Genomic DNA, 72,089 nt, shown 5'->3' with positions numbered 1-72,089 from the left:
ATTTAAATCCAATCCAAAACTATGTAGTTTTGGGAACTAGCGTTTCTCTGAAATTGGAGCATGGTCTTTTTGCACGAGGAGGCCTCCAGAGTTTGTAATGTTTCATTTTAGTCATTGAAATTTTGGTTTGTACTGCTCCAAGGTCTAAATTAGTACAATTTAGTCCTCGTTTCGAGACTTCTTATTGTTTTGAAATTGACCCTTTTATTTGCGTGCAATGTTCAGTCCAGATGATTTGTTATTTCAATTTTATGTTTATTCTATATTAGGTGCTTAATTTTACATGTTTATATTTTAGTCCTTGATGATTGTGATTGGGTTATTCATGTTTCTAATACCCTGTTTTGCATTATTTGCATAGATAATCCCTGATCTTTACAATTTTGCTTTTATGGTCATAATGTTATTTTTTTATTTTATTTTGAATACCATGTTTTGTTTTTGTTAATAGTATATTTTGTTAGCGTATAAATATTATACCATAAGAATAAATCCATTTTCTAATTATCTAAAACACGCGTGATGAAATTTACTTACTAATTATATATCATGATACTATAATATATGTATATGCATATTTTATACGTTGAACATATTTAGTATACTATTTCGGTATCTTTTCATATATATTACTTTATTTATATTATTTTCCACAATAGTGTATGTATGTATATATTAAAAGTATGTTAGCATGTTAAAGTTGTTAATTAGTGATTTTTGTTTTTTTTATATACTCTTGTTTGTTTTTATATTTGGTTACTTGACATCACATGAATGTGTAATTTGTTCCTTTTAGATTTAAGATAATTTGAATTAATTTGTATGATATCCTCACAAGCATTTCCTGATTCGATCAAAATAATTTGACAAAGAATATCCATTTATTTTGAGATTAGTGGAAGTGATTGCCTTAAGGAATAATATGTTACTTTCAATAGGCTTAAAATAAAAGGGTATCCCATCAAGTGAAACCCTAAAAACTTTGATTGCATTTAAAATTTGGGATTGAGAAAAAGATCATGTTCTTTTAATTAAATTTACCAAGAAAAAAATTGTTATATCGAGTCTAAGGTCCTGTCTCGATGTATTTAAATAATTGAACATCCTTATTCTCATTAATTGTTGGTAAGATAATATATCAATCATATTTGTTTGATATATGTGTTTAATTTTCGCTTTATTTTTTCTATGTTTAATATGATTTCAAAAATAAATAGTGGTTGAGCTAATTTTAGAACGAAAGTATTAATATTTCCTAATTTCGATTGGAATAAAAAATGACCTCTTTAAGGCATGAGAGGTTGTTTCTTCTATATAGAAAATAATTTAATACTGCTGTTTTCTGTGCTAAAATACAAGGAGCACGAGTTTAATTTGTTTTATTTTATCTTGTTGTTATTTATACATTTGATTTTAAAATTATTGAAATCTAATGGAAATATAATATTTATTTATTTCGTTTGGAGTAGTGATTGAATGCTTTAAGGTACGAGAGGTCGATTCTGCTCGATAGGAAAAAATTAAATATTATTGTGTTTCATTCTAAAATTATTTGTATGAGATCTTAAATTAAATTAAATTCGAACTTGTAAATTCCATTGCAAAGACAATTAATTAATCAACTTGGTACCGATTTAGGGTGCTGTGAGGGGTGTTAATCATTCCCCACGCCTAACCGACTCCGGAACTCAAACTTTTGGTAACACAAACCGTAAATTCGTTATTTTAATTAAAAATTAATATTTTTATTAAAATGACAAACATGTTTTTGGGTGTCCAATCACACCCTAATCAAATATTGGTGATGACATCTCGAACCGTGTTTTAGTATTAAAAAGTTACCAAATTATTCGAGATCAGAATCTTTTAAAATCACTTTTAAAAAATTAAATTTTTTTAAAGAAAAAAATCGTTTTGACACTATGCGTAAAAATTTTAAATTTTAAATGAAAATCATTATCAATGACAAAAAAAAAAGTAGATTAACCAAATAAAAATAAATTAAGGCTTAGTTATAACGGAAACACTTAAAAATTAAAACAAATAAGAAAAAGTAATAAAGAAATTAATATTCTCCATTCAGATATATTAATTTGAGAAGTAAATGTTTTATTTATGGTTTATTGCGTTTATATTAAATGAATTATTTAGTTAATGAATATATTAACCTAACCTCAAAACAATTAGAAAACAATTATTATGTGTGGTATTCTGATCGGTCGACTGCGTGTCGTACTGGTTTAGAGTGTTACAATTAGAATGACTCACTATCACAACTTTGTATAGACCACTTCCTAATTAGTTTTATGAAATTTAATTCAAATTTCCAAAATCATTGTACGTCCAAACAATTATTATGGCAAATTTCAGAACTAAATGTATGATTTTATTTTAATCATTCCAACATGCTTTTCACCCAAAGTAGTAAAATATGTATGAATTGTCATCACCAACATCATATTTATGAAATTTCAAGAAGCATAAGAAACATAGAGAGTACCACCCTGATGGAATAACACTAAGAAAACTTTTTAACCTAGCTCTCCGCCAAATTTTCTTTCCCTTTTAACTTTTGAAATTTCACTATCTTCCTTCACAAGACAACATGCATACGTGAATATCGACTTAATAAAAGTTCAAAAGAAGCATGTAAATGAACTCAAAGATATACAAAATGACTGCCAAATATTGATAAAGTTTCCTTTAATGACCAAACTCATCAATCCTAAAAACTCCATAATTTCTTCATGAAACCCTTGAATACATGCTTATAATTATTAATGATCGTGATTTTTCGCCTAAACTGAAAAGGATGAATCGTCACAACATATTTATTCCTATCAACACATTTAAAGTTCAGAACAAATAATGTTTACAGCAAGCTATGCATCAAAAATTAAAAATATTATATGGAAATCAATATCAATAACAAAAAAAAGTAGTTTAACCAAATAAAAATAAATTAAGGCTTAGTAATAACGGAAAGCACTTAAGAATATTAAATCAAATAAGAAAAAGTATTAAAGAAAATAATATTCTCCATTCAGATATATTAATTTGACAAGTAAATGTTTTATTTATGGTTTCCTGCGTTTATATTAAATGAATTATTTAGTTAATGAATATATTAACCTCACCTCAAACAAAAGACAAGGAAATGCTCATCCAAAGGTGACTGGAACATACAAATTTCACAACGCCCCTTCCAGAGAGAATAAAGAAGGAAAAAGACTTAAATTGCGGTGAACGTGGATCGAACACGTGACCTTCAGATCTTTAGTCTGACGCTCTCCCAACTGAGCTATCCCCGCACAATAATTTTTATATGAAATCATTCTTCTTCGATTTTGATTTCGTTTACTTTTTTATCGTTCAACCTAGTTTGCGTTTAGATAACTTGCCCGTTTCTACTTTAGCTGGTTATTGCTACAAGCAGAGATTTGGCCTTTTTCTTCTCCTTTTGCAGGTTATAGGGGAAAACAGAAACTAAAAACAAAATGTAAGTTTCAACAGCAATTTGTTCTTATCAACCGCATGGATGCATGCCTTTGTTGTCTTTCTTTCCTTTGTTACCGAACTCGTACGATTTATACTGAATTCTTAAAGTCACTGTCGTTGTTTTTCGAAACATTAAGCTATCTCACTCTAAAATTTATAACTCCCAACATATAGCTCAAAATCAAGCACCGTTTAATTTAAATAAAACTATACTTGTGTACTATTATAGGGGTATAAATTAAGCTCATTTCCTTGTATTTCTTGTGGAAGTTTTAGTGTTTTTTATAGTTGTCGCGGCCGTCTTTCGGGTGGGTCCGGAGTTGGGTTTCGACTTGGATTAAATGAATTAGAGTCGCCACCGACCATTTTAAAAACATTTTAGGTAGGTCGGACACCATCTTACCTGATCTGTGTTGTACCATAAACAGGTCGGGCACCCTTGAACTGCCCTTTCGATACTACGTAGTTTTCAGTTGTCTTTAATTAAGAAAATTGGAAGTTTAAATTACAAGGTAAAATAACGATCCAAATTACATACCTCTAATAGATTAAAAATGTACCCTTAAAAAAAGTCGAGAAACGTATCATACAATGAGGTGATGAAAAATAACTACAATAAGGAAAATAAAATAAAGGAAAAAAATGAAATAAGTAGAAAAGTAAAATAAAAAAAACAGAATAAGAAAAAAAATAAATAAGTAATATAAACAAAATAAAGGAAATGAAAATAAAAATAAAGATGCAATAATAAAGAAAATAAATGAAATGAAAATAATAATATAATATATAAGTAAAAACAAATGAAAAGAAATAAAGAAATTAAATAAACGTAAAGTAAATAAAAATAAAAATAATAATAATAATAATAATAATAATAATAATAATAATAATAATAATAATAATAAATAGTAAATATATATATATATGTATCAAGATAATAATAACAATAAAAAACCAAAACCAAATAAGTAAGAAATAATAAAAATATATATAACTAAATATATGATAAAAAAATAAGAATTAATTGCAAAAACGAAAAGAGATATACATGTGTAAGGGACCAAAATGAAATAAAATCAAAACCATATGTCAAATTCAAAAGTAATCTGGGTTTAAAAATCGGATTTGGGGTTCAAATTGAGCTCTTAAAAAACAGAGAAGACCAAAAGTATAGTTTACCCTTTCCAAAGCAGAAAACACGCGGGTCAAGGATGTGGGTCGGGTTAACACGCAGGTTACATTCGGGTTGGCGGGTCATGTATTTAAACCCAAAAAAATGTTTTAAAATTTTTGTATTTTTCATTACCACGCCGAGGCCCCTTTCCCTTCTTCACTTTCTCTCTCGCTCGTTCTTCGTGGGAAGAACACGAATGGGTTCTCGCATGAACCCAGAAACCGACAGCCTCACGCCACCTCACTGGCCGCCGGTCATCGACGAAGAAACTTTAAAAAACTTTGCTTTTCCGAAAGCCCACAACATCCTTGTTTCAAAAATCAAAGTGTTTTTTTGCAACCGAACCTCGGGGAACCGTAGATCTAAGAGAGAAGATCTTATATTCCCTTGTGTTTTAATCAAAGAAAATAGAGAGCAAAGTCGACGCATGCAAAGCAAAAAGTAACCATAACAAAGGTAAAACGAAACTACCTCTTATTTCACTACTTTTCGAAAGTTTACAAAGTTTGCTTCGATTTCCTCAAGTCTCTAGTGTAATCGTGATATAAATTGTGTGAAATTCGTGTGTCTTCTCTATGATATCCCCCCTCTAGCGGGTTTGATTACATCAATATTTATAGTACACAAAGAAGACTATCGTTAGACTATTTGATTCCAAATCAAATGCTAATTCCGTTTATTGCTTTGTGGTGGCCGAGGAAATCGGCGTCAAATGCGGGTTGTTGGAGCGTGTGGCCATGGAGACCGGAGGCACGGGTGAGGGCATGTTGACCATACAGTGCTGGCTGGGAGAGGCTTGCTAGGCTTCTGGAAACTTTAGCTTCAACGGGCTACTGGATTTGCTAGGCCACGTGTAGTCTGGTTCTAGGCATGACAGAGTGTAAAAATATATGTCAATATGTGTGAGACATGTGTAATAAAAAGTATATTATATAATATAACTTATAATGTATATATTATATAATATTTAACGAACTAAATTTGGTGTCTTCAGCTGCCCCTCTTTGCTCATTATCGTGTAACAAAACTAGAGCAAAGATTAAAAGACACAAATTTTGGCCATATCGAATATCCTATTGAGCTATGCTGTAAATTTGATTTGCCTCCGATTTGAATGACATGATTCAGATGATGCTTCAAGAGAAGTTATCTCAAAAGAGACAGAATTCGTTTAAAGGGAAACGATCTCAAAGATATTTGTTTTTTCATGAGAAACGGTCTCAAGGTAAACAAAATTTTGTTTTAAGGGAAATAAATTCAAAGATTTTGTGTTTCAAAAGAAACCGTCTCAAGGGAGACAAAAATTTTCAAGAGAAACAGTCTCGAGAGAGACGAAATGTGTTTAAAGGAAAACAAATTAAAAGATTTTGTTTAAAGGGAAACTGTCTCAAGAGAGACAAAATTTGTTTCAAGGGAAATAGATTCAAATATTTTGGTTTCAAGGGAAACTGTCTCAAGAGAGACAAAAAATTTTAAGATAAAATGTCTCAAGAGAGACAAAATTTGTTTTAAGAGAAACTGTGTCAAGAGAGATAAAACTTTGTTTCAAGGAAAACAAATTCAAAGTTTTTGTTTCAAGGGAAACCGTCTCAAGAGAGACAAAATTTGTTTTAAGAGAAAATGTCTTAAGAGAGATAAAATTTGTTTTAAGAGAAACTATCTCGAGAGAGACAAAAATTTGTTTTGAGTAAGTTAGTCTTGAGCGAGGCGACCCCTTGTTTTGAGAGAAACAATCTCAAAGGTGATCGATAATCCGCTTGTTCATGCATGTTAAAGAAATCCTTTCAAAAGCTTTAATCGTTGACCTAATGAAGTCAAATATGCGGATGGCATGTTTTTTGTGACACTAAATCACTTTATCAGGCATGATATCCTTCTTTGTGAAGTTGAAATCGTGGATGGCTCATTCGTTGTGAAATTGAGCCTTTAATTGGATGTTCTTTGTTATGAAGTTCAGATGCACACTTGTAAATTGAACTTCTTTTGAGTTCAATATCTTTCACTGAGAAGTTGAAATTGACTCTAGCATGAATCTGCAAAATTATGCACATTATGCGATGCTATGGATGTGATGCTCTTATTTATGCCTAAAATGTATATGCAAAACATGTTATTTTAGGGTTTGGATAGAAATCTCAATCCCTGGTTATCAGTCTTGATGACTTTTGATGCTGGAATCTTGAATTTCTGATTCTTGATCTTGGATTCTTCAATATGCTTAAAACATAATGTTGCTCTGTGAAGGGAATAATTGTGTGAGCAGTCTCCATTCTATCTCTGACTTAGTTTGTCTTCATTTCCACCAGGTATACTCTTGCAAACCTCTACCTAAGACAATTTATTTTCCTTGCTCCAATAAATTTTGCCCAAAAAATTTGGCTTCTCCTACCCCAGTTTCAATCTTGAGATTCAGAGAGACATTCGTTGATTTCCAAGACATGCTTCCAGAGAACTCATCTAGTTTGAAAATGCTTTTTTTTTCTTCGAATTTTCAAAATTTTGAAAAATATTAAAAGGAGTTTTGAAAAATATTGCCTCCTTCTAGGTTTCACAATTGAAGCAAATCATAAAACAAGTGTTTATTGGATGTCAAAAGAATCAAATTCTGTTTTAAGCTTTGATAGCTGCAAACCTTTGACAAATATCAAGATCAAAAAGTTGGTTTAGATTTGGGTTATTAAGGTTTGTTTCATCAATTCGATCATCGTGAAGATCATGTCATACCCTTTTTTTCTTGATTTGACATTTTGATCGGAGGCGAACAAAATGACACAACTAGCATAATCAATGGCTAGACCTTTCAGAATACTTCTGTTTCAGTTCTCTGAAATCTTCCATTTTTTCAAGTTTTGTAAGCTCCTCTAGCGAAGGTAGTGCGGAAATATAGGTATAAAAATGAGATTCTTGAGTGCTCGTGTGTATTTGACTATAACAGGTGTTCCTTAACTCCCTTAGTCCATTTTTACTGAAACTCCTTATTTAAATTAAATGGCTAGCTGGATCCATAAAGTTGGGGCGTTTTACCAATTGCTCCAGAGGGACAGCTCCATATATAAATACCTTCATCAGGTTAGCTGAATCTTATGCATAAAACTGGGGCGTTTAACCAATTGCCTTAGAGGGACAGCTCAAGCTTTATTGTATAGTATAATCGCCTTTATCAGGCTAGCTGAATATTATCCATAAAGACGGGGCATTTAACCAATTGCTCTAGAGGGACAACTCAAGATTTATTGTATATATAATATTATAATGTGGGTATACGGGTCCAATTTCTTAAGTTTCTTAAGAAGAGCCTGTTATAGTCTAGGTGTTTTTGAAGGTCAAAAAATCTCATCGTTAGAGTTCAATTCCCAAGCAACTAACCTAAACTAGATTTGCTTACTCGACTATTCCATCTGTGAAGACCATTATCAATACTAAACATCATAAACAAAGGTATAAACGAATTAGTTTTGCAATCTCATGTGCTAGTCGCCCCATTCTGTTTGCTCTTAATACGTGTCTGAATGCCAAACCTTGGATGGACTCTTCATGAGAAGAGAAAACTTAGCTCGGTAAGAGAAAAACATGTAGTCTCATGTATCTTTTAAATTAGGACCAAGGGGTCTTTGTTTTCCAGGGTTCAATCTTGTCATTTGTCAAAGATTTATAACCTCAATTATTAAACGACTTTTAATTAAGGTGATATTCAAGGAATTCAAGATTAAAATTTGCTCATTTCCTAAGAAAGAAGTATTTTATTTAAAATGTTTAAACGTCAAGTGACTTAAAAACGTTCACGCATAAGAAGTACGAAAGAAAACAAGTTCGAACAAGATGATATGCTTGATAATGCAACAAAATTCCTGATGGATGCCCCATTTGACTCTCGATCAGAATGCCCCATTACACATTGAAAGTCCATGCCCCTAAATCGATCAGATCTTAGACCTTACGTTTCAATGCCCTATAGTTCTCAGTGGAGTGCCCTGAGCTCCCAATGTGATAGCTTCATATGGCGTTAATATCATGGCCTTCAGGATATGGGTCCTCTAGGTTTGGATTGAACCGGAGTCATAAGAATCTTCTCAACTAGTGTTGGGAGTAACTCCTCATATGTCATTGGGATTGGATCGATGCGAATCTTTTCTTTCCACAGTTTTGTCTGAGTTTGTTTAGAAGTACCAGATGGTACAACATTAGTGGAGATCATAATACCTTTATTAGTGTTGTAGGTGCTGACTTTGTTGAGCTCTCTTTCTTTATTATTCATGGGAGGCTTCTTACTGGAGTGCTCTCCCTCAATTTTCCATTGTTTTATATGTAGCTCGATCATCTCACCATCCATGACTAGATTTGAGAAACTTCCCGATGTGATTGCCACCAGGTGCCCGAAGTAAGGTGCCTTCAGGGTTTGTACAAACAACTTCCTGGTTTCCTTTGCATCCAAAGATGGATGAACTTGCATAGCCAAATCCCTCTATCTCTGTGCGTATTGTCGGAAACTCTCATTGTGTTCCTTCTCCAGACTTTGCAACATAACCCAGTCTGGTCTCATATCGTTGATATACTTATACTGCTCCAAGAAAGACTTGGCTAGATCTTTCCATGTCTTGATATGAGTTTGGTTGAGCTGGTTGTACCACCGGATAGCTGAACCGGACATGCTCTCCTGGAAGCAGTGGATCAGGAGTTGGTCATTTCCCCCATATCCTGTCATCTTCCGGCAGAACATAGTGATATGGGCTGAAGGGCAGCTGTTCCTGTCAAACTTCTCAAACTCGGGAACTTTAAACTTTGGTGGAAGCACCGAATATGGAACCAAGCTCAGCTCCATTGCATCCACTCCATAATAATCATGGTCCCCTTGGACCATCTTCATTTGATCTTCTAACATCTTGATTTTCTCTTCTATCTTCTTTGCCTTATCCTCATCGTCAAAATCCAGGATATGATAGTCTTCATGATGAGTGTTGGTCACGGAAGCCTGTACATTTGCACCAGATATGGATTTCCCCTTGATAGCATATGAGTCCCCTTGTAATCCGGGTAAGATTTCAGGTGAGAGAACCACTTGTGGGGTAGGTGGTGTAGTTACCCCTTCTGGTGAACCTGCCCCAGGCGCACTGGTGTGTTGTAGGCCAACTAACTTGGAAACGATCTGATCAACCAAAGATTATTGGTTCTTCATGATTGTATTTAGAGTACTCAGACTACTCTGGTTTATCTTATCTTCGAGTTCTTTCTGCAATTTTGCCATATTCTCCTCGATTTTCTCGATTCTTGCTTCCATCTTCTTCTTTTTCAGGCGGGTGTTATGCGGATGCGGTGTGTCCAATACTTGAGGTTGTGTATCCGGTATGTGTTCCTTTTTTATGAGACATGCTTCTGTTAGTTCATGCGAATGCAAAGAAAATAACAAAGTGCAAAATATGTCTAAATGCATGATGCATGAAATGCTCGAGGCATTGATCCAAAAAACGTGCCCGTTATTATGAATAATCCTTATTGGGGACAAAAGTGTTTTATCTTTTAAGAGACAAAAAATATCCTGACAGCTTCTGACATATTGACTAGTCTTCCGCATTCTTCTGTCACCGGTTGAATAACCTGTAGAACCGCTCCGGCTTCTCTGGATGAACCATGCAAATGTTGAGTTACTTTTTGTACTGGCCCAAGAAGTCTCGAATGACTGCATCTCTGGCATTTATCTTCTGTTGAACCTGTTCCTAACGAATGCGTCATTGGAGCCTTCAATTGATAGGAACTATGCGAAGTTCATTTGCCTGTTTCTTGAATTCGTCTGCAATGGTCTCCAATTTCAGCTATCGTTTTGCCATTGTTGTATTTGAAGAGACTGCCAAGATCAGTAGCCTTCATATTGCCCCTGCAACCTCTACCAATCAGTCCTTCCAAGATAGACTTTCATTGTGCTTGATGTTGACCCGATTCATTCTGAGTCCTTTGTAATGCAGCAGAGTAATATACTCTTCAATTGTGGGCACCACGTCTTCTGGATTGAATGTGACACATAGTCGCCTTATAGACCGTCCTCTACATTTTCATCTCTTGTATTACAACCCCTTTTTCCATTAAAGCAAACTATTTATGTTTAACAAACATGTTTTTTGGATCAACACCTCTTGCGAATGATGTAAATGATGAAAAATGAAAAAAACAAAAACAAAAATAAAGGGAAAAAGTTAGCGAGACAAGGACAATAAAAGAATGATGAAAATGAAAAGTCTTACCCCACATGATATCTACCCAACATGCTTATTATTCCTATCCGGACATGATCTCTCTCTCGCATGCTAATTTCAAATAAATCTTAACCGTATATTTGTCTAGTTTGCATGCTTTGAATAGAAAGTAAAGCAAGAAATAATTCAGGCATCCAAGGGTTTGAAATGAGGTTTTGGGGTGGGCTCTAATTTCTTGTACTCTCCCAGTTTAGGTTCTAAAAAGGTACACGAGTTCTCCTTGCTGGTGCCCCCTTGGGCTTGCCATACCCTTACTCCTAAGCCCATTACAAGCTTGTGTGGACTAAGTTAGACTCGAGAGGAAACATTCCCTTATGCCCGCACGGTGAATAAATTCACACGAAGACATAAGAAATATGAATCCCGAAGGCTACTTGCTAGGCCCACACGGTGAATAAATTCACACGAAGGCATCGCTTTCACCCCCACTTAAAACGGGTTTAGAGCTCAGGTTTAGAGCCTTAGATAAAAAAACAAGTTTTGACAAGCTGAAATCATTGAGAAAACCGTCAGTATAACTATTTATTCGAAAAAATATAATCATAAGTAAGTAATAAGGATCGAAACATTACCTTAAAATTTAAACTTAACATTTTCATTAAAATGACAATTGGAAATTACCTTAGCCTGACTCACTTACCTGTCCCCAGCGGAGTCGCCAAGCTGTCGCGGCCGTCTTTTGGGTAGGCCCGAAGTTGGGCTTCGACTTGGATTAAATGAATTGGAGTCGCCACCGACCATTTTAAAAACATTTTAGGTAGGTCGGATACCATCTTACCTGATCTGCGTTGTACCAGTAACGTGTCGAATTCGGGAGTCGGTTACAGTCAACGAAGGGTTAGCACCCTTGAACTGCCCTTTTGGTACTACGTAGTTTCCAGTTGTCTTTAAATTAAGAAAATTGAAAGTTTAAATTACAAGGTAAAATAACGAACCAAATTACGAACCTCTAATAGATTAAAAATGTACCCTTAAAAAAAGTCAAGAAACGTATCAGACAATGAGATGATGAAAAATAAATAAAATAAGGAAAAAAATAAAGGAAAAAAAAAGAAATAAGTAGAAAAGAAAAATAAAAAAATAGAATAAGATAAAAATAAATAAGTAATATAAACAAAATAAAGGAAATGAAAATAAAAATAAAGATGCAATAATAAAGAAAATAAATGAAATGACCATAATAATATAATAGATAAGTAAAAACAAATGAAAAGAAATAAAGAAATTAAATAAACGTAAAGTAAATAAAAACAATAATAATAATAATAAATAGTAAATATATATATATATATATATATATATATATATATTATATGTGTATTAAGTTAATAATAACAATAAAAAACCAAAAACAAATAAATAAGAAAAAATAAAAATATATATAACTAAATATATGATAAAAAATAAGAATTAATTGCAAAAAAGAAAAGAGATATACATGTGTAAGGAACCAAAATGAAATAAAATCAAAACAGAATGTCAAATTCGAAAGTAAATTGGGTTTAAAATCAGATTTGGGGTTCAAATTGAGCTCTTAAAAAACAGAGAGGACCAAAAGTATAGTGTACCCTTTCCAAAGAAGAAAACACGCAGGTCAAGGATGTGGGTCGGGTTGATACGCGGGTTACATTCGGGTTGGCGGGTCGTGTATTTAAACAAAAAAATGTTTTAAATTTTTGGTTTTTTTCATACCCACGCCGAGGCCCCTTTCCCTTCTTCACTTTCTCTCTCGCTCGTTCTTCGTGGGAAGAACACGACTGGGTTCTCGCATGAACCCAGAAATTGACAACCACAAGCTGCCTCGCCGACCGCCGTTGATTGACGCCGGCCTCCAGTCATCGGCGGCGAAACTTAAAAAAACTTTGCTTTTCCGAAAGCCCACAACACCCTTGTTTCAAAAATCAAAGTGTTTTTTTGCAATCGAGCCTCGAGGAACCGTAGATCTAAGAGAGAAGATCTTATATTCCCTTGTGTTCATCGGCGTTCGTGTTTTAATCAAAGAAAACAGAGAGCAAAGTCGACGCATGCAAAGCAAAAAGTAACCATAACAAAGGTAAAACGAAACTGCATCTTATTTCACTGCTTTTCGAAAGATTACAAAGTTTGCTTCGATTTCCTCAAGTCTCTAGTGTAATCGTGATATATATTTTGTGAAATTCGTGTGTCTTCTTTATGATATCCTCCCCTCTAACGGGTTTGATTACATCAATATTTATAGTACAAAAAGAAGCCTATCTTTAGACTATTTGATTCCAAATCAAATGCTAATTCCGTTGGTTTCTCTGTGGTGGTCAAGGAAATCAACGTCAAATGCGGATTGTTGGAGCGTGTGGCCATGGGGACCAGAGGCACGGGTGAGGGCATGTTGACCATGCGGCGCTGGCTGGGAGAGGCTTGCTAGGGTTCTGGAAACTCTAGCTTCAACGGGCTTCTAGGCTACTGGTTTTGCTGGGTCACGTGTAGCTTGGTTCTAGGCCTGACAGAGTGTAAAAATATATGTCAATATGTGTGAGACATGTGTAAGAAAAAGTATATTATATAATATAACTTATAATGTATATATTATATAATATTTAACTAAATTTGGTAAAAATGTAAACAAACATCAGTACTATCTTGCAAGCATATAAAAATACTGTCGAAATGCTCCTGAAGCTTGGGAACAGCTCTCGACATATTTTGAAAAATCCATATTTTTGTTTCAAAATACTTTTGGACATGGACATGAGAAATGAAATGCCCAATAAAATGTACCAAATTAAACAAATAAATTAACACAAAAAATATTTATATTAATCACGTTAAAATTGACGGGGATGTTCCTTCACTCGTACGTCTTAAGGAATTACATTCTAGGCATTTGGAAGTTTTCTATGTACCGCTCTTCATTCGAGGTATTTCCTATAAAGTCATAACAATTTTTTTAAGCAATTAAGTTTAAAAAACATTTATGACTATATTTGAAAAACTGTCGATTTTGAATTAAATTGAACAGGAGTTGCCATCGACCTTTAGATTAGGTAGGCCGAATATTAAAAACGTCTTTAAAAACAATTTTAAGAAAAAACGTTTTTAGACAAAAATCGATTTGCATTATCAAAGATTCAATTTAACGGGTCCGGGAGTCGATTACATGTGAGAAGGATTAACACTCTACATCGCCCAAAATTGGTACTTAGTCTCTTATATATTATCGTAAATGGCAGAAATCATGAATTCACATCGATAATTAAAGTATGATCCATTTATTAAAGTTTAATTAATCTGCTTCGAATTATTATTAGGAAAAATCCTTTAACTTGAAAAGAAATCTCGAGATTAGCAATCCTCCATCGGAAAAGTTGTCTCGTCTATTTCTTATCTGTAAAAGAATATTCCCTCCTCATATATAAAAACACAAATCGAATATAAATTGTATATTGACATTTTGCATAAAATAAAATAATTTTTTATTTAGAGAAACATGCATTGCATTGCATTGTTTAACTTAAAATAAAAATGAATTAATTAGCAAAATAAAATTGATTTACTTCAAGTTCACATTTTATTTGAATGTCGTATCGGATCGACCTTTGTAGTAATAAAAGTAATAATAATAATAGTAATAATAATAATAATTTGAAATTAAAATTAATAATAAACAATTAAAACTCAGATAAAAATGGGTGTCTACATTAAATATAATTTAATTTTTATTAAAATAATTTTGTTACTACAAAGTTACAGGAATGAAAAGGTTACCCTTTAGTTCGAGCAATCTTTAGAATAATACTCAACGTATTTTGTAGGTATTCCATAGGTGCATAAGGCTTACTTTCAAATATTTGTTATGGGAGTTTAGTGATTTTTCATATTCACTTCTCAAAATTGTTTAATAAGAATTTTACTGCCCAAATTTTTTGACCTTTCATTGTTGAAAATTTATATCTTTTAAAATACATACCAAAATTAATCTCCGCTTATTTTAAACAAAATTAAACTGACCACTTCCAAATGTTTAATTTAATTTTAATCACTCCAACATGTTTTTCACTCAAAGAAGTAAAATATGTATGAATTACGGTGAATTTGGATTGAACACATGACCTTCAGATCTTCAGTCTAATGCTGTCCCAACTGAGCTATCCCCGCACAACGAATTTTATGTGAAATCATTCGTCTTTGATTTTGATTTCGTTTACATTTTTATCGTTCATACTATTTTGTGTTTAGACAATTTGCTCGTTTCTACTTTAGCTGGTTATTGCTACAAGAAGAGATCTGGCCTTTTTCTTCCCTTTCTGCAGGTTATAGGGTAAAACAGAAATTAAAAACAAAATGTAAGTTTCAACAACAATTTGTTCTTATCAACCGCATGCATGCATGCCTTTGTTGTCTTTCCTTTTTGTTACCGAACTCATATGATTTATACTGAATTCTTAAAGTCATTGTTCTTGTTGTTTTTCGAAACAGTATGCTATCTCACTCGAAAATTTATAACTCCCCCCAAAATCAAGCAACATTTAATTTAAACAAAACTATACCTGTGTACAATTATAGGTATAGAAATTAAGCTCACTTCCTAATATTTCTTGTGGAATCGACATCAACTGTTGGGTTAGGTAGATCGAGTACCTAAAAATATCTTTTAAATAAACTTTAGAAATATCACTTAAAAGATAAAAGTTGGTATGCATTTTACCAAAGTTTCATTTTAAGGGTTCGGGAGTCTACTACACATAGGAAGGGTAAGAATTCCCAAAGCACCCAAAATTGGAAGCGTAAGAACTCCCAAAGCGCCCAAAATTGGTACCTCTCGATTATATGTTGTCAAAGTAATGGACTTTTACAAACTCGAATTCTAAATCTAAATTGTGACCCATTCATTTCTATGAATGAATTTTGAAAAGAGTAAATTTCTATCTAAAACTTTTAACACTAGAAGTCAATTGATTCACATAGTTTCATTTAACAAAGGATGCCCATTTACTTAAAAAATTAACGAAAACTATAATCCAATCAAGTTGGACACAATTCCATTAACTTTTAATATAAAACAATATAGTCTTTAATTTTTTTTTTAAAAAAAGGAATGTTTGATTAATGGATGCAACAATAATAAATGAAAAATACAAGACCAAATTAAACAAATAAATTAACACAAAAAATATTTATCTTAATCATGTTAAAATTGGTAGGGATGTTCCTTCACTCAAACGTTAAGGAATCATACTCTAGGTATCTAGAGTGTAAACAAATAAATTTTTACTTTTTTTTATCAAAGTCAACTATCAGCAATTACAAAAGTCAACAGGTCGGGTTGACTCAGTTCGGGTCGGTTGACTTGGTTCGGACCGGTTGGTCGGTTCGGTCCGGTCCAAATCAACTGAATCGATTCTAGAAGAAACTAGATCTAGGGGATGTGCCCCACGTGCGTATAGTGGCACGTGGCTGCGCGTAACGACGACGACGGGATTAGGGAGATCGGTCGGTTACTCCACAAGCAACTAAACAACAATTGCAACCAAAAGTTTCACCAAAAACAACCATCAACCATACCAAATAACCAAAAATAAAACAAGACTTACCCAACAATGATCGACAGAGGAAACAACAATGATACGATAACCTAAAACATAAATGGGTTTTAGGCGCACGAAAGAGGGGAGTCTGGTGGTGTAGGCGGTGAGGTGAACGGAGCTCGGGATCGACGAGAAATCGTAAAAACAATGATGGTGGTTTGGAGTTTTTTTATGAAGCTTTAAGTGGTTCTCCTTGATGAAAAGTGGGCTTAAACGGAGTAAGGCTGGGCAGATTTTGGTCGCGGGCAGATGACAGTCACGTTGGTGGTGACAAAGCAACCTACGGTCGGTTGTGGCAGCCGAAATTGCACAGAGAAACAATAGTGGGTTTTAGGTTTTTCGGTGAAACTTTAGAAGGCTATCCACGAAGATCGACGACAACTAAAACAATTTAGTGGGGTTTTGACTAGGGGACGATGGGGAACGACATGGGGTTGACGGCACATGCCTCCGCTGGTCGGAGATAGAATGAATGACGATAAGATATGGGGTTCGTTTAGGACGGGTTTAGGTTTTCTGAGAACTTTTTGGAGTTTAATTCCCATTTTTGGAGGTTAAAATCCTAACCATAAAACTTAAAAGATATTTTTACCCAATCATGTTAGCTACAATAACTTTGCCTTGATGGTAAGGGCTAAGGGGAAGGTTCAAGGGGGCATGGGTTTAAAACCCGTGAATAACTCCATCAGATTTTATTTTCTTTTATCAGCAGAGGGAAAAATGGTAAATCAGGGCTCAAGTCCTAGAACTTTCTTGAAAACTTAAATAATAACCTATTATTTCAAAATTTCATAACTTAGTCCTTAAAAAGGTGCTATTGGATCAGAATGTTGGGCAATCAAGAAGGATCATGTAAGGAGGATGGAGGCCGCAGAGATGAGAATGCTTCGATGGGCATGTGGTAGGACTCTTTGGGATATGACACCAAACTCTGCTAATAGGATATCCTTGGGGGTGGTGCTTGTATCTGAAAAATTGAAAGAGGGAAGACTACGGTGGTTTGGGCATGTCCTTCGGCGACAACCGTCGGATGCGGTCAGGAGGGTAGAGTCTATTACAGTCGACGGTGTCAGAAAGAGAGGACGACCAAGAAGGAAGTGGGAAGATTGCTTGAGATCTGATTTGAAGGATTTAGCCCTTACCGAGGACATAAACTCTGATAGGAAAGTATGGACACTTAAGACCAGGGTAGCCGAGTAGTGCGGGTCACATCCATAGGGTGTATCATCTCTGTCTTCTTTTAATGTCTTTGTAGTAGTTTCCTTGACTTCTACTTTCTATACGTTTCTGTTATTGGAATTTATGAAGGCTTAGAACTAGGGTAGCAGAGTAGTGTTGTCGTAGTTTAGGTTTTAACCCATTTGACTTTATTCCTTCTCGTAGCTTGCTATAGTTGACTTCTGTGTATCATTCTCTTCATGTTTTATCGTTTTAAATTTAGTCGGGTCTTACGTTTCTATCTATATGTAGATATTTTTTTTCGCAGGGATTTATTTGCAGGGATTACTTCCCAATACAGACGCGCATATGAAGACTGCATATGAAGACTGTTCAACTATGTATTTTTATACATGCATTGCATTTTATCTCCATTTTTAATTTTATGACTGTCGGAGGTCTTCCACTGAAGCTGCTCTTAACCTGGCGTTGGGGGCAGCCTACTACCCTACCTCCCCCTACCCCATTACATATGGGAATAGGGTTTTGTTGTTGTTGTTGGTCCTCAAATTAACTTACTTTAATTTTCTACTTTAGCTGGTTATTGCTACAAGCAGAAATCTGGCATTTTTCTTCTCTTCTGCAAGTTATAGGGGGAAAACATAAATTAAAAACAAATGTAAGTTTCAACAGCAATTTTCTTATCAACCGCATGCATGCATGCCTTTGTTATCTTTCTTTTTGTTACCGAACTCGTAGATTTATACTGAATCTTAAAGTCATTGTTCTTGTTGTTTTTCGAAACAGTATGCTATCTCACTCTAAAATTATAACTCCCCTCAAATCAGGCAACATTAATTTAAACAAAAACTAACCTGTGTACAATTATAGGTTTAGAAATAAGCTCACTTCCTAATATTTCCTGTGGAAGTTTTAGTGAATTTTATAATCACTTCTAAAACTGTAAACAAACATCAGTACTATCTAAGTATATGAAAATACTGTCGGAATGGTCCTGAAGCTTGGCAACAGCTCTCGACTTATTTGGAAAATCCATATTTTATTTTAAAAAATTTTGGAATAGACATCGTTGTTGGGTTAGGTAGATCGAGAGTACCTAAAAATATCTTTTAAATAAACTTTAGAAATATCACTTAAAAGACAAAAGTTGGTATGCATTTACCAAAGTTTCATTTAAGGGTTCAGGAGTCGACTACACATGGGAAGGGTAAGAACTCCCAAAACACCCAAAATTAGAAGGGTAAGAACTCCCAAAGCGCCCAAAATTCTACTCCAATTATATGTTGTCTTAGAAATGGATTTTACAAACTCGAATTCTAAATCTGAATTGTGACCATTCATTTCTATGAATGAATTTGAAAATAGTAATTTTCTATCTAAAATGTTTAACTCTGGAAGTCAATTGATTCACTTAGTTTCATTTAAAAAGGATGCCCATTTACTTCAAAAATTAATGAAAACTATAATCCAATCAAGTTGGACACAATTCCATTAACTTTTAATATAAAACAACATAGTCTTTGATTATTTTTAAAAAAGGAATGTTTGATTAATGGATGCAATAATAATAAATGACAAGTACATGATAAATGAAATGCGCAATATAATGTACCAAATTAAACAAATAAATTAACACAAAAAATATTTATCTTAATCATGTTAAAATTGACACGGATGTTCCTTCACTCAAACGTCTTAAGGAATCATACTCTAGGTATCTAGAGTGTAAACAAATAAATTTTGACTTTTTTGATCAAAGTCAACAGTCAACAATGACAAAAGTTAACGTGTCAAGTCGAGTTGACTCAGTTCGGGTCTGGTTGACTCAGTTCGAGTATGGTTGACTTGGTTCGGATTGGTTGGTCGGTTCGGCTTGGTCCAAACCGACTGGACTGATTCTAGAAGAAACCAGATCTAGGGGACGAGCCTCACGAGTGTACAGTGGCGCGTGGCTGCGCGTAACAGCGACGACGGGCTCAGGGAGATTAGTCGATTACTTCACAAGCAACTAAACACCAATTGCAACCAAAAGTTTAATCAAAAACAACCAATAACCATACTAAATAATCAGAAGTAGAACAAGACTTACCCAACAATGATCGACATAGGAAACAACAATGATACGACAACCTATGAATGGGTTTTAGGCACACGAAGGAGGGGAGTCTGGTGGTACAGGTGGTGAGGTGAACGGAGCTCGGGATCGACGTGAAATAGTAAAAAAAACGATGGTGGTTTGGAGTTTTTCGATGAAGCTTTATGTGGTTCTCCACGACAAACAACGGGCTTAAATGGAGCAATACTGGGAAGATTTTGGTCGCGGGCAGACGGTAGTTACGTTGGTGGTGACAACGCGACCTATGGTCGCCTGTGGCAGCCGGAATTGCAAAGAGAAACAATGGTGGGTTTTAGGTTTTTTGATGAAACTTTAGAAGGTTATCACGAAGATCGACGGCGGTTAAAAAACTTTAGAGGGGTTTCGACTGGGGGATGATGGGGAACAACATGGGGTTGACGGTGCATGCCTTCGCTAGTCGGGGATAGAGTGAATAATGACAAGACATGGGGTTCGTTTAGGACGGGTTTCGGTTTTCTAAGAACTTTTTGGAGTTTGATTCCAATTTTTGGAGGTTAAAAATCCAAACCATAAAACTCAAAAGATATTTTTACCCAAGCATGTTTGCTACAATAACTTTGCCTTGAAGGTAAGGGTTTAGGGGAAGGTTGAAGGGTGCATGGGTTCAAAACCCCCTTAACCAACCCATTGATTTTATTTTCTTTTAGGGAAAATAACCTCATTGACAAAAAAAGTTGGTTAAAATCGTATATTATAAGGCATTTTTGGTATATGAGGTTATTTTCTCTTTCTTTTATCAACAGAGGGAAAAGGGTAAAATCAAGGTTTAAGTCCTAGAACTTTCTTGAAAACTTAAATAATAACCTATTATTTCAAAATTTTATAATTTAGTCCTCAAATTAACTTACTTTAATCCATTATTTAACCTTAATATTTTTGGGGTATGGCATAGAGGGTTTTCATGAACCGCTCTTCATTCGAGACATTTCCTATAAATTAAATGTAATTTAATATTTTTTAAAATAATTTTGTTACTACAAAGGTACGGGAATGAAAAGGATATCCTTCGGTTCGAGCAATCCATAGAATAACACTCGAGGTATTTTTTAGGTATTCCATAAGTGTATTCCAAGGGGACACCAACAAAGGAAAATTCGTTGACCTTTCTTACTCTAGAGCCAAAACCCATCATATAATAAAACTTAATGCTGGAATTTAGGTGAAGCCTAACCCGATTGAGTCTTGCAAGATTAAGTACACAAAGGAAAAGCATGTTGAGTCTTTTTTATTTTATTTAATATTGTATTGTTCTCTGCATGCGAACTAGAAATCATGCGGTTAGGTTATTTTTCCAAACAAAGCCTGGAACTAGAAATCATGAGGTTAGGATATGATTTTCCTTACTAACCAGCTTCTGTATATATTCTGAAAATGTATATATTAATTGTTCTATTTTCATTTGCATAAACATGACATGTTCAAGGGTGTTGATTCGAGAGTAATTATCAAAATCAAAGGCTTTCATTATGGACAAAGGGTATCATGATCATGAAAACTGTGGAGCAACCAAAGAAGGATATCTTAAAGAAGCTTTTAAAATAATTGAGGGTATTCATGCAAAAATCCTATTAGATTGGTACCAAAAGCTTTTTATTGTAAGAGTATCAATAGAAGCAGTCGCAAGGAAGAGAATTTTTATGAAGCTCAAGCTCGTTTTTGGAAAGACAAAAACAAGAAATTAAGCACAGAGGTCGAAGTAATGCTTGATGATTTTTGAAAAGCCAGTCAAACCTTTAAAGATGTTGGACTAGGAAATGTCCCAAAAGAATGAATAGCAGAAATCATTTAACTAGAGACTGATGCTGATTACTGGAAAAAGCAACATGATGATCAAGCAAAGAAATTCTCCTATGACTTTCACATTGCTGAAGAAATATACAATGCAACCATCACCAATTTGGAAAAATGTCAAGCTGAAAGTCAGATATTGAAGAAGGATATAACCAACATGGAAACTTCATACCTGATTCATCAATGTGAGATTAATGCTGAATTAAAATCCACTAGAGCTCAAAACCACACATTACTGAAAATGGTGGATGATTATGGAGATCTGGTACAAGAACTTCTTGAACATAAAGGTTCTTTGATAAAGGAAAATGAACAATATTGTCTACAACTTTAGGAAATGACAGGTAATGTTCAAGAAAAAGAAGATAACTTGAAGGAAGTTACTGCTCAAGCAAGCAAGGTGGCCCATAAGCTGGTGGACTTAGCTGGTTTTATAAGGGAACTGAAGCAGGATGATGATCTGATTCTGGAATATAAATGGAAATTAACTTTGCTTTTTAAGGAAACAGAGAAATTAGAAGGGAAAACTATCCCTTATATGTAATGATCTTTTGAATGTATTGAAAAACCCTTTTTCTGTTCAATGGAAGTTGCTTTAAGATAATTACTTTTGAATTACACCTTTTCATACATGCATTTACATATACATTTTCACATTCACAATCATATTCTACATAGCATGATAGCATGTATCAATCATGAAAGCATGAGAGTAATCAGTGAAAGATTTTGGAATGAGGAGTTCTGAAAAATTAGGGACATATCTTAAAAAAGATTGAAAGCAATGAATGGAATATTAGCTTGTGTTGGAAGGATTGAGAGAATCCAAGAACAACTTATGGAAATCCAACAAGAAATGCTTGAAGAAACAAGAATGTTCCAAGATGAGTCCAGGGAATAAATGTCTAAGATGATGGGTATAATGGTTACTCTGCTATATGGGGAAAAAATGTTGGAAGACCCTATTGAGCATGAAAAGATGAAAGCCATAGGAAAAAGTCTGGATTTTAATATGGCAAATGACCAAAAACCTGTTGTTGAAAATAGAAATCCAACCCATTTTCACGAATCAAAAAATATGACAGATAACATGGACATTGAAGTTGGTTCAAAGAAGAGAAACATGGAACAAGTCCCATTGAAAATGGATAAAAAAGGCAAGAAGGAAAAAATGATGACACATCTCTTTCCAATTCCAATTTTGTATTTAGAGTTGTTACCATTTCTATTTGAAAATGGTCTTGTAACACCTATTCCTCCTAGTACTTGTTTGCATCTAAATTGGAAAAATATCAAGAATCCATGCAATTATCATTCTGGAGATTTTGTTCATTCTACTGAAAGTTGCATAATGCTGAAATTAAAAGTCCAAGACCTTATGGCAGAAAGGTTGTTATGTTTTGAAAAAGGGAAACCTAACATCCCCAGGAAACCAGAGCTGGTTGAAAAGTAGAAATGTTCAAGTCAACTCATCTCTCAAGACGATGGTCAAAAGTCATACATTCAAAGCAAACATTTTCAAGAAACTAATAGCAAAGAAACAATCATATCAAGGGAATCTCTGCCCTGTTTTCCTTCAATCTAATGCAGCAAGTTATTACCAAATTACATGAAGCCCAACTTATTGCTCCATGTCTGGCTAAACCTTTGGTACCTCCATACCCAAGATGGTATAATAAAAGGGTCTTTTGTGAGTATTATGCTGGAATACGAGGACACTCTATCGAAAATTATGGCAACTTCAAACGGCAAGTTCAAGATTTTTTGACTCACGGAGTTATAGAATTGGATGCCAACAGTCAATCCATTTTGATCAAACATTTGGGAGTCAACCCCAAAAATAAAGTTGATAGTGTCAAAACAAATGGGGAACAAGGAAAAGCCATAAAATATGAAGTATGTATGGTAGATTTAATTCTCGATACTTCTCTCAAGCCAAAAGAAGATACAAAAATGAGCAATGAAAAGGAAAAAGGAAAAGTGATTCGAGATTGGCCTACAAGTTTAAAAAGAAACGAGACAGATACAACCTTGGAGACATCCATGTCAGATCTTTTGAAATCAAGAGAAGCATAGGGTAATTCAAAAAGAAAAGAAAATGTTACTCCAGGTATAGCTGCAAGAACACCTAGAACCAGGATACAACTATTACCACTAAAGAGATTGGTTCTAAAATTCAAACCGAGCCCAATTGCCAGTCAGAAAAGATGATGGGATTTGACCAAGAGATAGTACAGGGGAAAGCTGAGATTTGTGTACCTAAAAGCTCATCCAAAGAAGCTACCCCAGAAATGATCAAGAAACGGGGGCAAATATAGACAAATATCCTGGTCTGATTATACAACCAATATCCAAAGAATAATGAGGCAGTGGAAGTTGTTATCTACCACTATTGTACCTTTCATCTCGTTTGAACATGTTTTTGTTCCTTTCTCCATTTTTTGTAATAAAATGTGTTACTTTTAAGGTTATGAGCATTGAATCAATTTTGCAATTTTGTAGTTCTTTGAATATCATTAGATTAAAAGCTCTTTACAATTAGAGTTATACATTTTTGACAAAAATATCAAGATTGAAAACAAGAAAAAAAAGAACCCTGACCTTACCTCAGAAGAAATGCATCCCCCCAAATATTACCTTTCCACAAATATGAGAGAGCTTTCTCCAATGTAAGGAATTAGACAAAAGGCTTGGTATTGATATATAGAAGCATACAACGTGGGGCATGTTTTGTGACATTGCAAAGCTAGCTTGATTACTTTTCTATTGATGAGTTTTGATGATGAAACTTTGACAAATATAATCTAAAGTCAGTTGCTAGGAATTAAAGTTTGGTAATAAGATTTTCTAAATTTCACTAAACACATAGACTATAATAGGTTTCCTATAAAAAGTAAGAGTCATATAAGTAATTAGCCCAATGATGGCTAACGTCGATAAAGTTGAATTCAACTATAAAGCTGAATTCAGCTAGCCAAAATGCCAAAAGAAGTTATTGTAAAAAAGTGAAAAAACACATGTTATAGTCTATTTCACACATGTGCACACAAAAATTTCATTGTTAGACCGATGTTTTCACACTACTTTGAATAGAATCAAAGATTTCAGAGAATTGAAATAGAGGTATTTTAGAAGGTCTAGTAACTGTTACGCTAGATTGTGTCATTTTGTATGCATCCGGTTAAAGATACCAAGTCAAGAAAGTGAGGCATGTAACAACGTTCACAAAAGAGGGAGAGAGGAGTGACATCTTCACTAAGATGTAACCATAGAAAATAGGGAAGCCAACATGAAACTAATCTCTCAATCTTGATACTTGTCAAAGAACTATAACTCTAAAATAGTAAAAGTTGTTGATTCTTTGAATTCATGCTTATGATTTGATTATATCGTGAACCTGTAAGGTGTAATATTTTTCAAAATTCTTTCATTCTTTGATAAGAAATGAGGAATAACATTTTTAAATAGGATAGTATCAAATGAGAAAAGATCCTAAAGCAAGTTGATGCCTATTCTATCTTTAGAATAAGCAAGGCCAAAATGATGAAGCTTTGTCACATTCTTGAAAGCAAGTGGCTTGAGAGACCAAAAGTCTGGGGAATTAGACTTATAACATTATTTTGTGACAACCAGTTAAGAAAAGATGATCAATTCCTTTGGAAGAGGTACATATCTTAGACATTTGGGTCAGAAGGAATGATCACTCCTTAAATTTGTAAAAATATGAAGAGAATCCCTCAATTTACTTAACAACATTGTTGTTTAGTAACACTAGAATGAGAGCATTCAAAATCAAGAGATTTGGCACGAATTAAGACATGTGTACCTATAAGGGGGCATTATCAAAATTATACCTCATGAGAAGTATGAATGGACATTAAGAGTGAACCTTACAACTGAGAATGTTGGGACATCTTGAAGGCTCACATCAACATGAAATAATGTTGGGGCATGCTAAAAGCCTATATCATACAGAAATAATCCATGTGGGGCATTCTGAAGGCCCATTTCATTCAAGTATGATATTTTGAATGATCACATCAATGTTGTAGCATTTTTGAAGGTTCACATCAACAAGAAGCAAATGTTGGGACATGATGGACCCTTATCCTTCTAGAAAAATCATTCACTAGAGATAGAAATGTATGAACAATGAAAATGGTGAAACCATAACCAAACGAGTTGACTATACATCATTGTTTTGTTCACCTTGTGATTACATCATCCCCACAGAAGCCACAAGAAATGATGAATGTGTTGTCAAATGTTCTTTGATATGATGCTAACAAAGCTATAGTATCCCATTTGTATACTTACTGGAATATCATTGTAACATCATATAAAAGCTTCGAACATTATGCAAAGAATTCCCTGGTTGAGAAATCTATGCAGAAACCACAGGAAATGATGAATGTGTTGTCAAATGTTTTACGAACCAGTAATTATGGTGCTGAACCAATGTTACGATCATGCATAAGATAAGGTTTGTCTCTAAACTCCAAGAATGAGAAATGATGAAGATTTCTTCCCACAAAGAGACGTTAGAACTTTAACAACAAGAAATAAGTTGAGCCAACTAAGATTGAACGATGGGTTATGGTTTAAAGAACCTTGTTCGAGATTTGATTAGATATAAAGACATGAAAGGAATTAGGATAAATCCTTTTTATTAGTTATTTCAAGGGATTTTGATTAGATATGGAGACATGAAAGGAATTAGGATAAATCCTTCATGTGATATGTTTCAAGAGTCAAATCAGAACAGACATGACTGATATCTTGAGTAATCTCTGTTGTGTTTAGCATATATATATCTACATTATGCAAGGATACTAGATTCTCTTTTAAAAAAATGATAGATTCTTTTTTCAAAAACGAGAGCTTTATCATATTTCTACTCAAGTTCAGATAAAGACAGCTGGTGTTGTCAAGAGGAGTGGGGCAACAGGGTCATAATTCTAAGTATGGCAAAAGTCCCATAAATGAAACAGTTCTTCTGAAGGCAAAAGAAGATACAAAAATACAAGATGATAAGATGATTCTTTGGAAATGCAGATTTGAAAGCATAAGTTGCTACACTAATGATTGAAGTGAACCCTGAAATAATATGATCAAGTAAAAAAAATCAAACTTTGGATTCAGATGAAGATTGATGCAAACATCATTTGCATAAAGAGCATTCATTTCATTGCATTTGCATAAATACATTTCTCACATGAAGATACAGGGACAAGATACCTTACGAATATAAGGTAGGATTCAGATCCCAAGTACAAGAATCATGTTTGGAGAGGAAAACATCTGAAGAATAGATGAATGCAATCATACAAAGGAAGTATTGGGGAATGCCCAACCAACAAGTTGTTTCGAAAAATGAGAAAGTGATTTTCAACATTTCTCATTTAATTTTTCCAAAAATGAAATGTTTGAAAAGTAAGAAGTTTCTTACTTAGTAAACTATTTCCAAAAATTTGTAAAGCCTTCGGGTCATTTATAAAGCCTCCGGGTAATTTGTAAATCCTCCTAGTATTTTGTAAATTCTTTGGGTAATTTGTAAAGCCTCTGGGTAATTTGTAAAATTCCTTTGGGTCATCTATCAGTCTCTCAAACAAGATGATTCTTGTCAAGTCAAATCAAACTCTAAGGAAGAGTAGTGGAAGCAAAGCCAACTTTGAATCTAATATTCATGGAAGAGTAGTGAAATTAGATTCTTGTCAAGTCAATCCTTTTCAAACTTCACGGAAGAGTAGTGAAGTAAAAGAAGAGAAAGATCAAAATTCACTTTCCACAAAAGAGTAGTGGAACAGATTTTTCAGCAAAGTATGAGATCTTCACGGAAGAGTAGTGAAGAAATTCAAGTTTAAATCTGAACTTCACGGAAGAGTAGTGAAGCAGAAACCATAATAAAATTCAGTTTTCACGGAAGAGGAGTGGAACAGATTTTTTAGCAATCATATTCAAACTTCACGGAAGAGTAGTGAAGCGAAAAGCAAGAACCCGGATAAAATTCGAACTCCAGGGAAGAGTAGTGGAACAGATGTTTTAGCAAAGTATGAGATCTTCATGGAAGAGTAGTGAAGAAATTCAAGTTTGAATCTGAACTTCACGGAAAAGTAGTGAAGCAGAAGCAGAAACCAGAATAAAATTCAGTTTTCACGGAATAATAGTGGAACGAATTTTTTAGCAATCATATTCAAACTTCACAGAAGAGTAGTGAAGCAAAAAGCAAGAACCCAAATAAAATTCGAACTCCACGGAAGAGTAGTGGAACATATTTTTCAGCAAAGTATGAGATCTTCATGGAAGAGTAGTGAAGTAATCCAATTGTGAGTCTGATTTTTACGAAAGAGTAGTGAAATTAGATTCTTATCAAGTCAATCATTCAGTTGTCTTCACTGAAGAGTGGTGAAACATATTTTGTTAAAGTCATGCAAATTTAGCCTTCACGAAAGAGTAGTAAAGCAAATCATTTGCAAAGTCTTTCTCAGCCTTTACAGAAGAGTAGTGAAGCAGGAGCACGATCAGATTGAAATTCAATCTCCACGAAAGAGTACTGGAACGAATTCCCAGCAAAGCAAGAAATTCACTCGACGAAAACTTGTCTTATTATCTTTGCTTTATTCTTGTTTACACAAAAATAAGCAAAGAGAGGCAGCTATCGATAGTCGTTTTCATATGGCTAATGTTTATTATATACGTTGTTATATATATATATAATATTATATTATAAATATTATTATATAGCCCGAAGGCCCAGTTACAAAGAAAGGCACACAAGCCCAAATTAAAACAAGCAGATCCCAACCCGCTTACATTTAAACCCAACCGGTTACAACCCGAAGCAAAGATCCAAGCCCAACAACCGAGTCAGCCCAATTCTAACAAGCCTGTGCAGTGGCTAGGGTTTCCACCACCCGTTCTAACGTCGCAAACATCTCAACCGCATGATCAAAGGCAGATCCAAGGGCCAGAAGCGAGCCAGTAAAACCCTATGGTGCTTATTGCAACCCTAAGGTCTATTCTGACCACCACCTCCAGCAGATCCAACCGAAGATTGCCACGCCATTGTTGCCACTCCAGAACTTTCTAGAAGATGCACACCAGTCGTACAACGCATCACTCTAGATGAGTCACCGCCATAGCCTTAGTGACTCGCCGGAGTACACCCTTGTGACAGGTCCGAAGGGAACACCACTGAGCCCTATATAAGAACTCGATCGAACCTGTAAAAAAATAGCAAGCAACCACAACGATCTATAGCAGCAACAAAAGAAAAGGGAAGAGATCGAGAGCACTTACCATCATCGAAGCCCAAAGGTCGTCGGAAAGTCGATTTTACCAAAGGTAAAATTCGAGATCTATTACGATTGGTTGGTTTTTAGTAAAAAAAGGGGATCAGATTCGGATAAAGGGGGCTTTAATTTACATTTAGGGTAGGTTTGGTGTTTTTCGATCATCGTGGGTGGTGGCCGACGGTGGTGGTTGAGGACGATACTCGACGGCCGACCGGTGACTGGTCTCCCTCTGATAAGGGTTTCTAGAGAGAAGCTAGAGCTTCTCTCAGAGAAGCCAAAGAGAGAAAATGAGAGAGACATCTCTCTTTAGGGCCGATTTAGGGCTTAAATACCATAGTCATTAATTATTATTATAAGATTAATTGTAATATTAGTATTTATATTAGGATAATTTTATCAGTTAATTCATATAGTGTTAATATTAAATATTATAGTAGGATTATTAATATTAATATTAAATTTGTAATTGTTTATATTAAATTATTAGTAAATTAAATTAATTACAAGTTTATCAATTACTGTAAATACATTTAATTAATAAATACCGGTACCAATTTTGGGCGTTATAGGGATGCTAATTCTTTCCCATACGTAACCGACTCCCGAACTCATTTTTCTGGTAAGCACACCCGAGTTGTAATATTTTAATATTATTTTTAGGATTTTTTATTAAAATAATATGACATTTTGGTGACCAATCTCACCATATAAAAAGATTGGAGGAGACTCTACAATTTGGTGTTTTATCTGATTCATGGAGGATACACACTTACTTTTTCGAGACTAGTTACACCGTCTGGGTGTACTATTTGCACTCTCCATCGCAAGGGCAGAGAAACGTGTCGACAGAGACATTTCCTATAAAATAAATATAATTTCATTTTTATTAAAATAATTTTGTTACTACAAAGGTACGGGAATGAAAAGGATGTCCTTCGGTTCGAGCAATCCTTAGAATAACACTCAAGGTATTTTGTAGGTATTCCATAAGTGTATAAATGAAGCTCACTTCCTTATATTTCTCCCTCTAAAATTTATAACTCCCAACATATAGCTCAAAATCAAGCAACGTTTAATTTAAACAAAACTATACTTTTGTACTATTATAGGTATATAAATTAAGCTCACTTCCTTATATTTCTTGTGGAAGTTATAGTATTTTTTCTATAGTCACTTAAAAAACTGTAAACAAACATCAGTACTATCTCTTAAGTATATGAAAATACTGTCGAAATGCTCCTGAAGCTTGGGAACAGCTCTCGACTTATTTTGGAAAAATCCAGATTTTAGTTTCAAAATACTTTTGGAATTGCCATCATTCGTTGTGTTAGGTAGGTCGAGCACCTAAAATGTCTTCTTAAATAAATTATAGAATGATCACTTAAAAAACAAATGTTGTTATGCATTCTACCAAAGATTCATAACGCACGAAAAGAGTAAGAAACTAAATAAGATGATTAAATTATATAAAAGGACAAAGTAATAAATCATAAATATGCAATACCCATATAATGTCACTGGTGAAACAAAAACCATGATCAAAATGGACTCACATTCAAATCTAGGATCTATTATATAAACTAAATATTTATTCTCTAAAATAAAGCTTAAGGACTAAATCATAAGTCTAACAAATTGAGGAACCTAGTCACAAACATTAATAAATTCACTAATACCCACCCAAGGACCTAAGTGAATTGAATCAATAATCAATAGGAGAGAAAAGACATTAAACCAAATATATATTACAGAGCATGTGAGGACTGAAAAGAAAATATCGTAAGTTTCGGGTTTGATGTAAAATATCGTCATAAATGTCAACATATAGGTTAGGACGAAAATATAACAAGGAATAAACATGAGGCTCGAATCCAAAGAGTTTAAAATTTCATTAATGACCACGAACAAAACATTACAAATACAATTGACCTAAACTGCTATTAGACCTTTTTCTCAAAAACACGTAGCCCCTCCCCTCCTACACGACGTCATTTCTTTGTGTGGTTATATACCACATTAAGGGTTTTGGAACCCTAATCCCTCATTCCATACCCTCAGTCATTTCCTAAAGAAATAAAAGGGGAGAGAGTTCTTTCAAACTCTCCCCAGCCGTTGCCATGCAACCCACTCCGGCCACCGTGAGTTGGCGTCAATCGGGGGGCAAACTGGTCCCAAACGACACCTCTACTCACCCTCAAACAAAAAAGCAACCTTAAATCCCCTAAAACACAACCCTTCGTCCTAGATCTAAAACATTATCGGTGGTTACCTTAAAAAAATGAAGGCTTTGGGCTCAATGGGGTCACGATTTCAGCCGAGACAAGGGAACTCTCTTTCCTTTGTTGTTTTTCTTTTTCGAATATGTTTCTATTTTTTCAAAGCTTCTTTTTTTTGAATGCTCTCTTTTTTCTCTATTTTTCCTCTTTCTTCCCCAAAAAATGCTCTTTTTCATCTGTTGCTTTTTTTTTCTCTCCTTTAATCTCCTTGCATGTTATATTTTTGGGTGACTTTTGGATGTGAGTGATGATATCTCTAGGTAGGTGTTGTAACCGGTTTTCGTCCGGGCACAAAATTTTACTTGGCGGGAAAAATAATGTGGATAAAAAATGATTTTGATTAAAAATTTGTTTTGGGAGTCGCCATCGACCTTTTTGGGTTTCGTAGGTCGAATACCTAAAAATCATCTTTTAAAAGAGTTTTTAAGAAATCATCAGTTAAAAGATAAATTGGTTTGCGTTTAACCAAAAATTCATTCTTTTTAGAAATAAAAAGGGATTCGTGGTCGGTTACGTTTGGGGAAGGATTAGCACCCCCACAACGTCCAAAATTGGTACTCATTAATTATAAATTGTCTCTATTATTGGAAATTAAAAATTCAAAAATATATTTAATTTATAATCCTGTTATTTCAAAATTATTAGTATAATTTTAAGAAAAAATATATTAATTTTTATAATTTTTATAATTTTATAAATAAGATATTTATTTACTTAGAAATATCAGAAAAAAACGTCTAGGTGCTTTAAGAAAACCCATTTCTTAATATTAAAAAAAAAAATATTAATAAAACATTTCTCTAAAAATAATTAAAATAAATTAATATATAATTTATAAAAATAGGATATTTATTTATTTAAGAGTATTTAAGACATCCCATTTCTTAATATTAGAAAATAAATAAGTATTAAAATATGATTATTTTTCTTAAAAATAATTTATATAAAATTAAATTTATAAACAGTATTTTTATTTAATATATAAAAAAATAAGTAAATAAATATTATTAATTATATATGTTTATATAACTACATAATAATAATAATAACAATAATAATTAAATATATAAACATATAAAATTAAAATATTAATAAAAAATGACTAAAATAAATAAAATTAAAACTATAGTATTAAAATATAAAAAGTAATAAAACTTGTAGTTAAAAATGAAAGTATTAAAATTAGTGATTAAAATGTAAAATATTTAAACTTAGTGCTCTAATTCAAAATATCACAAGGTATAGAGGTCTACAGAGTAATTTAGTAGAAATATTATATAAACATGGCTAGGGACTAAATTATAATAAATAGAAATTTGAATACCAAATTAAAAGTTTAGAAATTAGTTTCAGTGACTAAAATATGAATAAGTAAAATAAAAAAAAAACCGAATCAGAATACTTATAAATTTGATTTAGTGACTAAAATATAAAATTATAAAACTACAGGTATTGCGGAAAGGGTTTGCTCCTGCGCATAAATTACGTATATACCCCTCCCCCAAAATGACACCGTTTGGGAGGGGTATATAAACCCCTAAATGGTCGGCCCTAGGGCCATCTTCTTTTATTTCATTTTTTTACTCTCTCTAAAAAAGAGAGAGATTCAAAATGCTCTCCCCTCTCTCTAAGTTTCCCTCGCCGGAGGGAAACCAACTACCCTTGGCCACCTTGTTCAGGCGCCGATCGCCACCACCGTTCACGGTGGCCAGAAATTACAAACTCACCCTAAATTAAAAATTCGAGCGTTCTAAGGCTGAATATGGCCTTAATTTTCCTTTAAAAGCCTCAAATTTTGTAAATCTAAATTTATACCTCCTGTTTTTCGATGGTTCGAAGATGTTTTGGAGGTCTTCGACGATGAGCAAAGCTTCAAGGGTAAGTTGTTCCTCCTCCTTTGTTAGTTGTTGTTGTCTATGTGGTTGTTATTTTGTGGGTGGTGGCTGTTGATCGTTGCTTGCTATGTTCTTACCGTCTGTGCTTTCTATGTCGCAGGATCGGTGGCCTTTATAGGCCGCCATAATACTGCTCTCGGACCGGTCACGAAGGGGTCTCTTTAGTGAGTCACCGGATTATGGTGGTGACTCACCATAGAGCTGTAATGTGGAGGGGCATCTGGCTTCGGGAATCTTCATAGAAGCATCGGCGTGGCACTGGAGCGTCGGCAGTGGCGGCTGGATGTAGAGGCGGTGCCACGTGGTCCCTAGGGGTATCATAACCATGGGGTTTCATCTGGAACCATCTGGGCCATTGTATCAAAGCCAGATCCAACAGTTGTGAGCTGATGTGGCTAGGGTATTGAGATGGAAACCCTAATCTAGTTTTAGGCTTTGGTTGGGCCATCTGATTAGGCATGGATTGGGTATGGGTTGTAAACGGGCCTAGTTATTGGGCTCCAGGATTTGTAATATATTTGGGCTTGTACTTTTTTATTTAATAATAATAATAATAATAATAGTAATAATATGATGATGAAAAAAATTAATGTCTACAGCTGCCCCTCTTTGCTTATTCTTGTGTTAACAAGAATAGAGCAAAGACGAAAAAGACAATAATTTTTTCATTTGGATTCTTTTGAGTAGGATGGAAATGTTGAAAACATTCTGCCCAGAGGTCATATGAATGGCCCTGAGGTCTTATCATCTTGCACTGTAGGTCTTACAGATGACCTGGAGGCTTTGAAAATATCAAAAAGCTCCCGAAGGCTTTTTAAAAACATCCTGCACTGTAGGTCTTATGGATGGCCTTGAGGTCTTATCAGCTTGCACTGTAGGTCTTACAGATAACCCAGAGGCTTTGAAAAATATCAAAAATCTCCCAAAGGCTTTTTGAAAACATCATGCACTGTAGGTCTTATGGATGGCCCTAGGTCTTATCATCTTGCACTGTAGGTATTACAGATGACCCGGAGGCTTCAAATATCAAAAAGCTCTCGAATGCTTTTTGAAAACATCATGCACTGAAGGTTTTACAGATGGCCCGGAGGCTTTAAATATCAAAAAGCTCCCGAAGGTTTTTTGAAAACATCATGCACTGTAGGTCTTACAGATGACCCGGAGGCTTTAAATATCAAAAAGCTCCCGAAGGCTTTTTGAAAACATCCTACACTATAGGTCTTATGGATGACACAGAGGTTTTGAAAATCATTTTTTTACTATTCAACAATTTCATTTTTAGAAAAGATTAAATGAGAAATTTTGAAAATCGTTTTCTCATTGAAATAACTTGTTGATTGGGTAACATGCCCCATTTTAAAATAATGTTTCTTCTGTTGATTACGTCCATCTATTCCTCAGATGTTTGCGTGATTCCTGTATTCGAGGTTTTGAATTCTACCTTCTTCTTGTATGGTATTTTGCATTATGAATCTTCTTTTTCATACGAAGATCTGTAAAACTTCATATTTGAATGCAATCAAATGTATCAATGTAATGCATTGTCTATTGTGCAAATGATGTTCTTATGAATGAATGAATGTTGATGCAATCTTCATTTGACTTCAAAGTGGTGAACTCGGTCTTCATTCACTTGATCATTTATTTCCAAGGTTACCTCTGGATATCAGTGTAGCAACCAATGCCATAAAGCTGAAGAACCATTTGATCAGCTTGTATCTTTGTGTATTCTTTGTCTCATGAAAGTCTCAGAAGAAATGTTTCATTTATGGAAATTTTGTCTTAGTCAGAATTTATGACCTTGATGCCCCATTTTTGTCTTGATAATATCGGCTTTCTTCATCTGGACTTGTGTAGAAATCCAATAAAGCTTATCTTTGAAAAGAGAATATATCTTTGAAGAGAAAACCTATCATCTTTGAAGAATGTAGATGTAGATATGCCTGACTCAGCAGAAATTAATTAGGATAGCAACGTCTGTTCTGATTTGACTCTTGAAACACATTATAAGGAGGATTTATCCTAATTCTTTTCATGTCTCTACATCTAATTGGATCTCAAACAAGGCAACTTTAACCATATCATGTCGAGATGTTTAACAACAACCTATCGTTCAACATTAGTTGGCTCCACTAGTTTATTGCTGTTAAAATTTATGCTTCCCTTCTGTGGAAAGAAATCTGCATCATATCTCACTTCTGACCTTGGGGTTGAAGAAGTCAAACTTTATTTTAGATCAATAAATGAAAACACCATATGATAACAACATTGGTTCAGCACCATAATCAATGGTTTGTAAAACATGTGACAATATATTCATCATTTCTCGTGGCTTCTACCTAGATTTTCGTAAAGCTTTTGATAACACATTCATCCTTTCTTGTGGCTTATGTCCAGATGTTTGTAAAGCATTTGACAACACATTCATCATTTTCTATGATTTCTACACATATTTCTGATCAATGAAGCTCTTTGCACAGTATTCAAAGCTTTTGTATGATGTCACAAGACCACTTGAGAACAAAACTCAGTGGGAATAGAAGTGAGATGTTGGTGTGTTTCATGAGCAAAACTAGATCAAATTCATGAAATATACTAGTGACGAATTGAATAAGATATACCAACTGATCTTGATATCATCTTGAGCAAGGGCAAGTGTGATATCGATCACATTTTCTTCCATAATGAATGTTTTAGGAAGTATAAACACATCAACTATAGGAGCCATGTATAGAAAAAGGTCCATGGAATTCTTGTTGTTGTAGATGAAACACACATGATAAAACCCAATAGATTAAAACTCAGTCCATCCTGACTGGCAATGATAACCCCAGTAACAACGGGAATAAGAATAACATATGCTAAGACTCTTTATTCAATGTCATCAATTAAGCGAAAACTATTGTGAAAAACATCTTCGTAGCCCCAACAGCATGATTGAAAATAACTACAATGAATCTTAAAGAAATATGTCCAATCATCACTGAAACATAGAATACAAAATTCAAAGTCGAGATTTTGAGGAACTGAACCCTGGATCGAATAGTCTGCCTGGGGACCATCTTTATCCATGCAACCGTGATGTATCTTAACAAAGAACATGTTGTCATGTGACACATGGTTAAGACTATTGGGTATTTGAAACCATATTTGCTGAGTAAATATTTATTCAACACCAGGACCATGATGTATCTGTTTAATAAACGAATCAATTATATATAGTCAGTTTCACTGTCACTATTTCACCATTTTCATTCTTCATTCCTTTCTGTCTTATTGGAAATATTTGTTCAAAATAATGATATTTAACACAGAAAGATGTGGGCCTTTAACATGCCCCAACATTTACTGATATGAACGTTCAAAATATTATTCCAATTTCTGATTGAAAAGGGCTTTCAGCATGCCCCAACATTTGCTAATAAAGACGTTCAAAATGCGCCAATATTCCAATTTTTGATTGAAATGGGCTTTCAGCATGCCCCAACATTTGTTGATGTGAACATTCAAAATACGTCAATATTCTTGATTATGATTGAAATAGGCTTTCAGCATACCCTAGCAATTTCTTCTTGTTGATGTGAGCTTTCAAAATGCCCAAATATTCATACTGACGTGGGCCCTCAGAATGCCCCACATAAATCATTTTTGTCTGAAATGGGCTTTCGAGATGCCCCAACATTTTGTTTCGTATTCACTTTCAATGTCTGTTTAACTTGAATATCATGATCCCCACGAGGTCCAATTTTGACAATGCACTGTTGTGGGTACTTATGGCTTTATTCATGCCCCAAATCTATTTATATTGAATACTCTCATTCTGGTGTTCATAACAACAATGTTGTCAAGTAATTTGAGAAATTCACTTCATGTTGTCACAAGCTTAAGAAGTAATCAATCATTCTGACAGAAACGTCTGAGATATGTGCCTCTTTTGAATGAGGTGCCCATCTTCTGGATATGGAGGGATCTAGTCGGACAGAGTGGTATAAATCGCTTGGTAATTTATTCTAGGCTGACAAAATGAACCTTGTTTTCAGTGAAGGTAATTTCTGGAATATACTTTTCTGTGGGAGAAAAACCAATTTATGTGAACAGTAATCTTATTTTGATGCAATAGCAAGACTACATATACAGTGGTACAAGCTCTTGAAATGTTCACACCCATGCAACATGTTGATTCTGATAACTAATCATCTGATTATGAAGCGATCTTTCAGGATGATTTCACAGATATTGATAGTTCTTCTATTATCGAGGAAATCCTGAATTTTGATTCTGATGAGGAGAATAAACTGTTATACTTGATAAAAATGGGGTACTCAGAGGATGAGGCTTCAATAGCCATGGAGAGATGTGGTCCGGATTCATCAATTGCAGAGTTGACAGATTTTATATGTGCTACTCAAATGGATAAGGCTGCTGACGCACTCCTTCCGGTAGAAGATGGGAAGCCATTATGCAATGACCCCAATTACAAGAAAAGGTGAAACTCATGCTATGATTTTTGGAAAAGGAATAAGCATAGGAAGATTAAAAATAAGCTTCTTAATGAAGACGATCATGCAGTTCATCTTCCAAGTCTAATGATTGGTGTTTGGGGTTTCTACCGAACCAGATCAGATAACTCAAAGAACACTTCCATAAGATGCTACTAGCCTCCTTATTTCTACTACGAGAACGTGGCACTTGCTCCAGTTGGTGCTTGGATTGAAATGTCACGGTACTTATATGATGTAGAGCCAGAATTTGTAGTTTCGAAGTATTTTTGTGCTGCTGCGTAGAAAAGGGGTTATATTCATAATCTGCCAATTGAAAACATATTTCCTCTTATTCCGCTTCTTCCACGCACCATACATGATGTTTTTCCATTGAAAAAAAATGATGGCCTTCCTGGGATCCAGAACAAAGTTGAATTGTTTACAAACATGTACAAGAAGTGCCAAATTGATAAAAAGGATCTGCAAGGTTCTTGAAGCTTAGGACGATGAGCCACTTTCGAGTGTCCAGAATTATGTTCTTGATGAGTGCCGAAAATAGAATCTGGTATGGGTTAGAAGGAATAAAGTTGTTCCACTTGAACCTGATGAAGTGGAAATGCTTCTAGGTTTCCCTAAAAACCATACACGAGGAGGAGGATCTGCTAGAGACATGTTCCCCAGTGGTATCAATGTCCTGTCTCTTTTCTCTGGGATTAGTGATGCAGAGGTTGCCTTAGACTCTCTTGGCATACCTTTGAAAGAAAATGTGCAAGAACTAAATGGTGATCAGTTGGAGCAATTGATGAGTAGATTTGTCGAATTCGACCTTGTTGTCAGGGACATTCCGTATAACAACCTTACCGGAAGAAATAAACATCATCAGGATGAACTAGAAGATTTTTGTTGGTGCATTTTATTGCAATGGCTGCTACAACAACTTTCTTTTCTGTAACCCCAAGATATGCATTGTCATATCTCACTCTTCACGAAACATGGAAAGGTTTAGTTGATAGCAAAACTTGGTTATCTCTATTTTTGGAATCCTGTAACAAAGGTTATCCAGTATGAAATATCTATAAGTGTAGAATATGTTCCAATGTCTTATTTTGTGCCATAAGTTCTTAAATTCAAGTTCAATAATCTTCTGAAGAACATAATGGATATAATCCTGACAAAGAAAATGATCGACATGGAAAAGGCAGCAATGATGCATAAAGATCTGAACCAGTATCACGGTATAACCAAAGTGCAAGTGGTGACTTGTTCATTCCCATAATACACCTTAATGGGACTTATGACTCTGTGATTGGAGAATCTGTTAGAGACATGGATTGATGGTTGGGGAAAATAATTTGTCTGGTGATGCTTATCGCCCTCAGCATGAGATAAGTGATAATCTTTCTTGATGGATTGCTAATGATGTCACAGGAGAGCGTTACAAGTTCAATTCTCCAGAATTTCTGGCTTCTTGGACCACTTACTTTCAAGAAAGTGAAATGCTTCATCATTCTGGCCTCGTTCATTCTTTTTCTTCAATAGAGGTAGAATATGCAACAACTTGCTTCAAGGACCTTCCTCATTTGAGACTGTCCTATTTGAAAATGTTTTTCCTCATTTCTTTATCAAATAATGAAAGAATTTTGTAAAGTGTTTCTTATCACAGATTCACAATAGAATCAAATCATAAGAATGAATTTAATGAATATTAAATAAATAAATTACACTTTTAAATCAAAAAATCATAGTCCTATGGCAAGTGTCAAAATTATTGACTGATTTAGGGCTTAGGTTGATTTTGGTAAAGTAAGGTTTGTTAGATTGAACCAGCATATATGTCTTCTTTGAGCTTCCATTTATTTGAAGGAAGGGTTGTTATGCTTATCTCATAGAGATACTTCTTAGTTCTAGAATCACAGAAACATCTTTGGGGTGTGCGATTCTTCATCAAGAGCTTAAAATCGTCTCTTATGTCTTTGTTGCACCATTCGATATTCGAGCCGCCTTTTTAGATTTTTGACTTGAATCCTCCTTTGGTTCCAATATGTTATTTAAAATTTTAAATCTTGAACCCCCCTTTTATCATTTTTCATATCATGCATTAAATATTTTTAAAAAACAATTTTTGCAAATAAAAATCAATCCTGAGAGGTGGAATGAAATCTGAAGATAGTCTCTTTCACATAAAAAATCTATGTATGATTAGAATGGACTTTTTTGGTACGCAACGTAGGCCAGGGCTTATGGTTACGAAAGAAAAGGATAAAAAGGCCCAAACAAGTGTTTAAGGGTAATTGAACCAAGGATCAATTCATTTTGATGCCTTCAATCTTGCCTTGCTTGACTTGGATATGCTTTGCTGGGGATTTTTCCATAAGATTAATTCATCTCCAGCATTTCTTGTGCTTCTTGTTGAATATGAATCTTTGAACTTTATTGCACATGATCAACCTTGTAACTTGAGGCTTTAATGAGTCACCCATCTTGATTCAATTTTTCCTCTTTCCTTTTTTTGATGAGTATAAGACTTCAATTGATTTGAGAACCTCCTTTTCCTCTTTCATTTCAAAAATTCTTTCGTTATTCTTGAATGGATTGATCTTCAAGCACTTTTCATTTGATCTACCTTGTAGTTCAAAACTCTCTTCATTTCATGAAGATTTGCCTTCGTAATTGACAATCTTTATTCCTGTGAGCAGATATCCTTATTCTTGCCCTCAATGTGGAGGGTGATCCTTGGTTAGGGTTGAATCAGAAGAAAAATATTATAGGCTCAAAAGGGGACAACAAGGGATATATATATATATTTGAAAGGATAAATGAATCAATGTCGTTCGTCATCTCATACACAAAAGCCTTTGTAAAAAGAGGTATCCCCAGGGGATGAATATTCAAGATTAATCTTTATTTACATGAAAACAATATAATTAATACATGATATATTTATCTAAATCAATCTTTTTTCTTCTTCTTTGACTATGCCCCAATCACTTGAAATTATCTTCGATAAGTTTATCCATGATGCCTCATCTCTTTTCTTCTTGCAGGAAGATTCACAGATAATTTGAAAGTTTGGTTCTTTTGAGGTATTTTGGTTTATGATGGTTTTGTATTTGGAAGGGCAAATGTGTGACTTTGGAAGTTGTGTATATAGTGGAGGGTAATGAACCAATCAACTCTACCCAAGAAGGTAAACATCTGGATTTGGTGTCTCAAAAACAAGTAGAGACATGACTTCAGAGTCTCAGATAAATGTATGTCAGGATTTGGTTTTTTGTAAGGATCAAGTAATTGGCGTTGGATGGGATATGGAATGTATAATTTTACCACTTGCCAAAGATCTATAATTCTTGAAAAATAATATTTAATCTACTTGATACTAAAAAATTTCAAGATTAAAATTTAATTCCTTGCTCATAACCATAAAAGCAACACAAGTTTATTTATTTCAACAAGACAGAGCAAGGAACAAAAAACAAGTTCAAACAAGATGCTAAAAGTAGAAAGTACTACAGTGATAGATAACAACTTCCACTTATTTATTTATCATGCCACATCATTTCTTGAATGTTGGGTGTGTAACTGGTCCAGGATTTTCATCCTTATTTGCCCCCTATTTCTTGATCATTTCTTGTGTCAAGAATCTTTTGTAAACAAGCATATCTATTTCTTTTAACAATAGCCTACAATTGCCCATGGAATGCCCAAATACCCCCAAGTGGAAATAACAAACACTACCTTGATCATAATTATGAGCAGAAGGGTTTGGTCGCATCTTCATTGGTCTTGGTGTGATGTATTGACCTTTAATCAAATGAGGGTACAAGTCTAAAATAGAAGTTTAGAACACCTTTAAAGTATTTCTTGATCGTGTGACTTTCTTTGTTCGATCCGAACAACTACTTGCTCTTTTTCTTTTGCCGTTGCGGGGACTCTGGATGCGACATTCATTTACATCATCAGCTTTCGTATTTTGATCCTTCGGGCTCTTGGATGCGACTTTTGAGTTTCGTTTGTTGATTACATTTTCAATTAATTATCCATCTGTCATAAGATTCTCGAATTCCTTCGTCGGATTTACCAACATTAAATCAAAGAAAGGAGCGGAAGGAAATTTCGAAACATACGTGATATCTCTTTTTCTACCATGGGAGGTTGAACTTGTGCTGCCACTCCTCTCCATCTTAAGGCATACTTCTTAATCCCTTCATTGGATTTCATCTTTACTCCTTGAAGATCCATACGTGTTGGAGCTAATCCTTTAACATACCGATATTGTCCCAAAAATGCATCAGCTAAATCAACCCATCTCTTATATACTCTTGGGTCAAATGATTATATAATACTACTGCTGGTCCAACGAGGCTACCATGGAAAGAGTGAATTAACAGATCATCAGAACTTAAATATCCTTCCATTTTTCTGTAAAATATTCTTAAGTGGATTAGGGGACAACTAGTGCCATCATATTTCTCAAAATCAGGCATTTTGAATTCATGGGGTATAACCAAATCTGGAACCAAGCTGAGCTATCTTGCTTCTAATTCTTTGTGGGAGGCATTAACACCTTTCATATTTTTGATTGCTTCATCCATCCTCTTGAATCTATCCTCATATTGTGAATAATTAATGAGGCTATTCTTTGGGTTCGAGTGGGATGCCCCAAGGTATGTTATCATTCTCGACTTTTCAATCTGATAGCATTATTTTCCTTTAGCAATTATCTCTCTTTTATCAGATGTCATCCTCTGACTAATTTGATTTGATCCATCTGGTACTGAATCTAATGCTTCTTTCCTTTTATCTTGAGGTAACCCTGTCAATTGTTCTGGCCACTGATCTTGTAGTTCCTCATAAGATTGCTCCATTGTTTTCATGATGATGATACAGTAATATGAATGAATAATCTCAATTTTACTGTTACAAAACCTTTCATGAATTATTTACATGTTTTTTATAATTAATGTATATAACAATACTTAAATAAATAAAAAAATAATGTAAATGTGAAAATGCAAAATAAGAACGCAAACTGTGCAATGCAAAAGCAAACACAAAAGTATGAATACAAAAATGAAAATGCAAAGATACAAAATGCAAATGCATGTATGAAAAGTTGTTACTCAAGAGTGATCATCTTAGAACAGATTTCATTGAACACAAAAGTTTCCGTGCATCAAACAAAACTTTTATATGTAGGGGACAACTTTCAGTCCTAACTTCAACAAAACTTTACATATAGGGGATAACTTTCCCTCCTAACTTCTCTAAAGCCAAGATAATTTCCATTCATGCTCAAAAGTTGAGTTATAGTCTGCTTCAATTCCTTATAAAGTCAGCTTGGTCTATCAGCTTATGGGCCATATTGCTTGTCTAGACTGTAGCTCTTCCATGATATTCTCTTTTTCCTTCATCTTCTGTGTCAATTCTCAGAGTTGCTCATTTTACCTTGTAAGAGAATCTTTGTGTCCAAGAAGTTCTTGGATAAGATCTTCACATATGTTGCAGTTCTTTTTTAGTTTGGTGGCCCCTGTTGTGCACTCTTCTGGGGTGTTTCCTATGCCAGCATTTTGAAAGACTTGATTGATCTTTTGTAAATCTTTATGCATGGTTTCCATTTCCGTGCTCAATTTCTTGTTTTGATCCTTCAAATAACATGCTTGAGCTTCATAAAAACCTCTTTTATTCTGAATTCCCTGCCTGATACTCTTTCCGTAGAATGCTTTTGGTATCAATCTGGCAGGATCTTTGCGCAATACTTTTGGTATTAATATAACAGGATCTTTGTGTGCATAGCTCGCTTCTATCCTCAGAGTTTCCTCAGGATGTCTTTCCTTAACTGTGTCATATTTTGTTTGATCATAATTTTTTTTTTCCATTTATGAATTCTTTCCAATTTGATGAACAGTCTTTCAAGTCAACACCTTTTGGTTATGCCATGATCATGAAATGCAAACAAAAGAAATCAATATAAACAAGTTAGAGCAAAACAAAATGTATGAAAAATAAAAAGGAAAAAGAAAAAAATAAATTGGTTAGTACCAACTAATGGAAAGAAAAAATTTCTATCTATCAAGGTATAAATCCTAACCTCATGCTTTCTAGTTCCATGCTTTGTTTGGAAAAATTAACCTAACTGCATGATTTCTAGTTCGCATGCATTTATTCAGGAAAAAGAAAATAAAAGAAAATAAATTAAAAGCTAGAGCTTATTTCTCCTTTGTGTACACCTACGGACAGAGGTTCAGTACAGTCTTAGATCAGTATAATTTCTAGGGTTTATTATATGTAGGGTTTTAGTTCTAGGAGTAAAGGTACTCAAACTGTCCTTGTTGGTGTCCCCTTGGGCTGCCAAACCCTCAATCCTAATCCATTATAGACTTAAACGGATCGAGTTCAATTCGAGAGGAAACATTTCTCTCTGCCTGACACGGAGAATAAATTCTCACGAAGACATAGAGCATATGAACCCCGAAAGCTACTTGCTAGGTCTGACACGGAGAATAAATTCTCACAAAGACGTCGCTTTCACTCCCACTTAAAAGGGACAAGCTTGATTATAAAGCTTATATTATACAATGCAAGTGTTGTGTGTGAGGAGAAATATTCAAACCTTTGATAAACAAATAAAAATGAAATTTAATATCTAAAAATAAAATAAAAACATTAATAATAAAAAAATATAATAAATATTATAAGTAATAAAATATTTGAAAGAAAATAATTATAAATTAAATAAATATGAATTTTTAATTTCTAATTGATAGAGACAATTTAGAATTAATTTCAAAGCTTGACCAGTCCCCAGCGGAGTCGCTAAGTTGTCGTAACTAGTTTTCGTCCGGGCACGAAATTTTACTTGGCGGGAAAAATAATGTGGATAAAAAATGATTTTGGTTAAAAAAAATATTTTGGGAGTCGCCATCGACATTTTTGGGTTAGTTAGGTCGAATACCTAAAAATCATCTTTTAAAAGAGTTTTTAAGAAATCATCAGTTAAAAGATAAACTGGTATGCGTTTAACCAAAAATTCATTCTTTTTGGAAATAAAAAGGGATTTGTGGTCGGTTACGTTTGGGGAAGGATTAGAACCCCCACAACGCCCAAAATTGATACTCATTAATTATAAATTGTCTCTATTATTGGAAATTTAAAAATTCAAAATATATTTAATTCATACTCCTGTTATTTTAAATTTATTAGTATAATTTTAAGAAAAAAATATATTAATTTTTATAATTTTTATAATTTTATAAATAAGATATTTATTTACTTAGAAATATCAGAAAAGGACTTCTAGGTTCTTTAAGACAGCTAATTTCTTAATATTAAAAAATTAAATAAATATTAATAAAACATTTCTCTAAAAATAATTAAAATAAATTAATATATAATTTATAAAAATAGAATATTTATTTATTTAAGAATATCAGAAAATGACTTCTAGGTGCTTTAAGATAGCCCATATCTTAATATTAAAAAATAAATAAATATTAAAATATGATTATTTTTCTTAAAAGTAATTTATATAAAATTAAATTTATAAATAGGATTTTTATTTAATATATAAAAAATAAGTAAATAAATATTATTATTATATATGTTTATATGACTACATAATAATAATAACAATAATAATTAAATATATAAACATATAAAATATAAATATAAATAAAAAATGACTAAAATTAATAAAATTAAACTATAGTATTAAAATATAAAAAGTAATAAAACTTTTAGTTAAAAATGAAAGTATTAAAATTAGTGATTAAAATGTAAAATATTTAAACTTAGTGCTCTAATTCAAAATATCACAAGGTATAGAGGTCTATAGTGTAATTTAGCCAGAAATATTAATTATTCGTGTTAAACTAATTTTATAAAACTATAAGGGACTAAAATAGTTATTTATCCTAAATATTATATAAACATGGCCAGGGACTAAATTATAATAAATAGAAATTTGAATACCAAATTTATAAATCTCAGATTTATAAAGTCTCAGATTTTTGTAAATCTAAATTTATACCTCCTGTTTTTCGGTGGTTCGAAGATGTTTCGAAGGTCTTCGACGATGAGCAAAGCTTCAAGGGTAAGTTGTTCCTCCTCTTTTGTTCGTTGTTGCTGTCCATGTGGTTGTTGTTTTGTAGGTGGTAGTTGTTGATCGTTACTTGCTATTGTTCTTGCCGTCTGTCCTTTCTCTTTCGTAGGATCGGTGGCCTTTATATGCAACCATGATACTACTCTCGGACCGGTCACGAAGGGGCCTTTTTAGTGAGTCACCAGACTATGGTGGTGACTCACCATAGAGCTGTAACGTGGAGGGGCAGCTGGCTTCGGGAATCTTCAGAGAAGCATTGGCGTGTCACTGGAGCGGCGGCTGGATGTGGAGGCGGCGCCACGTGGTCCCTATGGTATCATAACCCTAGGGTTTCATCTGGAACCATCTGGGCCGTTAGATCAAAGCCAAATCCAACAACTGTGAGCTGAGGCGGCTAGGGTAATGAGATGGAAACCCTAATCTAGTTTTAGAGTTTGGATGGGTCATCTGATTGGGCCTGGATTAGGTCTGGGTTGTAAACGGGCCTGGTTATTGGGCTTCAGGATTTGTACTATATTTCCCCGGACTTCCTCGGGATTTCCTTTTGTACAAATATGTTTTTTTATTTGTTTTCTCTTCTCTTACTGATTTTCTTGGTGATTGGCTGGATGTGGTGTATTGTATGTCACTATTCGTCGAAATGGGGGTGTCAGTGGCAGTCGGCAGCAGAAGAAGGAGCTAGGTATGGCTCGGCTTGAGCGGCGGCCGTAGTGAGCAACTAGGGTAAACCCTAATTTGAGGACACATTCGGGCCGTTGAATGCCTTCATATCCAAGGGCTGTTGTTGAAGGCGGCGCTGGAAACCATCAGAAACCCTAATGGGTTTTGGGTTTTGATGTAATTGGGTCGGGTCTCCTGTTGGACTTAATGTTGGGCTTGAGTCGGGCTTGTTAATGGGCTTCGGGTCAGCTAATGGGTGTTGGGTCACTTGTTAATTTTGTAATATAGGACTGAAAAAATGTAGTAATATTAATAGTAATAAAAGTAATAATAATAGTAATAATATTAATAATTTAAATTAAAATTAGTAATAAACAATTAAAACCCGGATAAAAACGCGTGTCTACAATAAATATAATTTAATTTTTATTAAAATAATTTTGTTTCTACAAAGGTATAGGAATGAAAAGTTTACCCTTTAGTTCGAGAAATCTTTAGAATAATACTCGACGTATTCCATAGGTGCATAAGGCTTACTTCCAAATATTTCTTATGGGAGTTTTACTGATTTTTCATATTCACTTCTCAAAATTGTTTAATAAGAATTTTACTGCCTAAACTTTTTGACCTTTCATCGCTGAAAATTTATATCTTTTAAAATACATACCAAAATTAATCTCCGTTTATTTTAAACTGACTCCCATTCACAATTATGTATATACCACTTCCTAATTGTTTTTATGATGTTTAATTGGAATTTCCAAGATCATACGTCCAAACAATTATTCTGTTGGGCAAAATTTACAACCAAATGTTTGATTTTATTTTAATCACTCCAACATGTTTTTTCACTCAAAGAAGTAAAATATGTATGAATTGCGGTGAATGTGGATCGAACACATGTCCTTCAGATCTTCAGTCTGACGCTCTCCCAACTGAGCTATCCCCACACAATGATTTTTATGTGAAATCATTCGTCTTCGATTTTGATTTCGTTTATATTTTTATTGTTCATACTATTTTGCGTTTAGATAACTTGCTCGTTTCTACTTTAGCTGGTTATTGCTACAAGCAGAAATCTGGCATTTTTCTTCTCTTTCTGCAAGTTATAGGGGAAAACATAAATTAAAAACAAAATGTAAGTTTCAACAGCAATTTGTTCTTATCAACCGCATGCATGCATGCCTTTGTTATCTTTCTTTTTTGTTACCGAACTCGTATGATTTATACTGAATTCTTAAAGTCATTGTTCTTGTTGTTTTTCGAAACAGTATGCTATCTCACTCTAAAATTTATAACTCCCCTCAAAATCAGGCAACATTTAATTTAAACAAAACTATACCTGTGTACAATTATAGGTTTAGAAATTAAGCTCACTTCCTAATATTTCCTGTGGAAGTTTTAGTGAATTTTATAATCACTTCTAAAACTGTAAACAAACATCAGTACTATCTAGTAAGTATATGAAAATACTGTCGGAATGGTCCTGAAGCTTGGCAACAGCTCTCGACTTATTTTGGAAAAATCCATATTTTATTTTAAAATAATTTTGGAATAGACATCGTCTGTTGGGTTAGGTAGATCGAGTACCTAAAAATATCTTTTAAATAAACTTTAGAAATATCACTTAAAAGACAAAAGTTGGTATGCATTTTACCAAAGTTTCATTTTAAGGGTTCAGGAGTCGACTACACATGGGAAGGGTAAGAACTCCCAAAACACCCAAAATTAGAAGGGTAAGAACTCCCAAAGCGCCCAAAATTCGTACCTCTCAATTATATGTTGTCTTAGAAATGGATTTTTACAAACTCGAATTCTAAATCTGAATTGTGACCCATTCATTTCTATGAATGAATTTTGAAAATAGTAATTTTCTATCTAAAATGTTTAACTCTGGAAGTCAATTGATTCACTTAGTTTCATTTAAAAAAGGATGCCCATTTACTTCAAAAATTAATGAAAACTATAATCCAATCAAGTTGGACACAATTCCATTAACTTTTAATATAAAACAACATAGTCTTTGATTATTTTTAAAAAAGGAATGTTTGATTAATGGATGCAATAATAATAAATGACAAGTACATGATAAATGAAATGCGCAATATAATGTACCAAATTAAACAAATAAATTAACACAAAAAATATTTATCTTAATCATGTTAAAATTGACACGGATGTTCCTTCACTCAAACGTCTTAAGGAATCATACTCTAGGTATCTAGAGTGTAAACAAATAAATTTTGACTTTTTTGATCAAAGTCAACAGTCAACAATGACAAAAGTTAACGTGTCAAGTCGAGTTGACTCAGTTCGGGTCTGGTTGACTCAGTTCGAGTATGGTTGACTTGGTTCGGATTGGTTGGTCGGTTCGGCTTGGTCCAAACCGACTGGACTGATTCTAGAAGAAACCAGATCTAGGGGACGAGCCTCACGAGTGTACAGTGGCGCGTGGCTGCGCGTAACAGCGACGACGGGCTCAGGGAGATTAGTCGATTACTTCACAAGCAACTAAACACCAATTGCAACCAAAAGTTTAATCAAAAACAACCAATAACCATACTAAATAATCAGAAGTAGAACAAGACTTACCCAACAATGATCGACATAGGAAACAACAATGATACGACAACCTATGAATGGGTTTTAGGCACACGAAGGAGGGGAGTCTGGTGGTACAGGTGGTGAGGTGAACGGAGCTCGGGATCGACGTGAAATAGTAAAAAAAACGATGGTGGTTTGGAGTTTTTCGATGAAGCTTTATGTGGTTCTCCACGACAAACAACGGGCTTAAATGGAGCAATACTGGGAAGATTTTGGTCGCGGGCAGACGGTAGTTACGTTGGTGGTGACAACGCGACCTATGGTCGCCTGTGGCAGCCGGAATTGCAAAGAGAAACAATGGTGGGTTTTAGGTTTTTTGATGAAACTTTAGAAGGTTATCCACGAAGATCGACGGCGGTTAAAAAACTTTAGAGGGGTTTCGACTGGGGGATGATGGGGAACAACATGGGGTTGACGGTGCATGCCTTCGCTAGTCGGGGATAGAGTGAATAATGACAAGACATGGGGTTCGTTTAGGACGGGTTTCGGTTTTCTAAGAACTTTTTGGAGTTTGATTCCAATTTTTGGAGGTTAAAAATCCAAACCATAAAACTCAAAAGATATTTTTACCCAAGCATGTTTGCTACAATAACTTTGCCTTGAAGGTAAGGGTTTAGGGGAAGGTTGAAGGGTGCATGGGTTCAAAACCCCTTAACCAACCCATTGATTTTATTTTCTTTTAGGGAAAATAACCTCATTGACAAAAAAAGTTGGTTAAAATCGTATATTATAAGGCATTTTTGGTATATGAGGTTATTTTCTCTTTCTTTTATCAACAGAGGGAAAAGGGTAAAATCAAGGTTTAAGTCCTAGAACTTTCTTGAAAACTTAAATAATAACCTATTATTTCAAAATTTTATAATTTAGTCCTCAAATTAACTTACTTTAATCCATTATTTAACCTTAATATTTTTGGGGTATGGCATAGAGGGTTTTCATGAACCGCTCTTCATTCGAGACATTTCCTATAAATTAAATGTAATTTAATATTTTTTAAAATAATTTTGTTACTACAAAGGTACGGGAATGAAAAGGATATCCTTCGGTTCGAGCAATCCATAGAATAACACTCGAGGTATTTTTTAGGTATTCCATAAGTGTATAAATGAAGCTCACTTCCTTATATTTCTCCCTCTAAAATTTATATCTCCCAACATATAGCTCAAAATCAAGCAACGTTTAATTTAAACAAAACTATACTTTTGTACTATTATAGGTGTATAAATTAAGCTCACTTCTTTGTATTTCTTGTGGAAGTTTTAGTATTTTTCTATAGTCACTTAAAAAACTGTAAACAAACATCAGTACTATCTCGTAAGTATATGAAAATATTGTCGAAATGCTCCTGAAGCTTGGGAACAGCTCACGACTTATTATCCAGATTTTAGTTTCAAAATACTTTTGGAATTGCCATCATTCGTTGGGTTAGGTAGGTCGAGCACGTAAAATGTCTTTTTAAATAAATTATAGAATGATCACTTGAAAAACAAATGTTGTTATGCATTCTACCAAAGATTCATAACGCACGAAAAGAGTAAGAACCACCAAAGCGCCCAAAATTTGTACCTCTAAATTATATGTTGTCTAAGTAATGTACTCTTACAAAGTCAAATTCTAAATTTAAATTATGATCATGCCATTTCTACGAATGAATTTTCAAAAGAGTTAATTTCTTTGTAAAACATTCAACTCTAAAAGCAAATTGATTCAGTTAGTTTAATTTACAAAAAACGATGTCCCTTCACTTCAAAAATTAACAGAAACTGCAATCCAATCAAGTTGGACACGATTCCATTAGCTCTTAATATAAAACAACATTGCCTTTGATTTTGCCAAAAAATAGGAAAGAAATGCTTGATTAATGGATGCAACAATAATAATGACATGGACATGAGAAATGAAATGCCCAATATAATGTACCAAATTAAAAAAATAAATTAACACAAAAACAATTTATATTAATCATGTTAAAAATTGGCGGGATGTTCCTTCACTCGTACGTCTTAAGGAATTACATTCTAGGCATTTGGAAGTTTTCTATGTATCGCTCTTCATTCGAGACATTTCCTATAAAGTCATAACCATTTTTTAAACAATTAAGTTTAAAAAACAGTTATGAATATATTTGAAAATTTATTGATTTTGAATTAAATTGAACAACAACCGCCATCGACCTTTAGGACTTTCAAAATAACTTTAAGAAAAATCGTTTTATAGACAAAAATCGGTCTACGTTATCAAAGATTCAATTTAACAAGTCAGGGAGTCGATTACGCGTGAGAAGGAATAACATCCCACAGCGCCCAAAATTGGTATCGTAAATGGCAGAAATCATGAATTCACATCGATAACTAAAGTATGATCAATTTATTAAAGTTTAATTAATTTGCTCCGAATTATTATTAGGAAAAATCATTTAACTTGAAAAGAAATCTCGAGATTAGCAATCCTCCATCTGAAAAGTTGTCTCGCCTGTTTCTTATTTGTAAAAGAATATTCCCTCCTCATATATATATAAACACAAATCGAATATAAATTGTATATCGACATTTTGCATAAAATAAAATAAATTGCTATTTAGAGAAACATGCATTGCATTGTTCAACTTAAAATAAAAATGAATTAATTAGCAAAATAAAATTGATTTATTTCAAGTTCACATTTTTGTTTGAATGTCGTATCGGTTCGCACTACTTCGATCAAGCGATGCTTTCCACGCCCATCTTACAAATTGGTGTTCTTGAAAAATATTCGAATGTGTTACTAAAATATTTAATCGAATATGAGAGATACATAAAATGCTGACACAAGATCAATTAATATGAATATAATATATAAGGATAATCGATATACAAACATACAAGAATTATGGAATACCAAGCAAATATATTTAGATTTAACATAATAATAAACATATATAAAAAATGAATAAACAAAATATTGCTTAAATGGTTCATAATAATAATAAAAAATAAACAAAATAAAGCAACATAATAAGATGATTAAATTATATAAAATGACAAAGTAATAAATCATAAATATGCAATACCCATGCAATGTCACTAGTGAAACAAAAACCATGAACAAAATGAACTCACAATTAAATCTAGGATCTATAATATAAACTAAATATTTATTCTCTAAAATAAAGCTTAAGGACTAAATCATAAGTCTAACAAATTCAGGAACCTAGTCACAAGCATTAATAAATTCACTAATACCCAGCCAAGGACCTAAGTGAATTGAATCAATAATCAATAGGCGAGAAAAGACATTAAACCAAATATATATATTACAGAGCATGTGAGGACTGAAATGAAAATATCGTAAGTTTCAGGCTTGATGTAAAATATCGTCATAAATATCAACATATAGGTTAGGACGAAAATGTAACAAGGAATAAACCTGTGGCTCGAATCCAAAGAGTTTGAAATTTCATTAATGACCACAAACAAAACATTACAAATACATAGAGACCTAAACTGCTATTAGACTTTTTTCTCAAAACACGCAGCCTCCCCCCAACTACACGACGTCGTTTCTTTGTGTGGTTATATACCACATTAAGGGTTTTAGAACCCTAATCCATCATTCCATACCCTCAGCCATTTCCTAAAGAAACAAAAGGGGAGAGAGTTCTTTCAAACTCTCCCCACCAGCTGCCATGGCAACCCACTCCGGCCACCGTGAGTTGGCGTCAATCGGGGGACAAACTGGTCCCAAAAGACACCTCTACTCACCCTCAAACCGAAAAGCAAGCCTAAATGCCCTAAAACACAACCTTTCATCCTAGATCAAAAACATTATCGGTGGTTACCTTAAAAAAAATGAAGGCTTTGGGCTCAACGGGGTCACAATTTCAGTCGAGACAAGGGAAGTCTCTTTCCTTTATTGTTTTCCTTTTTCGAATATGTTTCTATTTTTTCAAAGATTCTTTTTTTCCGAATGCTCTCTTTTTTCTCTGTTTTTCCTCTTTCTTCCCCGAAAAACTCTCTTTTTCCGTCTGTTACCTTTTTTTTCTCCTTTTTAATCTCCTTGCATGTTATATTTTTCGGTGACTTTTGGATGTGAGTGATGATATCTCTAGGTAGGGACGTGATTTCCCCGGATTTCCTCGGGATTTCCTTTTGTACAAATAGGTTTTTTTATTTGTTTTCTCTTCTCTGACTGATTTTCTTGGTGATTGGCTGGATGTGGTGTATTGTCTGTCACTATTCGTCGAAATGGGGGTGTCAGTGGCAGTCGACGGAAAAAGAAGGAGCTAGGCATGGCTCGGCTTGAGCGGCGATCGTAGTGAGCAACTAGTGTAAACCCTAATTTGAGGACATATTCGGGCCGTTGAATGCCTTCAGATCCAAGGTCTGTTGATGAAGGCGGCGCTGGAAACCATCAAAAACCCTAATGGGTTTTGGGTTTTGATGTAATTGGGTCGAGTCTCCTGTTGGACTTAGTGTTGGCCGGGCTTGTTAATGGGCTTCGGGTTAGCTAATGGGTGTTAGGTCACTTGTTAATTTTGTAATATAGGACTGCAAAAATGTTATAATATTAATAGTAATAAAAGTAATAATAATAGTAATAATATTAATAATTTAAAATTAAAATTAATAATAAACAATTAAAATCCGGATAAAAACGCGTGTCTACAATAAATATAATATAATTTTTATTAAAATAATTTTGTTACTACAAAGGTATAGGAATGAAAAGTTTACCCTTTAGTTCGAGAAATCTTTAGAATAATAGTCGACGTATTCCATAGGTGCATAAGGCTTACTTCCAAATATTTCTTATGGGAGTTTTACTGATTTTTCATATTCACTTCACAAAATTGTTTAATAAGAATTTTACTGCCCAAATGCTTTTACCTTTCATCGCTGAAAATTTATATCTTTTAAAATACATACCAAAATTAATCTCCGTTTATTTTAAACTGACTCCCATTCACAATTATGTATATACCACTTCCTAATTGTTTTTATGATGTTTAATTCGAATTTCCAAGATCATACGTCCAAACAATTATTCTGGGCAAATTTTACAACCAAATGTTTGATTTTATTTTAATTACTCCAACATGTTTTTTCACTCAAAGAAGTAAAATATGTATGAATTGCGGTGAATGTGGATCGAACACATGACCTTCAGATCTTCAGTCTGACGCTCTCCCAACTGAGCTATCCCCGCACAATGATTTTTATGTGAAATCATTCGTCTTCGATTTTGATTTCGTTTATATTTTTATCGTTCATACTATTTTGCGTTTAGATAACTTGCTCGTTTCTACTTTAGCTGGTTATTGCTACAAGCATAAATCTGGCATTTTTCTTCTCTTTCTGCAGGTTATAGGGGAAAACATAAATTAAAAACAAAATGTAAGTTTCAACAGCAATTTGTTCTTATCAACCGCATGCATGCATGCCTTTGTTGTCTTTCTTTTTTGTTACCGAACTCGTATGATTTATACTGAATTCTTAAAGTCATTGTTCTTGTTGTTTTTCGAAACAGTATGCTATCCCACTCTAAAATTTATAACTCCCCTCAAAATCAAGCAACATTTAATTTAAACAAAACTATACCTGTGTACAATTATAGGTTTAGAAATTAAGCTCACTTCCTAATATTTCCTGTGGAAGTTTTAGTGAATTTTATAATCACTTCTAAAACTGTAAACAAACATCAGTACTATCTAGTAAGTATATGAAAATACTATCGGAATGCTCCTGAAGCTTGGCAACAGCTCTCGACATATTTTGGAAAAATCCATATTTTATTATAAAAATAATTTTGGAATACACATCGTCTGTTGGGTTAGGTAAATTGAGTACTTAAAAATATCTTTTAAATAAACTTTAGAAATATCACTTAAAAGACAAAAGTTGGTATGCATTTTACCAAAGTTTCATTTTAAGGGTTCATGAGTCGACTATACATGGGAAGGGTAAGAGCTCCCAAAGCACCCAAAATTGTAAGGGTAAGAACTCCCAAAGCACCCAAAATTGGCACCTCTCAATTATATGTTGTCTAAAAAATGGATTTTTACAAACTCGAATTCTAAATCTAAATTGTGACCCATTCATTTCTATGAATGAATTTTGAAAATAGTAATTTTCTATCTAAAACGTTTAACTCTGGAAGTCAATTGATTCACTTAGTTTCATTTAAAAAACGATGCCCATTTACTTCAAAAATTAACGAAAACTATAATCCAATCAAGTTGGACGCAATTCCATTAACTTTTAATATAAAACAACATAGTCTTTGATTATTTTTTAAAAAAAAGGAATGTTTGATTAATGGATGCAACAATAATAAATGACAAGTACATGATAAATGAAATGCGCAATATAATGTACCAAATTAAACAAATAAATTAACACAAAAAGTATTTATCTTAATCATGTTAAAATTGACAGGGATGTTCCTTCACTCAAACGTCATAAGAAATCTTACTCTAGGTATCTAGAGTGTAAACAAAAAAAATTGACTTTTTTTATCAAAGTCAACAGTCGACAATGACAAAAGTCAACGGGTCGGGTCTGGTTGACTTGGTTCGGATCGGTTGGTCGGTTCGGGTCGGTCCAAACAGACTGGACCGATTTTAGAAGAAACCAGATATAGGGGACGAGCCCCACGAGCGTACAGTGGCGCGTGGCTGCGCGTAACGGCGACGACGGGCTCAGGGAGATCAGTCGATTACTCCACAAGCAACTAAACACCAATTGCAACCAAAAGTTTAACCAAAAACAACCATCAACCATACCAAATAATCAAAAATAGAACAAGACTTACCCAACAATGATCGACAGAGGAAACAACAATGATACGACAACCTACGAGTGGCTTTGAGGCACACAAAGGAGTGGAGTCCAGTGGTACAGGTGGTGAGGTGAACAGAGCTCGGGATCGACGCGAAATAGTAAAAATAGCAATGGTGGTTTGGAGTTTTTCGATGAAGCTTTACGTGGTTCTCCACGACGAACAACGAGTTTTAAGGGAGCAAGGCTGGGAAGATTTTGGTCGCGGGCAGACGGCAGTCACGTTGGTGGTGACAACGCGACCTATGGTCGCCTGTTGCAGCCGGAATTGTAAAGAGAAACAATGGTGGGTTTCAGGTTTTTCGATGAAACTTTAGAAGGCTATCCACGAAGTTCGACGGCGGTTAAAAAACTTTAGAGGGGTTTTGACTTGGGGTCGATGGGGAACTACATGGGGTTGACGACGCATGCCTCCGTTGGTCAGAGATAGAGTGAATAATGACAAGACATGGGGTTCGTTTAGGACGGGTTTAGGTTTTCTAAGAACTTTTTGGAGTTTGATTCCCATTTTTGGAGGTTAAAAATCCCAACCATAAAACTCAAAAGATATTTTTACCCAATCATGTTTGCTACAATAACTTAACCTTGATGGTAGGGGTTGAGGGGAAGTTTGAAGGGGGCATTGGTTCAAAACCCCTTAACGAACTCATTGATTTTATTTTCTTTTATCGGTAGGGGAAAAGGGTAAAATCAGGGTTCAAGTCCTAGAACTTTCTTGAAAACTTAAATAATAACCTATTATTTCAAAATTTTATAATTTAGTCCTCAAATTAAATTACTTTAATCCATTATTTAACCTCAATATTTTTGGGGTGTGGCATAGAGGGTTTTCATGAACCCGCTCTTCATTCGAGACATTTCCTATAAAATAAATATAATTTAATTTTTATTAAAATAATTTTGTTACTACAAAGGTACGGAAATAAAAAGGATATCCTTCAGCTCGAGCAATCCTTAGAATAACACTCAAGGTTTTTTGTAGGTATTCCATAAGTGTATAAATGAAGCTCACTTCCTTATATTTCTCACTCTAAAATTTATAACTCCCAACATATAGCTCCAAATCAAGCAACGTTTTATTTAAACAAAACTATACTTTTGTACTATTATAGGTGTATAAATTAAGCTCACTTCCTTATATTTCTTGTTGAAGTTTTAGTATTTTTTTATAGTCACTTAAAAAACTGTAAACAAACATCAGTACTATTTCGTAAGTATATGAAAATACTGTCGAAATGCTCCTGAAGCTTGGGAACAGCTCTCGACATATTTTGGAAAAATCCAGATTTTAGTTTCAAAATAATTTTGAAATCATCATCGTTCGTTGGATTAGGCAAGTCGAGAACTTAAAATGCTTCAAATGTGGTTACTAAAATTCATTACGCACGAAAAGAGTAAGAACCACCAAAGCGCCCAAAATTTGTACCTCTAAATTATTTGTTGTCTAAGTAATGGACTCTTACAAACTCGAATTCTAAATTTAAATTATGATCATGCCTTTAATATAAATGAATTTTGAAAAGAGTGAATTTCTTTGTAAAACATTTAACTCAAACCCAATCGATTCAGTTAGTTTAATTTACAAAAAAGGATGTCCCTTTACTTCAAAAATTAACAGAAACTGTAATCCAATCAAGCTGGACACGATTCCACTAGCTTTTAATATAAAACAACATTGCCTTTGATTTTGCCAAAAAATAGGAAAGAACTGCTTGATTAATGCATGCAACAACAATATTGACATGGACATAAGAAATGAAATGCCCAATATAATGTACCAAATTAAACAAAATAAATTAACACAAAAACTACTTATATTAATCATGTTAAAATTGAAGGGATGTTCCTTCACTCGAACGTCTTAAGGAATTACATTCTAGGCATTTGGAAGTTTTCTATGTACCGCTCTTCATTCGAGACATTTCCTATAAAATCATAACCATTTTTTTAAACAATTAAGTTTAAAAAAATAGTTATGATTATATTTCAAAAATTATCGATTTTGAATTAAATTGAACAGGAGCCGCCATCGACCTTTAGCTTAGGTAGGCCGAATACCTAAAAACGTCTTTCAAAATAATTTTAAGAAAAATCATGTTTTAGACAAAAATCGGTATGTGTTATCAAAGATTCAATTTAACAGGTCAGGGAGTCGATTACACGTGAGAAGGATTAACATCCCACAGCACCCAAAATTGATACTTAGTCACTTACATGTTATCGTAAATGGCAGAAATCATGAATTCGCATCGATAATTAAAGTATGATCCATTTATTAAAGTTTAATTAATTTCTTCGAATTATTATTAGGAAAAATCCTTTAACTTGAAAAGAAATATCGAGATTAGCAATCCTCCATCGGAAAAGCTGTCTCGCATATTTCTTACTTGTAAAAGAATATTCCCTCCTCATATATAAAAACACAATTCGAATATAAATTGTATATCGACATTTTGCATAAAATAAAATAAATTGCTATTTAGAGAAACATGCATTGCATTGTTCAACTAAAAATAAAAATGAATTAATTAGCAAAATAAAATTGATTTATTTCAAGTTCACATTTTGTTTGAATGTCGTACTGGATCGCACTACTTCGATCAAGCGATGCTTTCCACGTCCATCCTACAAATTGGTGTTCTCAAAAATTTTTGAATTTGTTACTAAAATATTTAATCGAATATGAGAGATACATAAAATGCTGACACAAGATCAATTAATATGAATATAATATATAAGGATAATCGATATACAAACATACAAGAGAATTATGGAATACCAAGCAAATATATTTACATGTAACATAATAATAAACATATATTAAAAAATGAAAACAAAATATTGTTTAAATGGTTCAGAATAATAAGAAAAAAAATTAAGCAACATAATAAGATGATTAAATTATATAAAGGACAAAGTAATAAATCATAAATATGCAATACCCATGCAATGTCACTGGTGAAACAAAAACCATGATCAAAATGAACTCACATTCAATTCTAGGATCTATAATATAAACTAAATATTTATTCTCTAAAATAAAGCTTAAGGACTAAATCATAAGTCTAACAAATTCAGGAACCTAGTCACAAACATTAATAAATTCACTAATACCCAGCCAAGGACCTAAGTGAACTAAATCAATAATCAATAGGCGAGAAAAGACATTAAACCAAATATATATTACAGAGCATGTGAGGACTGAAATGATAATATCGTAAGTTTCGGGCTTGATGTAAAATATCGTCATAAATATCAACATATAGGTTAGAACAAAAATGTAACAAGGAATAAACTTGAGCCTCGAATCTAAAGAGTTTGAAATTTCATTAATGACCACGAACAAAACATTACAAATACATAGAGAGCTAAACTGTTATTAGACCTTTTTCTCAAAACACGCAGCCCATCCCCTCTTACACGGCGTCGTTTCTTTGTGTGGTTACATACCATATTAAGGGTTTTGGAACCCTAATCCATCATTCCATACCCTCAGCCATTTCCTAAAGAAACAAAAGGGGAGAGAGTTCTTTCAAACTCTCCCCAGCCACTGTCATGGCAACCCACTCCGGCCACCGTGAGTTGGCATCAATCGGGGGACAACTGGTCCCAAACGACACCTCTACTCACCCTCAAACTAAAAAGAAAGCCTAAATTCCCTAAAACACAACCCTTCGTCCTAGATCTAAAACATTATCGGTGGTTACCTTCAAAAACGTAGGCTTTGGGCTCAACAGGGTCACGATTTCAGTCGAGACAAGGGAAGTGTCTTTCCTTTGTTGTTTTTCTTTTTCGAATATGTTTCTATTTTTTCAAAGCTTCTTTTTTTTTCGAATGCTCTCTTTTTTCTCTGTTTTTCCTCTTTTTTCCCCGAAAAAATCTCTTTTTCCGTCTGTTGCCTTTTTTTCTCTCCTTTAATCTCCTTGCATGTTATATTTTTGGGTGACTTTTGCATGTGAGTGATGATATCTCTAGGTAGGTACATGATTTCCTTGGATTTCCTCGGGATTTTCTTTTGTACAAATAGGTTTTTTTATTTGTTTTCTCTTTTCTTACTGATTTTCTTGGTGATTGGCTGGATGTGGTGTATTATCTGTCATTATTTGTCGAAATGGGGGTGTCAATAGCAGTCGGCGGCAGAAAGTGATTGAGGACACATTCGGGCCGTTGAATGCCTTCGGATCCAAGGGTTGGTTTTGAAGGCGGCGCTGGAAACCATCAGAAACCCTAATGGGTTTTGGGTTTTGATGTAATTGGGTCGGGTCTCCTGTTGGACTTAGTGTTGGGCTTGAGTCGGGCTTGTTAATGGGCTTCGGGTCAACTAATAGAGTGTTGGGTCACTTGTTAATTTTGTAATATAGGACTGCAAAAATGTAATAATATTAATTGTAATAAAAGTAATAATAATAGTAATAATATTAATAATTTAAAATTAAAATTAATAATAAACAATTAAAACCCCGGATAAAAATGCGTGTCTACAATAAATATAATTTAATTTTTATTAAAATAATTTTTGTTACTACAAAGTTATAGGAATGAAAAGGTTACCCTTTAGTTCGAGCAATCTTTAGAATAATACTCAACGTATTCCATAGGTGCATAAGGCTTACTTCCAAATATTTTTTATGCGAGTTTTAGTGATTTTTCATATTCACTTCTCAAAATTGTTTAATAAGAATTCTACCGCCCAAATTTTTTGACCTTTCGTCACTGGAAATTTATATCTTTTAGAATAGATACCAAAATTATTCTCCGTTTATTTTAAACAAAATTAGACCGACTTCCAGTTAAAGCTATGTATAGACCACTTCCTAATTGTTTTTATGAAGTTTAATTCGAATTTCCAAAATCATACGTCCAAACAATTATTCTGGGCAAATTTCACAACCAAATGTTTGATTTTATTTTAATCATTCCAACATGCTTTTCACTCAATGTAGTAAAATATGTATGAATTATCATCACTTCCTTATAGGTGTATAAATTAAGCTCACTTCCTTATATTTCTTGTGGAAGTTTTAGTATTTTTTCTATAGTCGCTTAAAAAATTGTAAACAAACATCAGTACTATCTCGTAAGTAAATGAAAATACTGTCGAAATGCTCCTGAAGCTTGGGAACAGCTCTCGACTTATTTTGGAAAAATCCAGATTTTAGTTTCAAAATACTTTTGGAACCCGATCTGATCTAGAGTGTCATATTAGGGCCACCGGAATGACCTACTGTAAAAATAACGAAAAATTTAAAACTTTTTATCAAAACGTAAACTTATAAATCATTTATCAGTATTCAAAAATAAAATAGATTTTCAGACTCGTATATAAAACAAAATACAATTACATGCCCCCTGATCACATGTACCATACTCTGCAAACAACGCCGGAAGAATTCTTTTACTGATGTCGATAGATGCACCGGTTCAATCCTTTTAACCTGCAATGGTGAGTAATAGAGTGAACTTCGGAAAGCTCAGTAATACAGAACTACCAGATGATGCTGAAGAACGTGCAGATACAGATAAACATATATTTCCTTATTGGTTCAGATATCTATAGATTTTTTTGGTTGAGCCGATGTCTCATTGATATTTCAGGTCGTAACAGATAATATTCAATTCAGATAGAAATATTTCAGATATCTAGGTTCAGGAGATCAAAATAGGTTATCTACTGTGTTCCCAAAAATCATGTAACTTTTCAGATCTTTTTAAAACATATATATATATATATATATATATATATATACCCCCATCCGTGAAGTCCAAAATGTGTAGGTTCCCCAGAACCATACACCCACCGTCAAGTCTAGTAAGGCCCTGAGCACACAGCCGAGGAGCCTCCAGGTATTCTTCCTCCAATATTACCCCCCAAATAACACATGTTCCGTATGTAAACGGATATATCAAAAATCAAATCATAATTCACGTCAAGTATCATATCAAAATCCAGGTCAAGTATCAGATCAGAATCCAAGTCAAGTATCATATCAGAATCCATGTCAGATATCATATCAGAATCCATGTCAAGTATCAAATCAGAAATCAAATCGAAAATCAGGTAAAATATTCATGTGAGTAGGGAACACACCAAAATTTACAGATAGTATTCAAAGATATTGGATAATCTTAATAAGTAGAGGAACACGAATCTTCAGTATACCGATAGAATATCGTAATTCAGAATCACTATTGGAAGAGTTCAATAACTGACAGAATCATCAATTATTCAGAATGTGACTTGAGCTGATAAGGAAGAAATGAAGGTTCAGGACATTTACGTTCTATGTCGATTGATCGGATTATCGGACAACTCTTTGATGAATAGTTCCCATAACTAATGCTTGTCGATTGGTCAATTCATTGTTCTTCCAAGGTATTTACTCTTTAATACCACAAATTCTTTTCAAAATATCATTTTTTTGAAATCATCGCTGAATAGATCTTCTAATGTCTTTATTTCATTTCCACGCTTCCACAATATCATGTAATGCTGTCATATTTGATTATTTTGTTCATAACCCATTGCAACTGTACACTATGTAAACTCATCAGTGTTTCCAGACTTATCTAAATCACTTACTAAATCCTCAGTCATTGAGGTTACCTAGTTCATTTAGCAATCATGTCTATTCCAGTTACTTCGGGATTTTACAGAGTAATTCAAACATTCCTGAATTTTAGATACATGTTGTACTTCCGTTCTATTCAATTTGGTCTTCGTGGTTGATTTGTCGAAAAAACGTCCAATTCTTAGTACTGAATGTGATCTAGAGTTGAGCTGAGCTGAATACTTCCAAAATTTATCATCAAGCCAAACTTGAGAAGACGAACACACATTCAAGTAATATCTATGCCATCCAGGTATTGACATAGCTTTAGGGTTGATTTACTCACTTAAATTATGTTACATTACTTTTAAAGGTAGTCCAACACCTATGCTTATTTGGATTCCTTAATTAATCCAAGATATTTACTTAGTTTAGGCCATAAGGTTATTTTGGTAATTTTGGTGTTCAGTTTTATTCCATTCATTTCAGAGCTCGAGGATATCCAATCATTATTGAGCTTGGTGATATTCTTGGGTCATTTCCATTACAGGTGTATTCTGGTCATTCTACAGATCCAATGTATTTCAATCATTTTCTTTCATCATGTCTTATTATTTAATTCCAATTTATCATCTATTTCAGTTCCTTCGAACAATTCTGATAAAAGAGCACCCCGATAAACTGTTCTTCAGGTATTTACTCGTAACTTGGATATTTTCGGGTCAAGTGCCTTCTCATATTTTTACCAACAGAATATCAAGAATTTTCTGCACTAAGTCAGGATCTTAACAATCAAATTCGTACTTAATCGAGTTAAGTACAAATCCTCAAAGTACTTTCTCATTCTGGGTTAACTCGGACTATTTTACCTTTTCAGGGGCATTTTCATAATTTTCTAACCAGATAATTTAGATATTAGCTCTGAACAAAAATAATTATAATTTAAAGATCCTATGGTCAATTGCTTTGCCGAACATTCTCTGATCTTGAAATTATTCCTTAGCAAACTTCTAGCATCTTGCGTAAACCCTTTTTGGCATTAAAAACTAGCTATCCAAATTTTCCAAGCAAAATTAGCATTTCTTATGCACATCTGTAATTATATCGGATCAATATGTCTTTTCAGAGTTATTAACCACTTCCAAAGACAATTCTTGTCATCATACAATATAAGGGTATTTTCATAATTTTACCCTACCGGAGAATTCTCATAATTTTCTATCCAAGTACCTTTAACATTTAACCTTTGATGATATAAAATATAAGTTACAAATCCAGGGTTGATTTCTTTATCACCAATCATAAACTTGTAATTTAATTCTAACAATTCATCAATCTCTTATATTAGTCATTCGATCCGTATTCAGTTACAGAATTTCTACCACATTCATATCGAGTGTATAAAATATTCAAGTCCACAAAAGGGATCAACGTTATCTTATTCATGCATTTACCAGTATCAACATGTTCCATAAAGCATAAAGAGGTAGTAAAGTATTACCTCTATTTCTGTGCCATACTGATCGATCATATAAATTCCATTCGAACGCCTTTGATCTTTAATTCAACTTCCAATATTTCCTCGGATCCATATCAACAGAAATTACATAAAAAAACGGAGCTTAATTCTGAAAAACGGATCAAATCGGATGATAAATCAGTGAAAAACAGCTTACCGGGTTCGAATTTAGCGAAACAGACTTATGATTCAGATTCAGGACGTCGAAAGCATAAAATATGACTTTTCGAAAATTTGGAATTTTCGGTTAAAATCAAAGTCAACGGGCTTGACTGGAAATTTCGAGACCTTCGGGTCCGAATTTTGAAAAATAGACTGCAGAATAGGATTCAGAACGTCGAAAAACGTCAGGATAGGTATACTCGGTCAAAGTCAAAGGTCGTTTAATGCCCAGTCAAAGCTGGTCAAAGTTCTGGTCAACGTCGGTCAACGTCGGTCAACGCATGTCAACAGTCAACATTCGACCATTTTATACAAATATCACCCTAACAGAAATTAATTACAAAATTAGCCACCTTCTACAAATATTTATGAAACTAACACCTGAATTTTACACAAATAGCACCCAAACAGAAATTAATTACAACCAAACAATGCCCACTCTCGCGGGTGCCGCATGTGGCGCGTGAACAGTGATACGGTGTCGGAAAATTCCTAAAAATTATTTTAAGGCATTTTGAGACACTAACCAAGTTCGGTTCATAATTTTGAACGGCGGAGAGCTCGATTCTGAAACGTTAGAAATTTTGACGGTCTCACCCCTCCACGCGCCGACGATGACGGAGAAACGAAGAACACCGGTGGACTCGGAACGATACAAGGAACACAATGGTGCGGGAGGTTTCGAAAACAGATTGTCGGATCGTCGTGAATAAACCAAAAACCAACTGAAATTGAGTTATTTCCGACGATACTTCTGACTGAAATTAACGACAAACGGCGACGATTCACAGCGAAAGGTTTGAGGGGTTTTATTTCTCGATCGACAACAAATACGATGGTGGTTTCGGTTTGTCGATCGGAGATCGGACGGCGAGTAGATCAGAGATCGAAGTAGAGTGAACGGGGGAGGGAAATAGGGGAAATCTGGAAACTGAGCACGGGTGGGGGGAGTTATATTTCATCATATATAAAAAATGGTTAAATCATGGGTTTAGCCACTGAATTTCTTGTACTTCTTCAAATGGTCTGCCAACTTTGAAATTTTACAATTTAATACATCGTTTGTTTCAAAATACCAATTAAATTCACCACTTTATAATTTTTAAAATTTAGCCCCTAAATTGGGGTGTTACAATTCTCCTCTCCTTAAATGAATTTCGTCCTCAAAATTCATTCATGTCACATAATTGCATAAATGAAACTTCTATCAATTCTTTTCATATCTTCAAGTAGCTTTTACAAAAGTATGTGTCTCTACTAATCCTTAACCAGCTGAGTATACATTCTCATCAGAATTCTCCCTCAGTCCAAGTAAATAATCAAAACAACTTTATCCTTGTGAAATCAATTCAGCCTTGGTTACGTGAATGGGCTCACAGAGCAGCAACATATCCCAATTTCATTTCTGGAGTCGGGTCAGCATTTCTCGGATAATTAACTCTCACATGGATCGGGAGTACTTTACAGCGTTTAGACAGATGTTACTGGTATTCCTTTTTGTATAAGTATAGCCTTAACGGATAGAAACATCTGTTTACTCGTTAAAGATAAGGACTCAACCCTTGAGTTCCAGCTCAGAGAGGTACGATTGTAGTCTAGGGGCATGTACTGATCAGACATATTTTGACGTTCGACTGGCCGGTCTATCTTGAAAAGTTTTGACTCAAACCATAGCTCTGATACCACTAAATGTAACTCCCTCAGACCGATACAGGTAACCCGATCCGATCTGGAGTGTCACATTAGGGCCACCGGAGTGACCCACTATTAAAAAAAGTGGAAAATTTAAAACTTTTTATCAAAATGTAAATTTATAAAATCATTTATCAGTATTCAAAAATAAAATAGATTTTTAGACTTGTATATAAAAAAATAAAAATTACATGCCCCTAATCACATGTATCATACTCTGCAAACAACGCCGAAAGAATTCCTTTACTAATGTCGATAGATGCAATGGTTCAATCCTTTTAACCTACAATGGTGAGTAATAGAGTGAGCTTCGAAAAGCTCGGAAAGCTCAGTAATACAAAACTACCAGATGATGCTAAAGAACATGCAGATACAGATAAACATATATTTCCTTATTGGTTCAGATATCTATAGATTCTTTTGGTTGAGCTGAGGTCCCATTGATATTTCATGTAGCAACAGATAATATTCAGTTCAGATGGAAATATTTTAGATATCTAGGTTCAGGAGATCAAAATAGGTTATCTAGTGTGTTCCCAAAAATCATGTAACTTTTCAAATCTTTTTAAAATATATATATATATATATATATATATATATATATATATATTACCACCATCCGTCAAGTCCAAAATGTGTAGGTTCCCCAGAACCATACACCCACCGTCAAGTCCAGTAAGGCCCTGACCACACAGCCGAGGAGCCGGTAAGTAAGGCCCTGAGCAAACAGCCAAGGATCCTCCAGGTATTCTTCCTCCAACATTAGCCCCCAAATAAAACATGTTCCGTCCGTAAACAGATATATAAAAAATCAAATCATAATTCACGTCAAGTATCATATCAAAATCCAGGTCAAGTATCATATCAGAATCCAAGTCAAGTATCATATCAAAATCCATGTCAGATATCAGATCAGAATCCATGTCGAGTATCAAATAAGTAATCAAATAAAAAATCAAGTAAAATATTCATGTGAGTAGGGAACACTCCAGAATTTACAGATAGTATTCAAAGATATTGGATAATCTTAATAAGTAGAGGAACACGGATCTTCAGTATATCGATAGAATATCGGAATTCAGAATCACTATTGGAAAAGTTCAATAACTGACAGAATCATCAGTTATTCAGAATGTTACTTGAGTTGATAAGGAAGAAATGAAGGTTCAGGACATTTACATTCTATGTCGATTGATCGGATTATCGGACAACTCTTAGATGAATAGTTCCCAGAACTAATGCTTGTCGATTGGTCAATTCATTGTTCTTCCATGGTATTTACTCTTTAAAACCACAAATTCTTGTCAAAATATCATTTTTTTTAAATCATCGCTGAATAGATCTTCCAATGTCTTTATTTCATTTCCACGCTTCCACAATATCATGTAATGCTGCCCATTGTAATTGTACACTATATAAACTCATCAGAGTTTCAAGACTTATCCAAATCACTTACTAAATCCTCAATCATTGAGGTTACCTAGTTCATTTAGTAATCATGTCCATTCCAGTTACTTCGGCATTTTCTAGAGTAATTCAAACATTCTTGAATTTTAGATACACGTTGTACTTCTGTTCCATTCAATTTGGTCTTCGTGGTTGATTTGTTGAACAAACGTCCAATTCTTAGTACTGAATGCGATCTAGATTTGAGCTGAGCTGAATACTTCCAAAATTTATCATCGAGCCAAACTTGAGAAGACGAACACGCATTCAAGTAATATATATGTTATCCAGGTATTGATATAGCTTTAGGGTTGATTTACTCACTTATATTGTGTTCCATTACTTTTAAAGGTAGTCCAACACCTATGCTTATTTGGATTCCTTAATTAATCCAAGACATTTACTTAGTTTAAGCCATAAGGTTATTTTGGTAATTTTAGTGTTCAGTTTTATTCCATTCATTTCAGAGCTCGAGGATATCCAATTATTCCTGAGCTTGGTGATAGTCTTGGGTCATTTCCATTACAAGTGTATTATGGTCATTCTACAGATCCAATGTATTTCAATCATTTTCTTTCATCCTGTCTTGTTATTTAATTCCAATTTATCATCTATTTCAGTCCCTTCGAACAATTCTGATAAAAGAGCACCCCGATAAATTGTTCTTCAGGTATTTACCTGTAACTCGGATATTTTCGGGTCAAGTGCCTTCTCATATTTTTACCAACGGAATATCAAGAATTTTCTGCACTAAGTCAGGATCTTAACAATAAAATTCATACTTAATCAAGTTAAGCACAAATCCTCAAAGTATTTTCTCATTCAGGGACAACTCGGACTATTTTACCTCTTAGGGGCATTTTCATAATTTCCTAACCAGATAATTTCGATATTAGCTCTTAACGAAAATAATTATAATTTAAAGATCATATGGTTAATTGCTTTGCCGAACATTCTCTGATCTTGAAATTATTCCTTAACAAACTTCTAGCATCTTGCGCAAACCCTTTTTGGCATTAAAAACTAGTTATCCAAATTTTCCAAGCAAAACTAGCATTTCTTATGCACATCTGTAATTATATCGAATAAATATGTCATTTCAGTTAACCAACTTCCAGGGATAATTCTTTTCATACTACAACATAAGGGTATTTTCATAATTTTACCCTGCCGGAGTATTCTCATAATTTTCCATCCAACTACCTTTAACATTTAACCTTTGATGATATAAATATAAGTTACAAATCTAGGGCTGATTTCTTTATCACCAATCACAAACTTGTAATTTAATTCTAACAATTCATCAATCTTTTATATTAGTCATTCGATCCGTATTCAGTTACAGAATTTCTACCACATTCATATCGAGTGTATAAATTATTCAAGTCCACAAAAGTCAATGGAGCTTAATTCTGAAAAACGGAGCTTAATTCTAAAAAATGGATCGAATCGGATGATAAATTAGTGAAAAACAGCTTACTGGGTTCGAATTTGGCGAAACAGACTTCGGATTCGGATTTAGGACGTCGAAAGCATAAAATATGACTTTTCAAAAATTTGGAATTTTTGGTTAAAATCAAAGTCAATGGGCTTCACTAGCAATTTCGAGACCTTCGGGTCTGAATTTGGAAAAACAGACTACGGAATCGGATTCAGAACGTCGAAAAATGTCAGGATAGGTGTACTAGGTCAAAGTCAAAGGTCGTTTAATGCCCGGTCAAAGTTCTGGTCAACTATGGTCAACGCCGGTCAACGTAGGTCAACAGTCAACATTCGACCATTTTACACAAATATCACCCTAACAGAAATTAATTACAAAATTAGCCACCTTCTGTAAATATTTACGAAACTAACACCCGATTTTTACACAAATAGCACCCAAACATAAATTAATTACAACCAGACGATGCCCACTCTCGGGGGTGGCGCGTGAACTGTGATACGGTGTCGGAAAATTCCTAAAAATTATTTTAAGGAATTTTGAGACACTTACCAAGTTCGGTTCACAATTTTGAACGGCAGAGAGCTCGATTCTGAAACGTCAGAAATTTTGACAGTCTCACCCCTCAACGCGCCAGCGATGATGGAGAAACGTAGAACACCGGTGGACTCGGAACAATACAAGGAACACGATGGTGGTTTCGGTTCGTCGATCGGAGATCGGACGGCGAGTAGATCGGAGATCGAAGTAGAGTGAACGGGGGAGGGAAATGGGGGAAATCTAGAAACTGAGCACGGGTGGGGGGAGTTATAATTCATCATATATAAAAAATGGTTAAATCATGGGTTTAGCCACTGAATTTCATGTACTTTTTAAAACAGCCTGCCAACTTTCAAATTTTACAATTTAATCCATCGTTTCTTTCAAAATACCAATCAAATTCACCACTTTATAATTTTTAAAATTTAACCCCTAAATTGGGGTGTTACAATTCTCCCATCCTTAAAAGAATTTCGTCCGAAATTTATTCATGTTACATAATTGCATAAATGAAACTTCCATCAATTCTTTTCATATCTTCAAGTAGCTTTTACAAAAGTATGTATCCTCTACTAATCCTTAACCAGCTGAGTATACATTCTCATCAGAATTCTCCCTCAGTCCAAGTAAATAATCAAAACAACTTTATCCTTGTGAAATCAATTCAGCCTTGGTTACGTGAAAGGGCTCACAGAGCAACAACATATCCCAATTTCATTTCTGGAGTTGGGTCAGCATTTCTCAGATAATTAACTCTCACATTGATCGGGAGTACTTTACAGTGTTTAGACAGATGTTACTGGTATTCCTTTTTTTACAAGTATAGCCTTAACGGATAGAAACTTCAGTTTACTTGTTACAGATAGGGACTCATCCCTGGAGTTCTGGCTCAGAGAGGTACAATTGTAGTCTAGGGGCATGTACTGATCATACATATTTTGACGTTCGACCGGCCGGTTTATCTTGAAAATTTTTTGACTCAAACCATAGCTCTGATACCACTAAATGTACTGAAAATTTCTTTGAAAAACATTTAACTCTAAAAGCCAATTGATTCGGTTAGTTTAATTTACAAAAAGGATGTCCCTTCACTTCAAAAAATTAACAGAAATTGTAATCCAATCAAGTTGGACACGATTCCATTAGCTTTTAATATAAAACAACATTGCCTTTGATTTTGCTAAAAAATATGAAAGAAATGCTTGATTCATGGATGCAACAACAATAATTGACATGGACATGAGAAATGGAATGCCCAATATAATGTACCAAATTAAAAAAATAAATTAACACAAAAACTATTTATATTAATCATGTTAAAATTGATAGGATGTTCCTTCACTCATACGTCTTAAGGAATTACATTCTAGGCATTTGGAAGTTTTCTATGTACCGCTCTTCTTTCGAGATATTTCCTATAAAGTCATAACCATTTTTTAAACAATTTAGTTAAAAAAACAGTTATGACTATATTTGAAAAATTATTGATTTTGAATTAAATTGAACAGCAGCCGCCATCGATCTTTAGGTTAGGTAGGCCGAATACCTATAAATTTCTTTCAAAATAACTTTAAGAAAAATCGTTTTATAGACAAAAATCGGTCTGCATTATCAAAGATTCAATTTAACAGGTCAGGGAGTCAATTACGCGTAAGAAGGATTAACATCCCGCATCGCCCAAAATTGATACTTAGTCGCTTACATATTATCGTAAATGGCAGAAATCATGAATTCACATCGATAACTAAAGTATGATCAATTTATTAAAGTTTAATTAATTTGCACCGAATTATTATTAGGAAAAATTATTTAACTTGAAAAGAAATCTCGAGATTAGCAATCCTCCATCGGAAAAATTGTCTCGTCTATTTCTTATTTGTAAAAGAATATTCCCTCCTCATATATATAAACACAATTCGAATATAAATTATATATCGACATTTTGCATAAAATAAAATAAATTGCTATTTAGAGAAACATGCATTGCATTGTTCAACTTAAAATAAAAATGAATTAATTAGCAAAATAAAATTGATTTATTTCAAGTTCACATTTTTGTTTGAATGTCTTATCGGATCGCACTACTTCGATCAAGCGATGCTTTCCACGCCCATCCTACAAATTGGTGTTTTTGAAAATATTCGAATTTGTTACTAAAATATTTAATCGAATATGGGAGATACATAAAATACTGACACAAGATCAATTAATATGAATATAATATATAAGGATAATCGATATACAAACATACAAGAATTATGGAATACCAAGAAACTATATTTACATGTAACATAATAATAAACATATATAAAAAATTGAATAAAAAATATTGTTTAAATGGTTCAGAATAATAAAAAAATAATAAAAAAATAAAGCAACATAATAAGATGATTAAACTATATAAAAGGACAAAGTAATAAATCATAAATATGCAATACCCATGCAATGTCACTGGTGAAACAAAAACCATGATCAAGATGAACTCACATTTAAATCTAGGATCTATAATATAAACTAAATATTTATTCTCTAAAATAAAGCTTAAGGACTAAATCATAAGTCTAACAAATTCAGGAACCTAGTCACAAACATTAATAAATTCACTAATACCCAGCCAAGGACCTAAGTGAATTGAATCAATAATCAATAGGCGAGAAAATAAATTAAACCAAATATATATTACAGAGCATGTGAGGACTGAAATGAAAATATCGTAAGTTTCGGGCTTGATGTAAAATATCGTCATAAATATCAACATATAGGTTAGGACGAAAATGTAACAAGGAATAAACCTGAGGCTCGAATCCAAAGAGTTTGAAATTTCATTAATGACCACGAACAAAACATTACAAATAGATAGAGACCTAAACTGCTATTAGACCTTTTTCTCAAAACATGCAACCCCTCCCCTCCTACACGGCGTCGTTTCTTTGTGAGGTTATATACCACATTAAGGGTTTTGGAACCCTCATCCCTCATTCCATACCCTCAGTCATTTCCTAAAAAGGGGAGAGAATTCTATCAAACCCTCC

General features: G+C 33.8%; 3 non-coding genes across 3 annotated transcripts; all 3 read right to left on the bottom strand.

Moving 5' to 3' along the window:
• Positions 1-3,238: 3,238 nt before the first annotated feature.
• On the bottom strand, positions 3,239-3,311 carry TRNAF-AAA. Its single transcript has one exon. It is a non-coding gene; the product is annotated as a tRNA-Phe (tRNA).
• A 43,856-nt stretch (positions 3,312-47,167) lies between these two features.
• Positions 47,168-47,240, bottom strand: TRNAF-GAA. The gene has a single exon. It is a non-coding gene; the product is annotated as a tRNA-Phe (tRNA).
• Positions 47,241-54,005: 6,765 nt separating this feature from the next.
• On the bottom strand, positions 54,006-54,078 carry TRNAF-GAA. The gene has a single exon. It is a non-coding gene; the product is annotated as a tRNA-Phe (tRNA).
• Between the last annotated feature and the right edge of the window lie 18,011 nt (positions 54,079-72,089).

Source organism: Hibiscus syriacus, unplaced genomic scaffold (genome assembly GCF_006381635.1).
Source record: "Hibiscus syriacus cultivar Baekdansim isolate YM2019G1 unplaced genomic scaffold, ASM638163v2 tig00116959_pilon, whole genome shotgun sequence".
Lineage (NCBI taxonomy): Eukaryota > Viridiplantae > Streptophyta > Magnoliopsida > Malvales > Malvaceae > Hibiscus > Hibiscus syriacus.
The sequence above is the reverse complement of the archived record's forward strand: the minus strand, read 5'-3'. Positions and strand labels throughout refer to the sequence as shown.